The sequence below is a fragment of the Neophocaena asiaeorientalis genome, unplaced genomic scaffold (assembly GCF_003031525.2).
Source record: "Neophocaena asiaeorientalis asiaeorientalis breed wild unplaced genomic scaffold, Neophocaena_asiaeorientalis_V1.1 scaffold409, whole genome shotgun sequence".
NCBI lineage: Eukaryota > Metazoa > Chordata > Mammalia > Artiodactyla > Phocoenidae > Neophocaena > Neophocaena asiaeorientalis.
This window is the reverse complement of record NW_020175208.1, coordinates 2,169,329-2,239,951: the sequence shown is the minus strand read 5'-3', so window position 1 is coordinate 2,239,951 and position 70,623 is coordinate 2,169,329. Positions and strand designations below refer to the sequence as shown.

Sequence of the window (70,623 nt, the reverse complement as noted above, 5' to 3'; positions counted from 1 at the left end):
AACTGTCCTAGCATTTGTCAGTCACTCATCTCACACTTCCCATATGGTACTCTGCACTAGTAAGTACTGCTTGCATGCACGTTCATTTCTGCCCCTACACCTAGATTGATAGCAAAGATAAGATGGTAATGCTGTTCAAGAATCAGTCACGAATTCAAATCCTATCTTTGCTACTTTATGTATGTCCTGGGGCAAGATACACACTAGGCCTCAGTTTACCAGGCAAAGATAACAACAGGACCTTCCTCCTAGGGCTGCAGGATTAAATCAGATGACACCTGTAACATCTTTGGCTGTGGGGGGTAGGGTCTGTCACGGAACCCAGCAAAGGGTGACTATTTTGCAATATTTAACCCTCTTGAGGGCAAGGGCTGCCCTGCATCTCTAGCATGGAACTTATCCAACAAAACATGCATAGGCAGGAGACAGATCTAACCCAGGGCAGCAGATAGCAGCAGAAAGAGCAGGAGCTTTGAAGTCATTCAGATGCAAGATCAGCCAATTCCTTGCCCTGTAACCTAGAGCACAAGCTCTTTGAGCTTTAGCTTCTCCACTGTAAAAGGTGGAGTAAGAGCATGGGTCTCACAGAGTGGTTTTTGCACTGTGAGCGTCAATGCACTGACATAACTGACAGAGCCTGACCTGCAAGATGGCAGCTGACGGCCTAAGTGTGCTGGCCTTGAAGAACTGGTGTCAGCTGGACACATGGAAGAAACTATGAAAGGGGCTGGCAGAGGAAACAGAAAACATACCCGTTTTGGCCACACCATAGGAACATCTAACCCTAAAAGGGAGACAGGGAAGTAACGTTATTTAAACAAAACAACAAATCCAAGTGTTCCAGATGTTTTAGACATTATTATGTTGATGCAAAAGCAGGTAGTTTAAAAATATTTAACTATTTTAGTTAAAAATGAAAAGTTGTAAAAGGAAACAGATTATTTCAGTCATGCCAACATTAAATACCTAAAATACTGAGTTATGCAGGTATAAAAGGAAGCACTAGTGGGAAGAAAACAAACATTACTGAGCAGGCACTAGGCACTAACCCAGGTTAGGATTTTACATCAAAGATCACAAGCATTTACCAGGCAGGCAATACAAATGAAGTGGGTCAAATAAAGCAACAGGCAGCGAAGAGGGCTATGCAGGGGACAGGAGAGCACATGGACCATCCAAAGCGGCATCCCCACGCAACTGCGTGCCCTGCTGGAACGGAGGCCCAGAACCACCAGATCTAACTTCTCAAGAGAAACGAGAGCTCTGGATTTTTAAGTGAAATTTCACAACTGAAAACACTGTGTGGTCAACCTATTATTTTGAAAGCTGACAAGTTATAGGAATAAATCAAGCATTTAACCTACCCTGACTGTACAACCATACCAAACAGTAGGTGAGAAGTTTCTCTTTATAGAAATATTTCAGCTAATAAATGAAAAGGGAATGATATAAGTAGAACATCACCATTTTGCCACCCACAGTGAATTCCTGGACCCAGGCACTGAACACCAGAGATAAGCAGACACAGTATGCCTCCTAATGGACAGCACACCACCACCTGTGAGGTAGTTGGGTCAAAAATTGAACCCAGATCTGGTTAATTGTTTTTTTACAGGAAAGAAAGAAGAAGATGTTAAGTATGGCATGGGGATACAACAAAAAAATTCTCAGAAAGAGGGATACTCCCAGAATAAACAACTTCCACAAAAAAGCTGCAAGGAAAAAAAAAGGGGGGAACCTGTAAATTAAAAGGGACTTGAAATGACCATATTTGTGAGACAAATGAATGGAAATGTAAACATTTACTGTTATTATTGTTTTTAGGGGATAGTGTGCTTGTTTACAAAAAAGAATTTGTCTTTTAGAAATACACATTGAAATATTTACAAATGAAGTGTTATAATGTCTGGGAGCTGCTCTAAAATAATCTGTGAAGGGAGAGTGGATGGGGAAGGAATGGCCACCAGCTGATGGTAGCTGGGGCTGGATAATGGGTACATGGGGGCTCATTACACAATCCTGTCTTCTTTTGTGTATTCAAACTCTTCATAATAAAAAGCTGGGGTGTGTCTGCAGGCTAAATTCTGCTGCAGGCTGCCACTTTGCAACCTTTGATTTAGGAACACTGTTCTTTAAAACTCCATTAAAACTACAACCACCAGTACTCCTATTGTTCCAGTTATGGAGAGAAAGGTGTACAGAGGTTAAGTGACTTGTGTAAATCTTACCCTTAAGTCCCAGCTCTAATCACATCTCCTCGACTTCTACAAGGCCTTCTCTGACCAACTCCCATCATACATACACCCTTATAAATCAGCTCATAATATAATTTTCTTCAAAACTTCCTGAAAACATTACCCTTTACACCGAGATACAGCTGAGTTGGGGGGTGGGGGGATGTGTTACTAAGATAGGGAGTCAATAATTAGTGAACATCTACTATGTGCCAGGTTGTCATCTAGGTGTGCTTTACACACATATGTAACATAATTTTCCAGTATCCTTGTTAACTTTTGGTCTAGGGGGGCAAGGACCTTATCAGTCTTCTTTACTGCTCTGTCTCCAATGTTCGGTGCTCATGACATGTTGAATGAGTAAGGTTAAGTATTAGCCCCATTTTTCAGGCGAGAGCAGTGAGGCTTAGAAGTTACAAAGCTTGCTAAACTATAAAGCCCTTGTCTCAGCACAGGGATGGGTTGTCCATTTCACAACTGCTGAAATTATTAACTTCAATATGAACTAAGAAAAAACAACTGATGCATTTGAGCTACCTCGTTTATCTCGGTCACTCAGCAAAAGTCCGTAGAGTTTGGGATTAAACATTCCTAAACTGCAGGTTACCTAATAACTGAGGGTGGTAGCAACAGGAAAGAGGAGCATTCAATGTTACTGAGGACAAGGAGGTTAGGTAACAATGACCCTCAAGGGCAAATCGGCTCTGGCTATAGAGAGAAAAGGGGAAGCGGTCTTTCTTCACCTAGTAGACACAGCCAAAAAGCAAAGTCACAGGAATGAACTGAATCTCTAAGACTCCCCTTCTCCTCATCACCCACATGAATCTGTGTTCATCCATTTCCAGTAACCTCATCAAATAATGTGCTGGGTATCACAGGAGCCCCAAGAATGAGTAAGACAAATGACCTGTCTGCCAGGACTTTGCAATCTTTGCAAGGGCTCAGAAGAGAAGAGGGGGCATAGAGCAGCACCCAGAACCCCATTCCCTTAGCAGATCAGACTTTCAGGAATTCCCTCCTTAGACCCTAACAGCAAGCAAAAACTTGACGGCGGTGGGGGGGGCAATGCCAGACCCCAGGCAGGAGGAGGATATTGATAATCCAACCTATGGGCTTCAAAATTCTAAGTGAGATCATAAATCCCAACCTTTATCTATGGGCCCATTATGTCCCAGGTGCCAAGTGAGGCCCCACGGTCAGCAGAAGGTAACTTCAGACTCCAATCACTCAGAGCCCTGAGGTTCCAGGCTCCATGAAGTCAATTTTGCTAACCTGAGAAAGCTGCCTGACCTCTCTGAGCCTGTTTTCTCACCTGTATATTGAGGTACTCTCTCCCATCCCCCCAACTTAACTGTCTCAGGCAGGTCATACCTCATTTCTCTTAGCAGTACTCCTAACCAGCACAGGCCAGCTCCCGCTTTCCCCCATGAGTGGGAGACGCTACTCCACCTTCAGGCATTAGTCATTACCAGAAACGTCCCCCTACCCCGAGTGCCTGGAACGTAACCCTCGACAACCCACTACCAAATCGCAGGCAATCTGGGGTCCCTGCGTCCATTCGGGTTGTAATCTACATGCCTCAGCCCAGGGCGCACCTTACCCTTCAAATCTTCCCAGCGTCTAAACCCTTAAGGGATCTAATCAGTCCTTAGGATCACCTAACACGGCACCTCAAGCCTGGGTCCCTCAAGAACTCTAACTCAGACTCCCTCGACCTCCAATGTGGACCCTCCCCCAAACACCTGCTAGAACCCCAGACTCCAGCCAGGGTATCCCTCCAGGCTTCAGCCAACGGCCCGGCTCAGGGGCGACCCAGACCTCTGGCAGCCCTGACCTTGGAGTCCCACGGGCTCTGCCGACAAGCCCGGCTCAGCAACTCACCTGGGTACCCTTGCCGGCTCCGGGCGGCCCCAGAAGCACGGCCCGGATGCCTTCAGGACACTCTCTAGCCGGTTCTTCCATGGGAACGTTGGGAGCCATGGCGGCCGAAGCCTCTCGCTGCTCAACCAGCCTGCACTCCTCCCAAGTCCACCGCTTCCAGGCCAGCGCGCCACGCACGCCACGCACGCCCCACTCACCGTTCACACTGGCCCGTCGACACGTCCGTCAGCCCACTCCGCCCACCCCTGAGAGCGACGGAAACTTCATCTTACCAACCACTCAGCGATACTGGGGAAGGCTGCTTTTGATTGGACAGGATCGGTAAGGGAGTAAGGAAGGGGAGGGCCATCACGGACGCGGGTGTGGGGCGCGCGGCGGGTATGCGGAGTGGGCGGGAAAACATGAAGCAAGCTTAGAGTCCCGGCTGAGAGTTCTAGGTTGGCTTTTGACAGTTAGTGACACCGGCAACCCCAGTGAAGTCCTATAAAATTGCCCGTGGGAGTACAAATGGGTGAAATCAGTCTTAGAAGACAAATTGGCAAATATGTATCAAATATCCTTTGGTCCAGCAATTCCACTTCCAGGAATTCAAAGGACATAATCTACGATATACGTAAAGATCTGTCTCACAAAGATACTAATTGAAGCACTTATAACAGCCCCAAAGTCCAAAACAAGTAAATAAAAAAACAAAGGCAATATGCTAAATGTTCAACAATAAGAGCTTAGTTAAATAAATTGCAACAAATTTGTATACTGGAATCCCCCCCCATGCATAAAATATTTAATTGCATGGGAAAATGTTCACCAAACGGGATACAAAACTACAGTTGCAACAAAATCCCAATTTGTTTGATAGTTACAAGTGATGACCTATGTATAGTGTGATTACAGGAGCTTCTCCCCTTCTTTGTGCATATTTATATTTTCAAAAAATTCTATAATGAATTCTGTAATAAACAGGAGAAGGTAGTTTTTCTCAAAAGAGATGACCTTCTCTTGGACAGATTTTTGGTGTGTGAACGTTTCATCCACACCCCCTATGAAGCAACCCCTGAGGTCCTGGCAAGACCTTTAGTCCAGAGAGTGATTATAAAACAATTATGTTTCCCCACAGGCTTATTGCAACTCATTTCCTTTTTTTTTTTTTTCCTGCCGTGCCACGTGGCATGCAGGATCTTAATTCCCTGACCAGGGATCAAAACCCATGACCCCTGCAGTGGAAGTGTGGAGTCTTAACTACTGGACTGCCAGGAAAGTCCCGAAATTCATTTTCTGTATCCTGGAAATAAATTTTCTATCTTTTCAGCTTGGTCTCTTCTATTTTACCTCACAAAAGAAGTTAACATTCATTCCTCATGCCCGCACTGGACTTCCACAAGTTTCCTGACCTTAAAGGATGCAGGGATTTTTGTGCCCATTTTTCAGGAAGATATGCAGTGACACCAGCCCAAAGTCACACAGTTAGCAGAGTCACAATTAACACTGAGAATGGCAAGCTGGTGCCCTAGAGAGCACAAGATTCATGGGCGTGAGGGTGGGGAGCAAGCATATTTTCTCTGGTGGAAGCCTCTATGCGCCCCAAATTCACCTCAGTCCAAGAAGACCAGAGTTTATCAAGGTTTCATGTGCCCGAGGCACCAGACAAGAGGGAATAAGAACAGCCTTTCCCTTCTACCATCACTCCCCGCAGTGATCCTGACCAGGCATGGAGCCCCCGGGAGACAAAGCAGCTAAGATTACACAGAAATACAAAAAACGTGCCGCTATGCGGCATGTGGGATCTTCCCAGACCGGGGCATGAACCCGTGTCCCCTGCATCGGCAGGCAGACTCTCAACCACTGCACCACCAGGGAAGCCCTTCATTCAAGTTTTTTAAATGTCCTAGTTTGGGGGCATACTAAGGATCATAAAGGGAATATTGATAGCCCAGGGAAAGGAGAGAGTACTCCATTCATTTATTCACTCAACTATTAAATTTAAAATATACATATTTTATTTACTTATTTATGTATTTACTTGGCTGCGCCAGGTCTTAGTTGCAGCACGCAGGATCTTCGTTGTGGTGTGCGAGATCTTTAGTTGCGGCATGCATGTGGGATCTAGTTCCCTGACCAGGGATCGAACCTGGGCCCCCTGCATTGGGAGCACAGAGTCTTATCCACTGGGCCAGCAGGGAAGTCCCCCAACTATTAAGTTTTAATAATAGCTGCTATCATCTACCTGTTATTGGGTACTGTGTGCCAGAACTGTGCTCAGCACTTTATATGCATTATCTCATTTAATTCTCACAACAAAATATAAATGAGGTAACTACTTTATTATCTGCATTTTTCCTGGAAAAAAAATTTTTAAAGAGTTCTTTATTATTATTTATTTATTTTACTTATTTTTGGCTGTGTTGGGTCTTAGCTGTGGCATGCATGACATTTTCGTTGCGGCGTGTGGGCTTGTCTCTAGTTGTGGCGTGTGGGTTTTCTCTTCTCTAGTTGAGATGCGTGAGCTCAGTAGTTGTGGCAAGCGGCCTTAGTTGCCCCGCAGCATGTGAGATCTTAGTACCCTGACCAGGGATCAAACCTGTGTTCCCTGCATTGTAAGGCAGATTCTTTACCACTGGACCATGTGGGAAGTCCCTACATTTTTTAAATAGAGGAAACAAAGGCACAGAAAGTTAGGTCTGTCTGACTGGCTGGTACCCAGTACTGCCAGGTGACAAGACAGTTTCTGCAGATGTGGGACTCATGGTGCAGTTGCTTTCCAGCCAGAGGGATCATGGAGGTTTCTGTGAGAGGGACCTGGAAGGTTACAGAGGATTTGGCTTTGGGGTGGGGGAGCATTTCAGGCTGAGAGGACGTTTGGAGCAAGAGTCGGGTGTGTTATGGGGTTTATTCAATGGGCTTTGGGGAATCAGGAAGTTTCTTAGGTAGGATCGTCATGACTAGATTCACATTTTATAAAGATCACTTGCAGGACAGACCGCAGAGGAAAGAAATGAACTCAAGACAAGCTAAGAAATCTTTCTGTTAGTGTTTTGTGGTAGACAAAATAATGCCCCCCAGGGCTTCCCTGGTGGTGCAGTGGTTGAGAGTCCTCCTCCCGATGCAGGGGACACGGGTTCGTGCCCCAGTCCGGGAAGATCCCACATGCCGCGGAGCAGCTGGGCCCGTGAGCCATGTCCGCTGAGTCTGGGCGTCCGCAGCCTATGCTCCGCAACGGGAAAGGCTGCGGCAGTGAGAGGCCCGTGAACCGCAAAAAAAAAAAAAAAAAAAAAATAATAATGCCCCCCGAAGACGTTCACATCCTAATCCTGGAATTTATGATCATTTTACCATACTCAGCAAAACGGACTTTGCAGATGTGATTAAGTTAAGGATTTTGAGATGGAAAGATTATCCTGGATTATCTGGATGGGCCCAATATAATCACAAAGGTCCTCATAAGGATAAAAGGGAGGCAAGAGAGCCAGAGAAGATGTGATGACACAAGCAGAGGTCAGAGTGGTGTGATTGCTGGCTGGGGACCACAAGTCAAGGAATGATGGCAGCCTCTGAAGCTGGAAAGGCAGGAAACAGTCTCCCCTAGAGCCTCCAGAAGGAGCACAGTTTCCGCCGACACCTTGATTTTAGCCCCATAAGACCCATTTTGGACTTCTGACCTCCATAATTGGAAGATAATACATTTGTGTTGTTCTAAGCCACTACATTTGTTAACAGCAGCAATAGGAATGAATGCATGTTCTTGGGGTGCAAGCAACAGAAACAGACTCTGGCTACATTAAGCAAGAAAGAAGTTAATTGGGAGGATACAGCTGTACAACTCTCAGCCCCAGGAATGAGAGGAGCCGGAGCTGCTTTGGGTAATCTACAATAGATTTCAGGAACAAGGGCACAATACTGAGGGGAATGTTTATTTCTTCCGCCAGCTTTTTTCCATGTGGAGGGACCCCTTTTAGAGTAATACTCTTGCTTCCTGCTGCACCCCCTCATCCATCTATCCTCCCCAGAGGAGGAGGAGGAAGAGTGACTTACCTGATTGGTAAGTTTAGGGAGAAGGAATGGAGCTCAACTCAGCTCTTCCTCCTTCTTTCTCTTTCAGATCCACCTCCCACAAGAACCATGTTTTTTGCTCTCTTCCTCAATGTTCTAAACTTCCCAGGGTCTGGCCTTCACAGGAAAGACTACAATTTTCCAGCACTGCCTAAGACTAGGTGGAGAAGATTAATTTGGGGGTTCAGTATTAGTAAACCCGCTTGTCAATCGGACTGAAAGGGACATCCCCAACAACTTTGTCAGTAATAAAGCTGCTATTCTGATCTCCCTCTGCCCTACTTCTGTAGCTATCTCTCTTTTGGTTCTAAACTTGGGTGAGGCTACCCCCAAACAAACAATTTCTCATGGATGCTATGATTGGAATGACTCAGCTCAACTGTTTTCTGTATCTGTGCCATTCCATTCAATAGTGAAAGTCCTGGCTTGGCTTGGATCTCATGTTCGCCCCTTGGCAAAGGTGGAGAGTACCTTGACTGACAGTCCCCTCAAGACTTCAAGAAGGGAGAAGTAATTCCCCCGAAGCAAATGATGACAGTTTCCAAAATAAAGAAGGAAGAACTGTTGGACATGACAGCTGTCAAGTCACAGGTAGCTATTGCAAAGGTCCAGGAGAGAGGTAATGAGGAACTGGACTATTCTATGGGGGTAGAATTAATGCGACTTGACACCAGACCAGATGGGGATGAGAATGTCCCAGTCTTGGGCCAGGTGAATAGGGGGATGCTGGTGCCATTAATATTCATCTCATTCATTCTTCAGTTGGTTGATTCAATATACACTTAGTGAGCATATATTATGTGCCCAGTATTGTGCTTCGTGCTAGGGATCCAGTGGTGGGTGAGAAGGGTAGGGTATCTACCCTCATAGAACTTGCAGTCAAGTGGGGAAAAAAGACAAGATGGTGAATTTCAGTACAGTGACAGAGGCTATGCTGGGGAAAGAACGGGCTGCAGCAGGAGCACAATGGAGTGGCACCTAGCCCGGATTTGACGGGACGTGACATCTAAGAGAGATGAAATCTCAAGAATGAGGAGGATCTGCCTAGAGAGGAGGGAGGAGACAAAGAGAACAGTGTGTGCAAAAGTCTGGAGGCAAGAGAGACTATGGCAATTTGAGGGAACCGTGGTACTCAGCAGAAGAGCGCCTCTCTTACGCCATGGAAATTCTATGCCGCAAAGGGCTTGGGGAGAAAAGAGCCACGGCTCACCTACAGAAACTGAAAGCGTGGAACCTTGCTTGCCTCCCTGGCAACTGGGGAATGAGCACATGACCAGGCCTGAGCAGTGGGATGTTCCTGCCCAGGACTTTGGCCTCTGAGAGAGAGAGGTGAAGTGGCGGAGCCTGTTCTTGGTGGGAGGGGAGAGTCCCACAGCAGCTGGTGGTCAATGGCCAGTAGTGGCCGTCCAACCAGGCTTTTCCTGTGCCATGTCTTTGCCTGTGTTCTTAGCCTAACTGCTTTTGGTTCCTATCCATGTTTAGAATTCATAAACACCCCATGTTATTCAATCAATTCCTTCACTGTTTAGGTTAGGCACCAAAACCCTGATTGGTACAGAGCTGAGAGAGGGTCAGCCTGACTGAAGCTACAACTTGAGAGGGTAAGAGAAGAAAGAAGAGGATGGGGAGGAAGGGACTCACAGGAATTTTCCTAGGGGCTTCTATGGAAGGCTTTCTTCTCCAGTAAAAAGAGAGATGCCCAGGAGGAACATATCCCTTCCTGCTTGCTTTTGGGTGTGGAGGGAGGATGCAACGCTTAGTTTAACAGCCATCCTGGGACCATGAGGGAGGAACCAAGAGACTCAGAGAAGCTGACCCAGAGTCTGACATTACTAGCTGCTCAATTAAACAATCTAGTAGCACCACCTTCCTCTAAGTTTCTTGTGATGGGAGATAAAGCCCTCATGTTCAAACCACACTCATTTGGGTACTCTGGTACCTGCTGCTGAAGGCACCATATGGGACTTGGGCAAGTTGCCTAACCTCTCTGGGCCTCAGTTTCTCTTTGCAGAGTGAGGATGATCATACGTGCCGCATAGGATCGTGGTGAGTATTGAATTAGCTGATGGATATAAAGTATTTAGCGCAGTGCCTTAACTATTACTACCTGCATCAAAACCATGCAGCAGATGCATTTGTCTCGGGAGAGGGTAGAGAGAGAACGGGAATGAAGACTAAATCAGGGGACCCAGAACTTAAGGGGAAAGAGGCAGCCAGCAAAAGAATTGGGGAATGATTAGAGAGTTAAGAGGAAAACTTGAAATTTCATTCTACCCACCATAAGTTTTTTCACCTGGAAAACTCCTACTTTTCCTTTAAAGCCCAGTTTACTTATCCCCTTCTCTGTGAAGTCTTCCTGGGCACCTGACCCACAGCCTCACACTCTGAGTTAGTTGTCCTGATGCTCTGGCTCCCAGAGCACACCTTCCTTTTCTTGCACTTGTCATGATTTATTGTAATTTTCTGCTTTTATTGTGATTCCTGCCTCAGACTGCAAATAAACTCCCTGAGAGCAGGGGTGCCCTGACTGGAAATTTTGCTCCTAGTGTGGGGCCTCGTGGCCAGGGGTAATAATACAAGCTAACATTTAATGATTGATTACCCTGTGCCCTGCACTGTGCTAAGTGATTTGCACATATTTAATAATTTAATCCTCGTGACAACTTTATAAGGTAGGTGCTAATATTAGTCCCATTCTTCAGATGAAGAAATGGAAGGACTATGAGGTTAAGTAATTTACCCAAGGTCATGGCTAGTCTATGGCAGAGCTGAGCTGGACGACAAACTCAGGTGGCCTGGCTCCCTAGCCTGTACTGTAACCGTATGCCACATTGTCTCTCATATGCCATGGGCACTGATAAATGTTTGTTGATTGAAATGATAAGAAGGAGTGTTACCAAAGCCAAAGAGAGAGTTTCAGGGAGTGCATTAGTCAGCTTCAGCTCAGTCATGCTGCAGTGACAAGTAACCCCAAAATAGTAACTTACAGAAAAGGGTACATGTCAGCTGCAGGTCAGCTGTGGTTTTGTTATACATCGGGGATGGTGGCTGAGCAGTCCCTATCAAGAACAATGCTGTTCTCAGGGGAGGGACAAAAGGTACACAGCTGTGTTAGAGATGGCTTGTACTAGTGACAGCTGATAGTGTGAATATCTTCCCAAGTCCATGCTCAGTGATGTCACATCGGTAGCTTGAAATCAGTCATAGTGGGAGCATTTATACTATAGAAATTGGCAAATATTTTTTCCCCTTAGAGAGCCTATTGTTAAACATTTACCAGCCCAGCACTAAAAAAGGACAACGATGTTGGGTCTTAACGCTTCTGCCCAGAAATGGCACAGGTCACATGCACTCACATTCTATTTGCCAAAGCAAGTCTCATGGCCATACTGCAGGCAATGAGGACAGGAATATACTTCTCCCACTGGGAGGACCCCAGTAGAAGGAGCAGTGACTATTCATGAACAATAATATAATCTGCCTTCGTGAAGGAGTCAAAATGAGGACTGAGAAAAGCTCCTTGGAACTGGCCTCAGACAGTTTGTCCATGGCCTTTAACAAGGGAGCAGTTTCAGTTAGAGTTTGGGGTGGAGGGTAGATTGAGGTGGGGGAGGTGTGAGTCGAGATTCCACATCCTTGAGGCTGGGCAGGGAAAGGACAGAGGCAGTGGGGAGCTGATAACCTGAGGAGTAGCCAAGTGGAAGGCAAGGTGTCTTCTAGAAAGAGGCAGGCTCTTTATCAGCTTGTCATTTTTAGTATCAACCAATCTCGTTCTGCAACTATGGTTTTTCTACCTTTATGCTTCATGCCGGGGATGACACTACGTAAGGCAAAGAATGAAAGAAAGAGTCTCATTTGAAGATGCTAAAAGTTGAGGTCCTGGCCTAAGGAAAAAGAAAAACAGAAGAAACAGAATCCGTTCCCCACTGCCAGAACCAAGCATTTTCATAAATATGGGGGACCCTGGGGGTAGGTGGTGTGGGGAGTGGCAATGATAGGATTCCCAGACAGGTATGGGAAATCCTAGAGCAGATGAGGATCTATCACTTTTCTGGGGGCAGGATTGTGGGGTGAGAGGGGGGCAAAGAAAGCATAGGATCTCAGAGTCCCACCCCTGCCCCCAATTCAGGGCAAGACCAGGGACCTGAGACACCCTCATGGGCTCCCTCCTGACCCAGTGTGCTGCAGGGCATCAGAATGTGTAGTTGCCCATTGTGGGTTGGGGAGTGGTGGGCATGGGTGACCAGTGGACTAGAAGAGGCCTTGAGGGGGTTACAAGTAGCTCGCAGTAGGGACCTCTGTGGACTGATGACTGGAAAGCAAATGGGGACAAGGACAGCCCTGCATGCCCTCTTAGGGGGAGCCTAGTGTGGTGGTGAGCTGCCGCCACTGCTATTTTAACAGGCTCACAGTCCCTTATCTAAAACCAGATGTGATTCAGAACTTGGAGTTCTTTGGGACTCTAGACAAAGGTGACACGGGGCACAGCAGTGCGTGATGTAACACTGTTAGCGTGGTCCGGGGCAGCCCCATGTAATGAAATACATTAATATTTCTTCAGTAAAATGTATGGGATGCCTAAAGCTTACAGAGTCTCATATCCTTCAAACCAGACTGTCTTTCAGGTCAGATTTTGCTGTCAAGTTACTTTTGGTGCCAAATTTTCAAAGTCTTTCCTAGAGCAGTCCTGGAAGTTGGCCTGACTCCTTCCTTTCCCTCCTCCCCCTCCCCCAGATCCAAGTGGTCGGCAAGTTGCATCTGTCCTATCTCCTTAACACCTCTCGTGTCTGTCTCCTTCCTTTCATCTCTCCTTCTACCTCCTGGCTCAGGCCACCTTCCCCTCTCAGCAGGATTATTGCAGGTACCCCCCTGGCTGACCTCCTACAACCTCCAGTTTCTCTCCCATATTGCCCTCAGAGGAGCTGCTCTGGAATGCAAACTTTTGGCCTGGCTGGGGTGTTCCATCAGGAGAGTGAAATGATTAATGAAAAATACCAGCAGAACTAAAGAATGTCAACTTCTCTTTAATGGCCCTGGGAATGGAAACATCTGTTTTTTGTTTTAAGTCTTTACTGTATTTGTTACAATATTGCCTCTGTTTTTTGTTTTTGGTTTTTTTGGCGGAGAGGCATATGGGATTCCAGCTCCCCGACCAGGGATTGAACCCGAACCCCCTGCATTGGAAGGTGAAGTCTTAACCACTGGACTGCCAGGGAAGTCCTTGGAAATATCTGTTTGGAGTCCACTAAGCAGGAGACGACGTGCATGTTCCCAGATAGAGGTACGGGTAGCTCAGGACTCCCAAAGTTCCACATTAAGATGTAAGCTGCTGTTGCTGCACAGAAAGAGGGTTCTTCTAGGTGTGAGAAGCTCCCATCTCCCGTTCTCAGGAGTCTGGTTCCCTCCCGGCTCCTCCTGACTGCCCAGGCAGGAGCTGGTTTTGTGCCTACCTGGTGTAAGCAACCGGTACAAAACACACATCTCCCACCTGCCAGAGTGCACCCCTTCTTCTGTGCCCTTCTGGGGCTCCATAACCTCTCCTGACCTGGCACCACTTCCCAATCTCTGCAGCATGCTTGCTGTCCCTTTGCCACCCAAACCACAATGCTGAGATGTGATTGTCTAAAGAACTGGCTAAGCCCAAGAGACCTAAACAAGCAAACCCTTTCAGCTCACAGTGTTTTGAGGTCACTGTGGCCAAATGCTAATTTCCATAAATGCTGCAAGCCTCCCAAGAAAAGGCTTATGTTGTTAACAGCAACAAATACATGCTTTGAGGGGAACGCTGCACATTGGATACTGCCTGTGAGGAAACCCTTGTGGAATGAGCCAGAAGTTCTATTGGAAAATGATTACACAGAGCAGAGGGCACTGGGTTACAAGTGCTTCTAGAACAGCAATTATTGAGCACCTATTATTTCTGGCGGTCAGAACTCTGCGGTCCCTGTGTCAGGGACCTCAGGTGATGGTGGGCACATACAAGAGAGTGAGCACAGGATGGTAGTACAGTGTGATAAATGAGGTGGGTTGGCTAATTTACTCATTCATTCATCTGATGCGTATTTATTGCGCTCTCCTGATATGCTAAGGACTGAGCATTTAGTGTAAACCAGACAGGGATTCTCACTGCCCTGCTGAAGTTTATAGTCTACCAGAGATGAGAGATATACACAATGTACTAAGGAAGCATTTAGTAGAGGTGAATAAACTAATCTGGGATGGGGATGGGGGTTCTGGGATAACTTTACAAAGGACATGACTCCAGAACTGAGTCCTGAAGGATGAGCAGGAAGGAGGCAGCAAAGAAGAAGCAGGAAGGGTGTTCCAGGCAGAGGGAACTGTTTAAGCAAAGGCCTCGAAGCATGAATCAGCTTAGTGCATTTGGTAAGTGCAAGTAGTTTGGTATGACTAAAACACAGAGTTTAAACTAAAGAGAGGCAAGAGATAAGGTGAGAAGCTAGTCTGACAAGCACTATTTAATCTCAAAGCGTCCTGAGTTCTGGGTTCACTTGCTTGGACTTAGCCTGAAGATAGTAGGAGACACTGGAAGAGTTTTGAGTTGGAGTGTTTATTAGTTAGGAAACAGGCTCAGCTACTATAACAAAGACTCCAAAATAACAGTGGCTTAAACAAGATAGAAGTTTGCTTGTCACTTATGTAAAAACCCGGGTAGGTAAGCCAGAGTGGGCATGGTGGCTCCACAATCCTCAGGGACCCTGGCTCCTTCCCACCCATTGCCCGGACATCCTTTAATATACAGCTTGCTTCTAGTGGTCCAAGAGGGCGGCTCCAGCTCCTACCATCACATCTGCATTTCAGCCAGCAGGGAAGAGTAAAGGGGCTGTGGAAGACACACCCCTTCCCTTGAAAGGCATAACCTAGAACTTTCACACATCACTGTCATTCACATTGCTCCATCCAGAATGTAGTCACGTGGCCACCACTGGCAGCCAGGGTGCTGGGAAACATGGTTTTCATTCTAGACAGACATGTGCTTATCTAAAATGTAGAGGCTCTGTTACTAAAGGAAGGATGGATGCTGGGGAACAACTAGCTGTCTTCAACAGGGAGTGTTAATCCTATTTGCCATTTGGAAAGGTGTCTCATGGGTGGAGAATGGACTAGATGGTAAGAGGTCAGAGCCAAGTGTATAATCCAAATGGTAGCTACTGAGGCTTGAACCAAGGCAGACATCTGGGGTGTGGGAGGTGGACAAAAAAGGCCTAGGAGATATTTGGAAGTTGAATGGACAGGATCTGGTGACCAGTTGACTATGCTTTTAATTTACTGTACTTAAGATAGTACTGTGCCTAGCACAGTGCCTGGCACACAGTAAGTGCTTATGAGTGAATGAATATATGAGGTGAAAGGGGAGTGAATGAATGAGGTGAAATAGGAGGAGTCAAGAACAACAGTAATAATAATGGCTTCAGGAACTAGTTTGAGGAATATCAATACTTAAAGGTAAATATCAAACAGTTTAAAAAATAACATACCAGTTGGAATCTGTCACTGCCCTTTCCTGATGGGCACTCCGCCCCCCCACCGTGATGTCTCCAGCTGGTTCCAAAACTTTCAGTCATTTTTAGTTTTTAGTGCAGTTTTTCTCTCTCTCTTTTTTTCCCCTCTTTTTTTTGGGATCCTCACGGCATGCGGGATCCCAGTCCTCCAACCTGGGATCGAACCCGCGCCCCCTGTGAGTCCTAACCACTGGAGCGCCAGGGAATTTCCTAGTTTTTAGTGCAGTCTCTTGTTTGGGGGCATTAACTTGGTTTTTCCTTTTTCAAAGGTCAATCTCTGTTGGATTCAAAGTCGCAGCAGGCAGGACTGGTGGCGAGAGAGGAGATGGGCGTGCTGTGTTCTCTCTTCCTCCCTGCCCTCCGGTGGAGGAACAAGAAGGAAGAAAAGACTTGTTTCCTTTGGTGCCCCCAGCTGGCCCTGGCTGACCCCTCTGTGGCTGCTTAAGGCCAAGCCATGCTGCTAAAGGGCTCTGTGTCAAACAGCTTTCTCTGCCGGCAGCCTCGGGCTCCCACCTCACGGCTCACCTCGTAGCCCCCGCCGGCCTGCTGCCCGCGGAGCTTCTACCCTCTGCAGCCCCAATCCCGGGGCCCGTGGACATGCGCAGAATCAGTCTTCCTCTTCTTGCCCAGTTGCCACCCGGTCACCTCCTTGGCCTTGTCTCTCCAGTGCCCTTTCCCCTATCTCGGTAGCACCAGGGCGGGTCGGCAGGTGCGGGGCTGAGCTGACAACCACGGGGAATGAGCGGTGAGGCGCCCTCTGGTGGCACTCCGAAACGGATGAATAATTCCCTTGGCTCTGTTCTCATTATCTACTACTGTGTAATAAAGCACCCCAAACTTCACGGCATAAGCAATCAGCACTTGATCATGCTCACGGATACTGTGGGTCAGGAATTTAACAGGGCACCTGGGGTGCGGGGGGAAATGCTTGGGCTCTGCTTGCTATAGGCAGCCTCCAAGATGATTCCCAATGACCCCTGCCTCTGGGTCTGCAAACCGTTGTGCAGTCCCCTCCCACTTTGCATCAGGTTGGTCTGTGTGCCCAATAGCATATGGCAGAAGTGATAGTATGTCACTTTGGAATCTAGGTTATAAAAGATAATGTGGTTTCTGCCTCTCTCTCTCTCTTTTAAATTAATTAATTAAATTTATTTTTTATCTTTAGCCGCGTTGGGTCTTCGTTGCTGTGCGCCGATTTTCTCTAGTTGCGTCGAGCGGGGGCTACTCTTCGTTGCGGTGCGCGGGCTTCTCATTGCGGTGGCTTCTTTTGTTGCGGAGCACAGGCTCCAGGTGCACAGGCTTCAGTAGCTGTGGCTTGCCGGCTCTAGAGCTCAGGCTCAATGGTTGTGCCACATGGGCTTAGTTGCTCCGCGGCATGTGGGATCTTCCCGGACCAGGGCTTGAACCTGTGTCCCCCGCCTCTCTCTCTCTCTCTCTCTCTCTCTCTCTCTCCCTCTCTCTCTCTCTCTCTCTCTCCCTCCCTCCCTCCCTCTCTCTCTCTCTCTCTCTCTCCCTCCCTCTCCCTCTCTCCCTCTCTCTCCCTCTCTGCCCCTCTCTCCCTCTCTCTCCCTCCCTCCTCCACTCCCTCCCTCCCTCTCTCTCTCTCTCTCTTTTTAAAAAATTTTGATTGACCTTTTCCCAGATTTAAAAAGCTCAAGTAAAAATCATACTATTTCCCCCAATGAATTATAATACAGAGCATTTCCCAGCACATCCCAATAAGGCCAACAGAAATTACTTTGAACTTGGCACACTTTTCTCCCTGGGGAAACCTGGTAATAGTGTTGAAAACACTCTGAGGCTCGGCCTCTCTTTTGGATCACTCACTCTGGGGGAAGCCAGCTGCCACGTTGTGACGACACTCATATATGGAGAGGCCCATCTGGAGAGGAACTGAGGCCTCCGGCTAGCCCCAGAGGAAGACTTAGATGACTGCAGTCCTAGGCAGACCGCTGGACTGCAACTTCATGAGAGACCCTGAGTCAGAGCCGCCCAGAGGGGCTGCTCTCGGATTCCTAACTGTCAGAAACTGTGTGAGATGATAAATGTTTGTTGTTTTAAGCTGTTACACTCTGGGGGTAATTTGTTATACAGTGATAGATAACTAATACATTGCTCCATGATGTCTGGGCCCTTAGCTGGGAAGACTCAAATAGCTGTGGGCTGGAATCACGTGAAGGCTGCTTCATTCACGGGCTGGTGCCTGAGCTGGGATGACTTGAAGGCTCAGCTGGCACTGTCACCTGGAGGGCCGACATGTGGTCTGTCCACATGGCTTGGCTTCTCACAGCAAAGTAGCTGGGCTCCGAGAGGGAATGTCTCAAGAGGAAGAGTCTACAGAGTGAGCTTTCTAAGAGACTATGGAAGAAGTTGCAAGATTCTTTTTGGCCTTGTCTCAGAAGTCACATGGGTCACCTTCTGCTGCATTCTGTTGTTACAAGTGAGTCACCAAGACCAGCCCACATTCAAGGGGAGGCGATGTGACTGGTCCTCCTGATGGAGGAGTGATCAGATTACACTGCGGAAGACCAAGTGGGACAACGGATACTATGGTGGCCATAGCTGGACATAGCAGCCCGAGACGAAACAATCCATCGATCCCTGCTCTGACCCTCAGGGAGAGAGAGACACAGCCTGTGTCCTGTGAGTAGTGCTGGCTCTGCTTAAAAGGCGCTTCCTACCGAGCCCTGAAGGGAGCCAGCAATCCTCTGAGCTTGGAAGGTGGAGTACTTCCAGCCTTTTGTTCTCATCTCTGGATTCTGGTGTTAATTCTATCTTTCTGGATAAACAGAGAAGGTCCCACCTGGCACCTTGTCCCACCAAGTTGCACTACCCTTTCTTTGCCAGCCACTGTAATTAGCATTTTTTTAAAAAATATTCATTTATTTGTTTATTTGGCTGCACAGGGTCTTAGTTGCGGCATGCAGGATCTTTTTTTTTTTTTACTTGAGTCATGTGGGATCTAGTTCCTTGACCAGGGATTGAACCCCGGCCCGCTGCATTGGGAGCATGGAGTCTTAGCCACTGGACCACCAGGGAAGTCCCTGCACTTAGCATTTTGCCTCAGTCTACCCCACACTCATCCTACTAGCTATGACCGCATTTTACAGAGGAGGGATTCATCTGGCCAAGGTCATGTAGCCGGAGGGTGGTAGGGCAGGGACTCAGCACCCTGATCCCTAAGTCCCTGCTCTAGGGACCCTGGGATTCCAAAAAGCTTACTGGGTGTTGGAGCCTTAGCCCTGGGCTCCTCAGGGCCCTGCCAAGGATGAGGCAGGTGTGCGCGGTGTGAGACGGAAGGATTGCCGGGAGGTGTTCAGAGAGACTTGGCTTCAAACCCCTGCCTGAGGGTGGGGGCTAGTTGTCAGGTGCACTGTTTGGATGAAAAGGGAGGAAAAGAGAGAAGGAGAATCGGCTTTTACTTTCTTCTTGGGCCTGTCCTCAGCCAGTGAGCTTTTTAGTGGCCAGAGGTGACAGCCCTGGCCTAAGACCCCTCTGTGTTTGTTGGACAAGAAGCCCCTCTCTGTCCTGGAACCTCTGGGTGGAGATCCTTCTGAGCTCATGGGGCCTGTGGATTCTGGGTCCTGGAGTGATTTCTGGCCTCGGTGAACAGGTCTCCCGCCAGTGTCCGACCTGCCCTACCCCGCCACTTTGCTCCCTGCCGACCCCTACTTCCCATTATGCCCCACTTCCAAGTCCCCGGATGTGACAGTTCCCCACACTTACTGCCTGCCAGGCACTGAGCTCACGCTGGGGACCCAAAGATAAATGAGATACAGCTTCTGTCCTTGGGCAGGTCAGAGTCCAGTAGAAGGAGAAACATGCAGAGTTAACTGGCAGATGTCAGGTGTCAGCTGAAAAACAAAGCACAACCTAAAAAATGAGAATTATGTTTTATTCAGTGGACATACTGAGGACTAAAGCCCAGGAGACAGCCTCTCAGACAGCCCTGAGGGACTGTTTTGAAGAGGTAAGGGAAGAGACAAGATATATAGGAGTTTATTTGGCTGTGCCGGGTCTTAGTTGCAGCATGTGGGATCTAGTTACCTGACCAGGGATCGAAACCCGGCACGCTGCATTGGGAGCATGGAGTCTTAGCCCCTGGGACCACCAGGGAAGTCCCAAGATTACTGTTAAATTGAAGAAAAACCAGACATCTCAAGTTAATGAATTTAACACTTTTCTCTGCATGGGAAGAGGCAAGAGTCTGGGCTTATTGGCATCATTTTTATTTGGCTGTGCCGGGTCTTAGTTGCAGCATGTGGGATCTAGTTACCTGACCAGGGATCGAAACCCAGCACGCTGCATTGGGAGCATGGAGTCTTAGCCCCTGGACCACCAGGGAAGTCCCAAGATTACTGTTAAATTGAAGAAAAACCAGACATCTCAAGTTAATGAATTTAACACTTTTCTCTGCATGGGAAGAGGCAAGAGTCTGGGCTTATTGGCATCATTCTCTGGATATGTATCTTAGCTATCCAGGGCCAGGATCCTGTTTTTCTCCATCCTGAATCCCCTCAGGGTACGTGGTTGGGGCCGTTGTAGTGGCCGATGGCTAGATGGCCACAACATCCTTTGTTTATTGAAATGGCAGGTGACATTCTTTGTCCACACAGTTTACAGGGCACGCTGAAGAAGGGTAAGATTCATACCGAGGTGAGAGTGCTTCACTCAGCAATAAAAAGGAACGAAATATTGATACACACATCGGGGATGCATCGCACAGTCATCACGTGGAACACAAGAAGCCAGACACAGAGTACAGACTGTCCGATTCCATGTCAGGAAGTTCTAGACCAGACACAACTGTGGGTTATGTGTTGATAGAAATAAGATCAGCAGTTGCTTGCGTGGAGGGTGGATCGACTGGGACGAGGTATGGGGTGATGGCTGTTCTGAGGAATGTTCTGAGGACGAGGAATGAGGATGAGGGGCAATGTGCGGTGATGGAAATGTTTTATACTTTGATAGGAGTGTGAGTTTCATGAGAATATTCGATTATTAAAACGGATCAAACCGAAGGCCTGTGAGTTTCATTATATGGAAATTGTACCTGTGATGAGCAGCCTTCAAAATAGCTCCCAGTGACCCCCACCTTGGGTATGCACACAACCTGCCACATTGTAGCAGGTTGGTCTGTGTGGCGAATAGAATATGGCAGAAATGATGGCGTGCCACTTTTGAGATTACATTACAAAAGATGCTAAGATTCTGTTTGGGGCTCTGTCCCTCAAATCACTTAATCTGCCAAGTGTTGAGCATCCCTGTGGAGAAATGCACAAGGCAAGGAACCAAAGCTTCCTGGCTCTGTGAGTGGATCTTTCAGCCTTGGTTAAAGCCTTCAGATATCTGCAGCCTTGGCTGACCACAAACTCATGAAAGACCCTGAGCCAGGCCACCTAGTTAGGCTGCCTCCTGATTCCTGACCCTCAGAAACTGTGTGAAATAATAAATGCTTATTGTTTGAAACCATTATGTTTTGGGAGTTTTTTGTTTTGCAGCTGTAAATGACAAATACAATATTTTGATAAACTAAGCGTGGGGAAAACATCTTCTAAGGGCGCCTGACCCAGATGGCTTTCCCAGAGACCTTCAAGTGTTTCTGTGACTCAGACTTCTGGGCTCCATCTCCACGATGGGGAAATGAGAGGGCTGAGCTCTGTCTAGACGTCAGGAACTGGTGTCTCCGAAATAGCCACAGCCTCCACCCGTGCCCACAGCAGGAGCCAGCTGCACACAGCGCCCAGGCCCACACATGCAGAGCAGAGAGGACTCCAGAAATGCTCCCCCCACCGCGCCGATGTGCACCTACCTGCAGGAATCCACTCGGGGCTCAGAAGCTAATAACAGCTACAATTTTTAGAACACTTCCTATGTGTCAGGTGATATGCAAAGCATTTTGTGTGCATCTTTTAACTTACTCTTCCCAACAACCATCTGAAGAAGATATTACTAAACCTATTTTACAGTGGAGAAAACGGAGGTTCAGAACACTCAAGCAAATTACCAGGGTCATAGAGCTACTAGGGTGTGGCAGCTCTAGATTTAAGTCCAGATTTGTCTAGTTCCCAAACTGGGAGGCGGGAAAGCAGCAGCCCCCACCTGAAAATACTTTTCTCATCTATTGCCTGTAAGAACAAGCCACACATTCTTCCATCAGACAAAAGGGCACAATCTCAACCCAGATTCCCCAGGGCAATGATGTCAAGAGACTGCGGAGGATATCTGAGTCACCAAGAGTCTCAGAGGTCGTGGGAGTCACAGAGGAGGGAATGGAGACACAGAGAGGAAAGTGACTTTTCCAAGGGCTCCTGCCCAGTGCTCTTTTTTAAAAAAAAATAAATTAATTTTATTTATTTATTTTGGCTGCGATGGGTCTTTGTTGCTGCCCTCAGGCTTTCTCTAGTTGTGGCGAGCGGGAGCTAGTCTTCGTTGCGGTGCCCGGGCTTCTCACTGAGGAGGCATCTCTTGTTGTGGAGCACGGGCTCTAGGCGCGTGGGCTTCAGTAGTTGTGGCACGTGGGCTTCAGTAGTTGTGGCACGTGGGCTCAGTAGTTGTGGCACACAGGCCCTAGAGCACAGGCTCAGTATTTGTGGTACACAGGCTTAGTCACTCTGCGGCATGTGGGATCTTCCCGGACCAGGGATTGAACCTGTGTCCCCTGCATTGGCAGGCAGATTCTTAACCACTGCACCACCAGGGAAACCCGCTGCCCAGTGCTCTTTGCACCAAACTGCCCTGTCCCTGCCACACAGGAGGGGAATGGTTGCCACATGGGGGAAGCACACTGGGGTAAAGGGTAGCTTTGGGGTGGGGGAAGGAGAGAAAAAGGGAAGCCAAGGTAACAACAACAAAATGGAGATGTCATAATTTTGTCTTGGGTCACCCCCACCGTGGCTAGGGTCTACATTAACCAGTATCACAGATGGACTCATTGAAAGCCTAGGCAGCCCGTGAGGACATCACAGAAAAGCTCCAAGAACAGGGCCTGGCCCGTGGCAGCACCTGATGAAAAGCACTGCACCATCATTTGCTGTGACCCTGAGTCGCCTCATTCATCCATTCAATAAATATTTATCGACTATCTGCTTTGGGCTAAGTTCTGTTTTAGGAGCTTGGGATATTTCAGTGAACACAAGATCCTTGCCCTTATGAAGCTTAAAGTACACAGATTTAATATATAAATTCTAAAGTATATTCTAGAAAGTGAAAGGTGTGTAAAAGAAGAAAAAGTAAGGAGGGGTAAGAGGACCAAGAGTGACAACAGTGTGTGTGGAGGGGGTGGGGTGAAATCTTTAAAAGGGTGGTCAGGGAGGCCTCCTTGAGGCGGCTTCATCTGAACTTTCAAAAACTTGAAGGGGGTAAGGGTGTGCCATACCCAGAGTGAACCATCTGGATATCGGGAGGAAACACATTCCAGGCGAAATACACCCTGATGTATTTGGGGTGAAGGGGAATCATGTCTGCAACTTAAGACAGTTCCAAGAAAATAAATTATATGGATAGATAGAAATAGATATATAATATGTATGTGTGTATTTACATATGTAAATATAGTTGTATTTAGAGAAAAAGAATGATAAAGCAGTGTTAAAATGTTAACATTTGGGGAATCTGGGTGAAGAGGATATACAATTTTTAGAAATTTTCTGTATGAAATTCCACAATAAAATATATTTTTAAAAGATTTATATTATTTAAAGAGGAAAAAAAAGCATTCCAGGCAGAGGGAGCAGCTTGTGCAAAGATCCTTAGACGAGGGCTTCCCTGGTGGCGCAGTGGTTGAGAGTCTGCCTGCCAATGTAGGGGACACGGGTTCGTGTCCCGGTCTGGGAAGATCCCACATGCCGCGGAGCGGCTGGGTCCGTGAGCCATGGCCGCTGAACCTGCGTGTCCGGAGCCTGTGCTCCTCAACGGGAGAGGCCACAACAGTGAGAGGCCCGCGTACAGCAAAAAAAACACACACAAACAAACAAACAAAAAAGACCCTTAGATGAGAGGGTGCCTGGTTTGTGAAGGAGACACTCAGGGCACTGGCAAAGGAAATACAGATGGAACCCAACTTATGACGGTTCGACTTACAATTTTTCGACTTTATGGTCGTGTGAAAGCAATACGCATTCAGTAGCAACGGTACTTTGAATTTTGATCTTTTCCCAGGCTATCAATATGCGGTACAATACTCTCTTGTGATGCTGGGCAGTGGCAGCTGCAGCTCCAGGTCAGCCACGCGGTCCCAAGGGTAAACCATACATACACTTACAGCCATTCTGTACCCACACAATCATTCTGTTTTTCACTTTCAGTACAGTGTTCAATAAATTGCATGAGGTATTCAACACTTGTGTTAGATGGTTTTGCCCAACTGTAGGCTAATGTCAGTGTTCTGAGCATGTTTAAGGTAGGCTGGGCTAAACTATGATGTTTGGTGGGTTGGGTGTATTAAATGCATTTTCAACTTATGATGGGTTTATTGGAATGTAACCCATCCTAAGTTGAGGAAGAGCTGTAAAGGGAATGCATCGGTGTTTATTACCTGCCTAGAATGCATCCTCGTTTTTCAGGTAACAACGCCCACTTTTCCTTTGAGGAACTTCCCCTTCCCCACTCTCCTTCCGTACTCATCCCATCTCCCAGCTTGGCTGGAGGTGCAGGTCTGGCCGATCAGAGATGTGCACATCAAGCAACAGGGCCAAGGAGACAGAGTCCCGGGGTCCAGGGCTGGCGGATGTGGTGAGAGCCTGCCTGAGGAGGAAGCCAACTCCATGGAAGGCCCAGCTGAGACTTGAAGCAAAGTCAGTGTCTGAACTTTTATCCCTTGGTGGCTTAGTTACACGAGGCAACAAATTCCGTTTTTGCTTGAGCCAGTTTGAGTTGGATTTTCTCTAGCAACAAAAAACATGTTGACTGATCCCAAGTGTTAGGGTCAGCCTCTCTGAGGAATGGACATTTAGGCAGAGACCTGAAGGATGAGCAGCAGTTGGTCAGATGAAGAGGCAGGGAAAGCATTCCAGGAAGAGGGACCGGTAAATGCAAAGGCCCCAGGAAAGGAAAGGGCGGTGAAGGTTTGAGGAGCTGCAGAAAGGTCCAGATGGTGGTGGCAGGTAGAGTTAGGAACCTGGAACTTGGTCCCTGATGGAGGGTCTCACAGGTTTTGTTAAGGATCTGGGACGTTCTCCCAAGAGCCATGGGAAGCTATTGCAGAGTTTAAAATGGGGATTGACTTAAGTTGCATTTGACATTGTTTGTATTTTAATAAGAACACTGGTGGCAGTGCGGGACTAGATTGGCAGGAGGTAAAAGTAACGCAGGGGGATCCCTTAGCAAATTACTGCAGACCTCCAGGCTAGAGATGATGACGATTTAGAGTGGGGCTATGGCTACACAGAGATTGGTTGGATTTTGTGGTGCTAGGCCCCAAAGATGCCCCCAATGAACCGTGCCTCCCAATAGTCATGCCTTGTGTAGTCTCATCCCACATTGAATCTGGGACAGCTCTGTGACCCACTTTGACCAGTAGAATGCAGAGGAAGTGACACTGTGCCTTTCAAAGGCAGGAGGTCTGGTGTCCATGCTATAGAGGACTCTGCTATGTGGTCTCTGTGAAGGGGTTTAGCCAAAGGACACAGGGCCTCTCACGGACACCAGGCAGGGCAGGAACCCTCAGAGACAGAGGCAAACACTCTCTGGCTCCCTCTGGAGAAGATTCCACTGACCCTGGCTCTGACCTGTCACCTGACCACAGTCTCTGTGTCTCTGACTGGTCAGTTAACTGGAGGCATATGGATGCTGTGTGGTTCTATTGGCAGTGGGGCAGGGGAGCAGGATCCCTGAGGTACAGACATGGCTGCCTGTCTCCACTCCACCCTGGGGTGAGTGAGCAGTTTTCAAAGGGAGAACATGACACTACAGCAGTTTAGAAAGAGGCCCAGCTTGAGGCAGGCTTCCACGACTCAGTGCTCAGCACACTGGCTCTGCCCCCGTGACATCCCATGGGGTTGGAATGGAATTCCACCACCCATCCCCTCACACTGCACGGACTCTCTTCCTGAGCCTCTGCCTCCTGCTGGGTGTTCCTCAGCTCAGGTCCCAAAACCTCCCTGTGGGGCTGCTTCTCCCATCCTGTCCCAGCAGTATCACTCTGACACATTTCTGAATTTTCTCCTCTGGGCCCCTGCACCCCCAGCTCAGGGTCATAATACTAGCAGCTACTACTTAGAATGCATTTACTAATGTTACGTGCCAGGCACTAGGCAAGAGCTTTTACATGCTCATGAATTCCTTACGCCAATTCTAGAAAGTAGGTACTCTTATTATGTCCATTTTACAGATGAATAAAGTGAGGCTCACACAAGATAAGTAACTTTGCCAAGGTCACACAGCCAGTGAGTGTGGCCCCAGAAGATGGAGTAAAGCTTATATACCCATGAAATTTGTTCTCTTGTTATCTAGAAACTGTACAGCCATTCGGCTAGCCCAGGTTGGTTTTTGCCCCACCCTACTTCCCTGCCAGAGAGGGGATGGGGGTAAGAGCCTGATGCCCTTTTTCAAGGGTACACAGCTTTGACCTCTTTACCTGCTGTGCTTCAAGTTCGTTTAGGGCAAGGGTTCTCAAAGTGGGGTTCCTGGGCCAGAGCATCAGCATCACCTGGGAACTTGTCAGAATGCATATTCTCAGGCCCACCCAGACTTACTGAATCAGAAACTCTAGGGTGGGGTCCAGAAATCTGTCATTTAGCAAGCCTTCCAGGTGCTTCTGATACACACTTATCTGAGAATCATTGGAGAACGCAGAAGATCAACACGCTTTTCCATTCTACTCCCAGGTGGCTCTGGCGACAGCCGCTGGCCAAAGTGAGAATTTTTGTTCGAGGATTTTTTTTTTTTTTATTCGAGTATTTTTTATTTTTTTATTCGGTTGTTGTTGTTGTTTTCTCAACACATTTGTCAGAGATGACTCAGGGTTGGCGAGAGATAGTGTGTGAATTCCTTAATTGTCACACCTTATTATTATTTTTTCACACATGTGTTCAGCCTAAAAGAGAGTGAAAATAAACATAAAGACATCCAAAGTACCAAATTCAGTATCTTAGCATCCTGTCTGTCTAGGGAAGGGTTGCAACTATAATTCCACACTCAGTCGACACACTCAAGCTTTGCCTCCTTGGTGCCCGGTCCCGGGCTGGGCTCTGAGGCACAGACTGGGCCTCTGTCCTGCCTGCTTTTGTGTCAGGGGACACAGACACCTCACTAATAACTAGAATTGGGGGGTTCCAAGGGCTGTGGTTCAGGGTCTGCTCCAACACGACTCTGGACTGCAGCATTTCAAGTTCCTCACCCGCGCACAGCCCTGAGTTTGGGTCTAGGCTCTACCACCTACCAGCTGTGTGACCTTGGGCAAATCGCTCAGCCTCCCTGGGCCTCAGGTTCTTCCACTGTGAGACGAGAGTCATAATTCCCACCTTGCAGGCTTGCTGTGAGGATGGAGGAAATGTATGTAGCGTAATGGTGCCACTCACTAGCTGTGTAACCTTGAGCAGGTTTGTTAATCTCTCTACCTTGCTTCCTGCTCTGTAACACCAATAGCACGAACCTCATAGGGTTGTTGTGAGGTTAAAGGTTATATAAATCAAGGCTGCAGAATAGTAAATACTCTGGCAATGTTAGCTGCTATTGTTATTATTAAGCACACAATACAGTGCCTGGAGCACAGTAGATGCTCAGTAAATGGTGGCTGCTGTTAGTGCTTAGTTTCCATCTTAATGTGAAGACAGGTCTGACCTAACAGTGCCTAATGCTGCTTTCAGCTTCTGGTTTCTGGTTACTTCAGGGTCTCCATCTCACTGAGGCCTTCAGGGAGTTTGCAGTGCTGACTTGGGGTTGGTGCCTTTTCTGCCAATCCATCTTGTGTCTGACTCTGAATTCCAGCCTCTCTCAGGTCTTCCTGCTGTTTGCACTTGGCTTGATCTTGAGGAAGGAGGTAGATGGGCTCCAGGCTAGATATTTACAACTGGCCTCCTGTTCACACTACCTGGGATGAGAAGAAGATGGGCTCCAGGCTAGACATTCATTACCAGCCCCCTGTTTACGTTTCCTGAAGCAAGAGACAAACGGGCTCCAGGACTACATATTTATGACCGGACTCGTGTCTATATTTCAAGATCTGCACCTCGATATAAAAACTAGCCACAGAAATAGGGTAAATAACCAGACGTTGGACATTTTTATGGCAGGGACAGAGTGGGACTAAACCCTGTTAAAAGATCAACAGGTCATACATTTCCCACCCTTGGGCCAAGGGAAACATTGCACATACGCAGAAAGGCTCCTTGGGGGTCAAAAAGGAGGGGGCACCACCTCATAACATGTGACGCTAAGGCCATCCCATAGGCCTCTGGGCTGTAATTCATCTTGGAAAAAAGCTGCGCACACATGTTGGAGAGGGTCCTAAGGCAGGTCAGGTGTGGAAAACGAAACCAGATAATTGGCCAAAGGTAAACAAAGACCCAGAAGATCTGCCCTATATAAAAGACTTCACCGCCTCTTTACTGCACTCCTCCTCATTAGGGAGAACGCCCACACCCTTGCTCTCTGGGTGTGCATCTCTGCCTTGCTTCTGTCCTAACTAAACTGTGCTCTCCCACTTGTTGTTGCGCTATGTGTCTAATGATAAACTTTGTACCTGTTTTTACAGTTTTTGCCTCTGTGAGCATTGCATTTTTCACTGGGTGCAAGAGCCATGAGGTGTGGTGGCTAGGATTCCTGGTTTTCATCCAGGCTACCCAGGTTCAATTCCTGGGCAGGGAATTAAGATCTTGCTTCATGCCACCACTCACTGCTGCCTCTCTGAGATCAATCTCAGCATTCTTTGTTCTGGAGTCATGCCCTCTTCCTGGGACCCATCTCACAAGCATAATGTCAGTCAGACGTTAGTTAAGTCCCAGCTCTGTTACTCACCAGACAAAGGATTTAATCACAATTTTCTCATCTGTAAAATGGGACTAATAATGCCTATCTTGCAGGGTTGTCTAAAGATTAATTGCAATCATGCATTCAGCATGATGCCTGTCATACAGTGGGTGGTCAAAAAATGTTTGTTTACTTCTCTGTCACCTCTCCCTATGGAGTAAATCCCATAATCCTTCTGAACTGGTTTCTTTACTTTCTTCTTTACCATTTTGACTTTATTGGGGGTGGGAGGAAGCAACAATGTACCAGACTAAAGACATCTTCCTGTCTCCTTTGCAGCTAGGTGGCGCCATGTATCTATGTTTTGGCCAATGATATGAAAGGAAGTATCGGGTGCTGGTATGGTGTGACTTGTGTCCCCCCAAAATATGAGTTGAAGTTCTAACCCCCAGTATCACAGAATATGACTCTATTTGGAAATAAGGTCTTTATGCAAGTAATCTAGTTAAAATGAGGTCATTCGGGTGGGCCCTAATCCAATACGACTGAAGTCCTTCTTAAAAGGGGTAATTTGGTCACAGAGACCGACATGTATACATAGAAGATGATGTGAAGACACAGGGAGAAGAAGATGGCCACGTGACCGGAATGATACATCTACAAGCCAAGGAATGTCAAGGATTGCCAGTGGACACCAGAAGCTAGAAGGGGCAAGGAAGGATTCTCCCCTAGAATTATCAGAGAGAGCATGGCACTGCCAACACCTTGATTTTGGAATTCTAGCCTCCAGCACTGTGAGACAATATATTATTTTAAGCCACCCAGTGTTTGGTACTTTGTTATGGCAGCCCTGGGAAATTAGCACGTGTGGAATTTGGGGGTGGCTGCTTTCTCTTCCCTGGAATGTGCAGGGTTGGTGTTTAAAATATTTAGCAATCAGTATGAAGATGGGCACTGATCAATCAGAAAGGACACTGGCCGTGAACAATTTTTCTGGTCACACTTGTGTGTACTGGTTAAATATTAGCCCTAGGAATGTGGCTGGAGCTCTTGCAGCCATTTTGGACTATGAGGCTAGAAGCCAGTCAGTGAGGATGGCAGAATTGAAAGAGAGGAGGCACCCTGGTTCCTGATGACCTTGTGGAGCTGCCATACCAGATTTGGAAAGCCTCCCTCCAGTGTTATACTACATACATAGCAGAGTAAACCTGTTTGTTTATGGCTCTATTACTTTTGACTTTTCTGTTTTCCTCAGCCAAACCTAAATTTAACAGATATCCAATCTTACAAAGTACTGTGAAGCCCAAATAAATGATGAACAGGAAAGTATTTTACAAACTCTCCAGTTCTATGCACACGTAAGGCATTTTTGTTATTGCAGTGTTTGTGACTACACTTATGATTAATTTAAGAATAGGTTGGGGCTTCCCTGGTGGCACAGTGGTTGAGAGTCTGCCTGCCCATGCAGGGGACACGGTTTGTGCCCCAGTCCGGGAAGATCCCACATGCCGTGGAGCGGCTGGGCCCATGAGCCATGGCCACTGAGTCTGTGTGTCCGGAGCCTGTGCTCCGCAACGGGAGAGGCCACAACAGTGAGAGGCCCGCATAACGCAAAAAAAAAAAAAAAAAAAAAAAAAGAATAGGTTGAAATTGATGGATATGATCCTGGTCAAAGAACAAAGGCTCTTTGTCCTGCTTCAGCAACATGTTTTTGAGGGCTCTGCATGGCATCCATCGATAACAGTGGCATGAGAGACCAGCAGGAGAGGGGCCACCAGACTTTGGGCTGGATGCCAACAGGATGACTTTTTTTGAGCTGGGGCCTGAATGCTCAGCTACTGGTTGGCAGTTAAGCATGAAGGTTAAGGGTCAGGCCAGATGGGTTTAAATCTGAGCTCCACCCTTACTTGCTGTGTGACCCTGGGTAAGGTACTGAACTTCTCTGAATCTCAGATTCCTTATCTGTAAAATGGGGATAATTATAGCCCTATGACATAGGGTTGTAATGGAGTTTCAGTGACATCACATACCCAGTAGGGAAAAAGATAAATCCACAGCTTATTTGTATCCAGTCCAGGAGACAGGTTTTTCTGCTCTGACTACCAACCCTTGACAAATTACAAATGGACAGATTGGATTATGGTTTGTTTCTTTTTACCTTTATCGATTCATTCAGTTAGCATACTGAATGTGCCTATTATGTGCCTACTATGTACCAGGTAATGAAAAGAGCTAGTGAGGCAGACTTAGACCATGGCATCCAAATAAAGGCAGCTCAAAGAATGACTTAAAGAAAAGTATAGCCAGTTTGTTTGGGTGCCTCTCCCATCCTCTTACTGTCATCTTTTCTTGAGGGCTCCCTTTGAGGTTTCTGCCATGGCCATCCTTATCTACCCCCTCCCATTCAGTAGATGCTTATTCTTAGGAGGACTTCAGTCATTAATTCACACTATGGTGCAAATGACTACAGATCTCTCAAAGAATGGATCTCAAATGACCCCTCCTGTGAAGGCGACTGCCTACTGAAAGTCTGTTCCTAGCATAGAAAGCAAGAGTGTTCAAGGCAGAAGAGCCCAGAGAAATCATTCAGTCTGAGCCCTCTCAGTTCACAGGTGGAGATCAGGCCAGGCCGATGTGACCCTGGTCTCAGCAGGAGGATCCAACCGAGGACTTCCAGCAGTTATGTGGCCAGGCTTGGTGGGGAGCAGAAAATGGCTCTTGCAGACTCCATGGTCACTGCTCTATACCATCTGTGTGCCGAAGATGCTTTGATTAGGTTGTGCAGGGTGCCCTAGGGAGATACTGATGCAGAACAAGAAGTGCCTCTGGCTTTCAAGAAGCCTAAAACCTGACAGGGGACATGAGCACATATGTAAGGCCAAAAGCTCTTTGGCCCCACTGATTTGAAATGCTGCCTTCATTGTGACCAAATTCTCCAATATGCACAAGACTGTTCTAAACTCTGTTCTGTCCTAGCACTGTCTTTTCCTGCACCAGCACCATGATGTTTTAAAGACCATAGCTTTATAAAATATCTTGATGAACTGTAGAAGACGCCCTCTTCTTTTTCAAGAATGTCTTGGCTGTCCTTGCACAATTACTGTTTCAGATGAACTTTTGCATTAGCTTTTGAGTAGCATAGATATTGAATCTTCCTCAGCACTCTTTTTTAAAAAAAAATAATAAATTTATTTATTTATTTATTTTTGGCTGCGTTGGGTCTTCGTTGCTGCGTGAGGTCTTTCTCTAGTTGTGGCGAGCAGGGGCTACTCTTCGTTGTGGTGCACGGGCTTCTCATTGGGTGGCTTCTCTTGTTGCAGAGCATGGGCTCTAGGCACATGGCCTTCAGTAGTTGTGGCATGCAGACTGAGTAGTTGTGGCATGCGGGCTTAGTTGCTCAGCGGTATGGGATCTTCTGGGACCAGGGCTCAAACCCGTGTCCCCTGCATTGGCAGGCGGATTCTTAACCACTGCGCCACCAGAGAAGTCCCAGCACTCTTGTTTTTGCCAGGCCCTGGGTGTTCTGAGGAGCCAGGCACTCAGTTGCTGCCCTTGGGAGCTCACAGACTAGCTGGGAAGTGTAACCAAACAAGAAGTGTAAAGCAACAACAGGAATCTCACGCTACGGGTAACAAAAGCCAAAAGAGTGAGGAGTCCACACAGATGTAAGTGCTGTGAGTTCCATTGTTCCTCTGGCTAGGGAAGTCATGGGAAGCTCAACAGGGGAGATGACATACTGGACTTTGATGAATGTGCAGGAGCAGGAGTTCAATAGGTATAAAAGAGAAGAAACGCTTTGAGTTGAGGAAGTCAGAGAACGCTTCTTGGAGAGGGAGACATTTTATTTGAGAGGTAAGAGTTTGCCTGATCCAGAAGATGGGATGAAGGGAGGGATTGTCCTGAGCTGGGAAAGTCACAAGAAGGATCTTTGAAGACATTTCATCTGGGTTTTGAGTTGGAGGATGCTGGAAGAGGCAATTAAATAAAAATGATTTTATTAGAAAAGTAAAACAAGGAGATGACATTTGACCTGGGCTTCCCGGGATGAGTGGGCAATTCACCAGATCAGAGAGGAGAGGCACCGTCGAGCTGCCGTAGTCACAGAAAAGCCTTCCCAGAGCAAATAAAAAACCTCCTGGCTTCCTGCCCACTCTCCAAGATCTAATAGCCAGGAGCTAAGCGTCCCACCGCGTAGACGCTCGGGGTTCTGAGCTAGCAGGCCTGCAGTTGAGATTTCCCAGCGTAGGGTAGCGGCGGAGGGGTCTCGGTAGGACTGAGGATCACGTTTGCGGAGCCGGCTAGCAGGGTTGAATGCTTTATGTCGGAATCGACCAATGGGATGGTGGCACCCAGTTGCCAGGGCTACGGAGGTGGGGCCGAGCGGAGGAGGGGCCTGAGCGCCAGGGGCGGGGTCTGGACGGGCTTATATAAGTGAGCGCCGGGCAAAAGGCGTGGCGTGGCGTCGGTGGCTGCCGGGCCCTAGGCGGGGGAAGCTAGCGAGCGGAGGCGCGGAGGTGCCGTTTCACTCGCTGGGGGGACCTATGGGTCGAAGCCGTGTAAATGCGTTTTAAGGCGAGTGCGGGGGAGAGGCTTGGGGAGCCTCGGGAGCGGGCGTTCTTGGCTCCTGTGCTGACCTGCTCCCTGGCCCCTCTTGTCTCCTCTCAGCAGGGGCCTCGGCTCCGCAGCTGCCACTCCTCCTCGGGGTGCTGCACAAGTTTCGCGGTCACCGGCGACCCCCCCTAGCAGCGTGCCTGACTCTGGCCCCGCGAAGGAGCACGGGGCTTGGTAAGGGGGTTTGGGGGTGGGCGGGACCTCGGCCCTGCACTCAGGAGGGCTCACCGGGACAGAACCTCAGCCTTCAGTTCTTGCCCGGGAGCCCTCGGCTATCACCCACCACGTGGAGCCCCCACGCACGCTTACCGTCCTAGCACGTCAGGACCATCCCGGCCCCTCTTTACAAACGGTTAAACTGAGGCTCCGAGAGGGGACGGGGCCTACCCAGGGTCACGCAGCAGAGAGCGGACTCGAACCTCAGCTCTCAGGCTGAGACTCTTTGGTGGGACCACCTGCAGCCACTTTAGGTGGGCGTGGTCAGGATGGGGGGGTCACCTGGAAACTTCCCCACTCGGCTTTCCTGCTCTTTCTCTCTCATTCTTTCTCTTTAAACCCAAACCCTAATTTCAGAACTGGAAAGGATCTCCAAAACAATGCATCCATTTTACAGATGGGGAAACTGAGACTCGGAGAGGCAGTGACATCTAGGCAGATAATGCCTTGTCCCAGTCCAGGATTCCTGATCGTCCTCCTCCTTCACTCATCCCAGTGAACCTAAGCTCCCCAGGCTTGTGCTGGGGGCAGGGTGTGACAGGAGTGGGTGCCCTGGCTTGGGGAGGTGAGGGGTGCAGCTGACGCCAGCCCCTCAGCGGGCCCCTCACTCTCCTCCAGAAGTGTGTTGCATACTTTCTAAGGCACCGGAGGCAGCGGCAGCTCCATCCAGCCCATCGGCTCCTCCGCGGCATGGCTGGCCGCCTGAGTGAAGCGGACTTCGTGATGGTGGAGGAGGGCTTCAGCACCCGAGACCTGCTGGAGCAGCTCACTCTGGGGGCCTCACAGGCCACCACGGTGAGGGCCTGGGAGTGGGGATGGGTCTTCTGTTCTCCCAGCAGGCTCAGCTGCCTCCTAGGGCCCACATCTGATTCTTTCACTTATTTGGTATTCATTCCTTTCTGTTTGTGAGAGACGTCTCATTTTTTCTCCAAATTCCTGGTCCTTGCCCCCAAACCTGCCCCTCCTGTGTTCCCTGCCTTCATGAACAACACTACCATCATCTACGCAGGCCTCTAGGTCAGAAACTTGGGAGTCCTCACTGCCCCTCCCACACCTGGGCACCCCCAAACTCTGTGAATGCAGCCTCCTGGAATTACCAGTACGTTCTTCTGGGACCTCACTGTGTAGTTTAGGCCTCATCTCTGTAAAACTCGCCTAACCTTTTCCCTGCCTCATCCCACCCCTTCCAACTCTATCACAGCCCTGCTCAAAATCAGAATTCTTTGGCAGTTTCCCACTCCCTACAGGATCCAGGTCAGATCCCCTCTGCCTTCATAGCCCCATTCCTGGCTTTTCCCACGGTATGTATTATGCTCCATCAGAGCTGAAGTACCCTGCTCATATATCCCGAGGATTCCATGTGCTCCATTATCACTCCTTTGCCCATGCTGTTCCCTCTTCCCTTCTCCCAGCCTCTCTTGCCTCTTACCTATTTCTACTCATTACTTATTACTCATCCGTGTCACCTTTTCCTGATTGCCCCAGGCAGATTTTGTACTTTCCTTCTCCATGGCCCCCTCTGCATTTTGTAGAAACTCCTGCTTAGCATTGATTGAATGGGCTTGTAATTGCTTAAGGGGTTCTTTTGCAGGCCCAAGCATACTTAGCATACTTGCATAGGTATGCTTGGTCAGACACCAGGTGGGCATCAGTAAAAAAGTGTTGCATAAAAGGGAAACTGAGTCCCAGAAAAGGTTTAATTAATGTGGTCTCACCAATGGCCTCATATGTGTTCAACCCTCAGTAAACAGCTGTCCTCAGGCATGGGTTGCAGTAGCAGTGGGACTACTTCAAGTCTTCATTGAACACCTAAATGTGAAAGGCAGTGGCTGTAGGCTGTGGGTCTTCAAGGAATTTATCTTTTTTTCTGGAGAAAACAGTTGTCTATATACACAGAGTTCTGATACTTTGGAAGCATGTGCAAAATGCAGTGGGAGCATTAAAGGCGGAGTTGCCTTATTGGTTTGGGGGAAGGTGGCATTTCAGCTGGAACTTGAAGGTGGATTAGGAACTTGCCAGATACATGTGGGGGAAGGATATTCTGTATGGAGGACATGGTGGGAATAAAGGCTGGGAGGTGGAAAATGATCTAGGATAGAGCTGGAGTTTGAGCTGAAGTGAGGGAAGGGACTGGAGCTGGATCACAGAGCCTCGAATGTCCTGTAGGCTTGGGGATCCCCAGAGAATTTTAGAGCAGGGTACTTGGGAGGACTGTGGATGGCACGCACTAGGAGGAAGCTGGGTGTGATCTCATATTCACCCTTCTTGTTGTGCAGGAAGAGGTCGCTGCCTTCTTTGTGGCCGACCTGGGTGCTGTAGTGCGAAAGCACTTCTGCTTTCTGACGTGCCTGCCGCGAGTCCGACCCTTTTACGCTGTCAAGTGCAACAACAGCCCGGGTGTGCTGAAGGTCCTGGCTGAGCTAGGACTGGGCTTCAGCTGTGCCAACAAGGTGAGCCCCTGCCCCCCACCTGCACACTGACCCTCACTGCCTACTGAACACCCACATGGCCCAGCTGCAGCTGCTGTGGGTGGACCTGGGGAAGCAGGAGTGACCTGTAATTGGCCCCTGCCCTCTGGGAAGGGCCACCACATGCAAGGGGTGTAAGGGATGAGGGTGGAATTTGCCAGCCTTGAAGTTCCACATTGGAACCACGTGTGACCCTGGGTAGGTGAGTCACCTTTTTAATGGAGATTTTCAAACTTCTTGGCATAGAGCTATATGTGATATTCTTCTAATTAAAACAAAACAAAAACACCGTTTTATCATTGGTTTTATTTTTTTCTTTTATAATTTTAATAACGTGTGACTGTACATTTTCTTAACTAATCCTTATAGAATTTTGTTGTTGCCAGTTCTGCTGCCTTTCCGATTTGATTAATGCTGTTGTCTTAATTCCCTCCTGCTCTCTTTAGATTTGTTTATTACTGTCATTCTCTATTCATTGAACTCTTGCAGTGTGCTAGACACTGTTCTAGGTAGGGCTGGCAATACGGTGTTGAGTAAAACAGACTCTGTTGTCCTTGAGTTGAATGCACGGCTTATCTATTTCCATTCTGTTCTTACTTGATAAGTCTTTTAGCTATAAAGTTTCCTCAGAGTACAGCTTTGGACATCGTTATTCATTCAGCAACCTTTATTGAGCTACTGGGGGGTCAAGTACTTTTCTAGGTGGGAATTTAGCAAGTGAACAAAACAAAAAAAGTCCCTTCGTGGAGCTTGCTTTCTAAAGAACAAACAAGTGAAACAATGAAAGTCTATGGTATTTTAGATGGTAAATGCTGTGGAGAAAATTAAAGAGGGAAAGGGAAGTAGGGAAGAGACATGGATGTCGAGAAAGAGGATTGTACTTTTAGATGGTTTGGCCAGGGAAAGCGTCACTGAAATTTGAACACAAATCTGAAGGAAGCAAAGGATCCAAGCCAGGTAGATAACCAGGGGAAGAGCATTCCAGGCAGAGGGACCAGCAAGTGCAAAGGTCCTGAGGTGGGAGCGAGCCTGTGGGCATTGGTTTGTGATACTGTTATTACAGTTATTTAAAAGTGTTTAGTAATGATTGTTTTGAGGGGGAATCCCTTTTAAACCCTGGTCAGCAATATAGCTGGGTGTTGTGCGGAGGATTCTAGAAAGGTATCTGGAGGAGACAGGAGGAGAGCTCATCTGGGTAGGAGGCTGGAGGGATTCCAGGTGGGAGAGAGGTGCACACCATGGTGGATGGTTGGAACGAGCAGGTTCACCTTTATCAGAGATGCATGTTAGTGTCCTTATTGGTAGGTGAGTCTCCCTCATGTCACCCGTGAAGCCCCTTTGCATCAGCTCTTGTTTTGCACGCCTGGTTTCATGCATGCCCCACATAAAGCCCCATGGAGTGCCTAGGAGAAGAGATTGCCATTTTGCAGTTGAGGAACTGGGGGTCAGCTTCACACAGCTTGCTGGTAGCAGAGCCAAGACTTGCCCCCTGCAGCATGCCGGGTCTCTGCTCTGACCGAGGAGGAAGGGGACCCTTTTCCATAACTCTTGGTCTAGGGGTGAAGAATAGGACCCAACCTCACTGACTAGAGTCCTCTGCTTCCGGAAACCCAGAGGTGGGGACCTGTGCTGGCCCTCAAGCCTCAGGACTGGCCTCCAAAGGGCAGAGTTGTGGGGTGTAGGGCTTGAAGTTGGGGGGGGGCGGACGTTTGCTGAGGGCTCCTGTTGTGTCATGTGCTTTGCCAAGCGTTTTCTGTACATGAACTCATTTGACTCTTGAAACAACCCTGTGAGGTAATTATTATCACTGTGATTTTGACAACAGCCCCATGAGGAAGCAGTTCGTGTATAAGGAAAGGAGGCACAGAGGTTTGAGGGATGCCCTGGGAAGGGGCCGCTTGAGTATGGCAAGGGGTCTCTGACTTTATCACTTCTGTCTTTGCCAAGATCTCTGGGGAGGGGATGGGAGAGCTGAGACCCCACCTGGTAGGTGGGATCATGTGGCCCTTGGGTGCATTTCCTGAGGGCTGGCACAGCTTTTCTTGCAAGGCCAAGGCTGCCCTCTTCTGGTTGGTTGGAGCTGGTGGCCACGCTGTACAGCACCATGCTTTGGCGGCCACTGACCTAGGGTCAGGCATGAGCTGGGGCTCGGTGTACAGATATGCATCAGACAGGCTCCAGGGTCAAGAGCACCAGCCACGGAGCCTTACACGGGGCTCTGGTCCACCCACCCACCTTCCCAACGACCTTATGTCATCTCTCCTACCCCATCCCTTGCCCTCTCTGTCTCCCTCAGCATCCTCCCATCTTAAAATGCCTTCTCTGGACACCACATCGTCCCCCAGCCCAATCCCTCGCTCCCTCTTCGTGGCCAAACTGAGTTGTTTACACTTGCCTGTCTGCAGTCACTTGTCTCTTTCCCTTAGCACCCAGTCCTTAAGCCACTGCTTCCCGACCTCCACTCATCATTCCGAGGAATCTCCTCTTGCCAATGTCCCCAGCAATCTCCAGGATCCAGTGAGCACTTTATTCTAAACATTCATTTTGAATTATTCAAATAATACGTTGATTCATCTGCAAAAAAAAAGTAGAACGTCAGCTTTATGTCTCCAGAGATAATCAGCATTCTGAGTTTGAGTTGGGTGGCTACATGGTATTTGAAAAATACTTACAAATACGATCCATAGGAAACATACAAAATATCTTGTGATTTTGTAACAAAATATAAGATGTTCATCAGGTAGGTATTGTGCCACATAGCTTTATTTTTATTTTTTTAAATAAATTTATTTATTTATTTATTGGCTGCGTTTGGTATTCATTGCTGCGCGTGGGCTTTCTCTAGTTGTGGCGAGTGGGGCTACTCTTTGTTGCAGTGCGCAGGCTTCTCCTTGGGGTGGCTTCTCTTGTTGCGGAGCACGAGCTCTAGGAGCACAGGCTTCTGTAGTTGTGGCGCGTGGGCTTTAGAGCGCACGCTCAGTAGTTGTGGTGCACTGCATGGGCTTAGTTGCTCCACGGCATGTGGGATCTTCCCAGACCAGGGCTCGAACCTGTGTCCCTTGTATTGGCAGGTGGATTCTTAACCACTGCGCCACCAGGGAAGTCCATTACAGTAGCTTTAAGCTCAGCAGATTTTGGAGATCTGTCCATGTTGATGCTTTTAGACCTTGTAGGGGACACTCCTTGGTCCTCCTAGCTTTCGATCTCACCATGAAAAAGTGTGTGTGTGTGTGTGTGTGTGTGTGTGTGTGTGTGTGTGTGTGATGGGAACACTTAAAGTGAGATCTACCCTCACAAATTTTTAAGTGTTTAATAAGGAATTATTAAGTATAGGCAGATCTCTAGAACTGATTCCTCTTGCAGAACTGACACTTTATACCCATTGAGTAGCGACTCCCCATTTGAAACATTCTTTATTTTTTAGTATTAAAAAAATTTTTTTTCTTAATTTTTCTTTATTTTATTTTTGGCTGCATTGGATCTTTGTTGCTGTGTACGGGCTTTCTCCAGTTGTGGAGAGCGGGGGCTACTCTTCGTTGCGGTGTGCGGGCTTATTGCGGTGGCTTCCCTTGTTGTGGAGCACAGGCTCTAGGCACTCAGGCTCAGTAGTTGTGGCGCACAGGCTTAGTTGCTCTGCAGCATGTGGGATCTTCCCAGACCAGGGATTGAACCCATGTCCCCTGCATTGGCAGGCGGATTCTTAACCACTGCGCCGCCAGGGAAGCCCTAAATTTATTTTTTATTGAAGTAGAGTTGAATTACAATTTTGTGTTAATTACTGTTGAACAGCAAAGTGGCTCAGTTATACATATATATATTCTTTCTCATAGTCTTTTCCGTTATGGTTTATCACAGGATACTGAATAGAGCTCCTGTGCTATACAGCAGGACCTTGTTTATCCATTCTATATATACCAGTTTCCATCTGCTAATCCCAAACTCCCAATCCATCCCTCTCCCACCCCCCTCCCCCTTGGCAACCACCAGTCTATTCTCTATGTCCCTGATTCTATTTCTGTTTCATAGATAGGTTCATTTGTGTCATATTTTAGATTCCACATGTAAGTGATTATCATATGGCATTTGTCTTTCTCTTTCTGACTTACTTCACTTGGTATGATAATCTCTAGTTGCATCCATTGAAACACATTCTTTTTTTTTTTTTTTTTTTTTTTTTTTTTTTGCGGTACGCGGGCCTCTCACTGTTGTGGCCTCTCCCGTGGTGGAGCACAGGCTCTGGACGTGCAGGCTCAGTGGCCGTGGCTCACGGGCCCAGCCGCTCCGTGGCATGTGGGATCTTCCCGGACCGGGGCACGAACCCATGTCCTGTGCATCGGCAGGCGGACTCTCAACCATTGCACCACCAGGAAAGCCCTGAAACACATTCTTTTTAAAAACACAGGCCTAGCCTAGGATATTGTGGGTTGGGTTCCAGACCACTACAGTAAAGTGAAGATCACAATAAAGTGAGTCACACAATGTTTTTGGTTTCCCGGCGCATATAAAAGTTATGCTTACGCTATACTGTAGTCTATTAAGTGTGCAATCGCATTATGTCTAAAAAAATACTTGAAGTAAAATGTACATACCTTAAGTAAAAACTATTTTCTTGCTAAAAAATGCTGACCATCATCTGAGCCATCAGCGAGTCGTAATCCTTTTGCTGGTGGAGGGTCTTGCCTCCATGTTGATGGCTGCCGACTGCTCAGGGCGGTGGTTGCTGAAGTGTGGGGTGGCAGTTTCTTAGGAGAAGACTCTTCCTTTCACTTGAATACCTAGAGGTCATTGTAGGGTTATTAACTGGCCTAATTTCGATATGGTTGGGTTGTTGTATGTCAGGGAATAGGGAGGCCCAAAGAGCGGGAGGGAGATGGGGAATGGCTGAGGGGTGGAGCAGTCAGAACACACATTTATCCATTAAGTTCACGGTGTGGGCATATGGGCGTGGTTCGTGGCACCCCAAAACAATGACAATAGTAACATCAAAGATCACTGATCACAGATCACCAAAACAAATACAGTAACACTGAAAACATCTGAAATATCACGAGAATTACCAAAATGTGACACAGAGACATGAAGTGAGCAAACACTGCTGGAAAAATGGTGCCGATAGACTTGCTTGATGCAGGGTTGCCACAAACCTTCAATTTGTAAACATCGCAATATCTGCAAAGCACGAGAGAGTGAGGCGAAATGAAATGAGCTACGCTTGTACTCAGCAACACGTGCTCTTGGTTTTAAAGACTTTAGAAACATATCCAGTGAAAGTGGATGCTGCTGGGAGCCTGCTCCACCCTCCTGGGGTGCCTCTGACAGTGGAGAGGTCTCCTTCTGCACAGATGTGAATTGCAAGACGGGGTTTGCTTTGACAGGAATGGCATAAGAACCTCTGCGTTGTTCTGCCTCTTCTGGGGACGCTCTCTCCTCCCCTCGGTCCTGTACCGGCTCTTCCTGCTCTCTAGCTGGGAGAGTTCCTCTGGATTCTGGCTCAGGCTCCCTTCTCTTATAAACTCTCTGTCTTCGTAGGGGATTTCATCTCCTCCCATGGCTTCAAATACCCCTGATATGCCACCACCTCCCCTGTTTTGATCTCCAGCCCAAACCCTATGTATCCAGGTGCTGACTTGTTGCCACGGGATGCCTGGAACCCAGTGTGTTCAAATGCACTCATGATCTCCCCCTCGAGAGGGGCCCCGGGTCTGCTGGGCGAGGAGTCCCCCCCAGACATCTAACCCCACATCCCCACGTGCAGTCCCTCACCAAGCTTGCCAGCCATGCCTACAGATGTCACCACCCCCCTTTCTCTGCAGCCTGTCCTGTTTCCCAGGGAGGTTGTGACTGTCTCCCAGAATTCTCCTAGGCCCTTCCTTGGTCCGTTTTCACACGGTAGCCAGAGTGACATGCATTTAGACCTTGCGTTCAAAATGCCCATCTAATCATGTCCTTTTCCCTCTTGAGACCCCTCAAACTGTTTCCCACCACTGGCAGGGTCAGATATAAATCACATCAGCCTTCTTGGTCTCCCTGTTGGCTCTGCCTGCATCCCTACAAGCTCATCGTCCCCCACCGTGGTCACCCTGCCCAGGCTACCCCAGCGTTCTCTGTTCCTCCCTCAGGCTGAGTACATTCTTGCCTCAGAACCTCTGCACAGGCCACTTCTCCTACCAGAAACATTCTTTCCTTCCCTTTCAGCCTGGCCCAGGCCTCCTATGGGGCTCAGATTAAATTTCTTTTTTTTTTTTTAAATTGAAGTATAGTTGATTTACAGTACTGTGTTAGTTTCAGGTGTACAGCAAAGTGGTTCAGTTATACATATATATGTATATATTATATTCTTTTTTCAATTCTTTTCTAGTATAGTTTATTATAAGATACTGAATATAGTTCCCTGTGCTATACAGTAAATCCTTGTTGTTTACCTGTTTTATATGCAGAAGTATGCATCTGTCAATCCCATACTCCCAGTTTATTCCTCCCTCCCTTCCTTCCCCTTTGGAAGCCATAAGTTTGTTTGCTATTTCTGTGAGTCTGTTTCTGTTTTGTAAATAAACTCATTTGTATCATATTTTAGATTCTACATATAAGTGATATCATATGGTATTTGTCTTTCTCTGACTTATTTCACTTAGTATGATAATCTCTAGGTCCATCCATATTGCTGCAAATGAAAGAATTTCAGTTTTTTATGGCTGATTATATATATATATATATATACACACCACATCTTCTTTATCCATTCATCTGTTGATAGACACTTAGGTTGCTTCCATGTCTTGGCTGTTGTAATGGTGCTGCTATGAACATTGGGGTACATGTATCTTTTCAAATTAGAGCTTTTGTCCTTTCCAGATATATGCCCAGGAGTGAGATTGCTAGATCATATGGTGACTCTATTTCCAGTTTGTTAAGGAACGTCCATACTGTTTTCCGTAGTGGCTGCACCAATTTACATTCCCACCAACAGTGTAGGAGGGTTCCGTTTTCTCCACACCTCCTCCTCAGCTTAAATTTCTGACCTTCAGAAAACTGTCCGTCACCCCCTCACATCCAGGTTTCCCCATCCCACATTCTCTAGTATCCGGTACTTTTTCTCCATGGCTCTTATCCATCTGTAATCCTATTATTATTCAGTGTTCATTCATTCCTCCCCTTCTTTCCCATCTGCCTGAAACCTCCTCAGGGTCAGAGACCCTGTCTGCTTTACTCACCACTTGTTTTCATTAGCACCTGTCTCAAAGCCTGGCAACTCAGTAGATGCTCGAGATACACTTGTCAATTCAACATCAAGGTGTCTTCTCCACTGAAGTGCTGTGGTTAAGAGCTGGTGTGCTAAAGTCGGACGGTCCTGGGTTAGAATTATAGCAGTGCCACTTGTAAGCCGTGTGACTTTGGACAAGTCACTTAAGGCCTCTCTGAGCCTCTGTTTCCTGCCTCATAAGATTAATATGGCGATGAAATGAGAATGTCTATAAAATATTTAATGCAATGGCTGGCATACAGTAATCCTTTAATGAATGACAATGGTTATTATTTAAATAATTTTAATCAAAGCTAAACCACAGGTCCCCAAAGTGTTACCATTGCTGCTTCCTCTCACCTCTTGGGTGAAGCAGGGAGCGAAACCACATTTTCATAACTGCTCAGACGTGGGGTCTTTGGAAGCAAGCTGTGATGACAGCAGTTCCAGCTCTGGAGGTGGACCTTTGTGTCTCCCTCTGCTACTCACTGGCTGTGTCACCAAGGCAAGTGGGTTTCTTTGAACTCAATTTGTCCTCTGTAAAATGTGGCCGATAAATATTTCATAGGATAGTTATAGGCATTGCATGAGGTAATGCACATAAATACCTCGTGCTGAAAAGTTGCTACATTAAAATCACAGTCTTATTACAAACTTGGGATGGCTGAAGATGGCCCTGTGTCTCCTACCGTGCTTCCAAACTGCCACCTTCTTAATCATGGAGGGTCAAGCTTGAATTTGAAAGTTGGTTCTGCCTCCTACTTGCTCCATAGCCTCTCTGAGCATGTTTCCTTCTCTATAGAATGGAGCTAATACCATCTGGTGGCATATTGTAAGGAGTAAATAAAAGAGTGAGTCTAAAGCAAGGGTTGGAGACTTCCCTGGCGGTCCAGTGGCTAGGACCCTGTGCTTCCACTGCAGGGGGTACAGGTTTGATCCCTGGTCGGGGAGCTAAGATCCCGCAAGGCGCGCGGCGAGGCCAAATAAATAAAAATACATACATACATACATAAATAAGTAAAGCAAGGGTTGGCAAACAATGGATGATGGGACTTGTAGAGTTTTATTGGACCACAGCCATGCTCATTCACTTATGCATTACCTGTGGCTGCTTTGGTGCTACAAAGACATTTGAGTAGTTGTACAGAAACTATACGGCCCACAAAGCCTAAAATATTTACTCTCTGGCCCTTCATGGAAAAAGCTTGCCAACACCTGATGTAAAGCCTCTCGTTCAGTGCCTGCTTGTGGTAGGTGCTCTGTGAGCACGGGTGCTTTCACCATCATCATGATCAGTGTCTGGGTCATTAATGCAGCAATCAGGTGGAGCACCGTTCTGAAAAGGTGAGGAAGAGGAGGCCCTGTGGGGAGAGGGCCTTGCCGGAGCCGCCCAGCACCACGCCATGCACAGAGCAGGTGTCTGGATGTTGGATGTCCTGTGTCAAAAAGATTATTGGTCTGGTGAACTTTCTAATACACCAAGTGATAGTCTCTAAACATTTAAATCTGCCAGGAAAATGTGTCAGAAACCTGTCTTCAGGGCTACCATGAATCTGTAGAGTGCCTTTGTGTGAATTAGAAAATGTATCCCTTCCTTAAGACACTTAATTGTTGTAAATAAATATACTGATTTTGTTAGAGCAAGATGCTTTACTGTTAGGAATTCATAATAAACATACAAATCTACCATGTATTCTCTGAACGGGACCCCTCCCTCCCTAGGATTGTGCAGTAAACCACCCACACACCTGTACACGGCAGCCCTGCCTGTCAGTGGTGAACCAGCGTGCGTACTGATTTTTGTATACCTGTTGTCTAAAAGTGAGGCCCACTTTATATGGACCTCCCCAGGCACAGCTATGACTTTGCCCCTCATCTGTGCTTCCTTGGCCTCCGTGGGCCCAGCAGGCTCTGGTGCTTCCTCACCACCACCTTTGGGATCCCACAGGCAGAGATGGAGTTGGTCCAGCATATTGGTGTCCCTGCCAGTAAGATCATCTACGGCAACCCCTGTAAGCAAATTGCACACATCAAGTATGCTGCCAAGCATGGGGTCCGGCTGCTGAGCTTTGACAACGAGATGGAGCTGGCAAAGGTGGTAAAAAGCCACCCCAGTGCCAAGTAAGCTGAGAAGCACTCATGCGGGAGGCTGGGCTGCGTGTGAGGGCAGAGGGAGTGGGAGGAATGGGGCCGGGGCTGAGGACCCTGCCTTGGACCTGGCCAGAGTCACAGGAGGTTGGGGCAGGTACTCCTGGACTGGACCCAGGATGCAGAGCCTGAGTAGGACAGAGGTAGAAATGATGGATTACAGGCCAGGCAGAGCAAAGCCCATGGTACTACGGAGGTCAAAGTCACGGCAGAGGAAGCAAGAGGGGGTGGTGGTTTCACAGAGGAGATGGCATTTAAAGTTTCACAGAGGAGGTGGCATTTAAGGAGGGCCTTGAGGGGTGACCAGCATCTGGGGAGGGCATAAACAGTGTGTCAGAGTGAACTGCGTGAGCAAACGCATGGCGGCCAGAAGCAGCATGGGGCATTTGAGGGATAAGCAGAAATTTGGTGTGGCTGGAACATACCATGTGAAGGGGGGAAGGAGAAGTGAATGATGCTTGTCACAGGGCAGGGACCCCAGTGCACGTGGGCTTTGGGAGGGGTCAGGGCTGCACATCTTGCTCAGGCTGTGCCTCTCACCTGGTCACTGGACACCCTGGGGAGCCAGGTGGCGGGCCACTCTAGTTCACCCAAAGCAGCTTCCATTTTGTCTGTTTTACATATTGGGGATATCGGGGTTCTCAATAAGACTGTGTTTAAAAAATGGTCCCCCCGATACAAGAGAAGTTGGAAAAGCCTGGCTGGTGTTAAGGCTGATTCAGAGAAGTGGGGCTGCCCAGAGGAGAACTGGTGAGGTTGGGACCAGGGCAGGGGCCCCAGGGAAGGGCCCAGGGACATTTAGGGAATGGATTGGACAAGACTCAGAGGCTGACTGGCTGTGCAGGGAGAGGAAGGGGTCCAGGGGCTTGTGGGGTTGGGTAGCTCTGAGCCATGAGGGTTCATGCCTCTTGACTTAGAGAAGGCTTGGTCGGGGGCGGGGTGGGGGGTGAGGCATGGCGCCCCCTGCAGAGGTGCTGCGTGTCTCCTCAGGATGGTTCTGTGCATTGCCACCAATGACTCCCACTCCCGGAGCCGCCTGAGCCTCAAGTTCGGAGTGTCGCTGAAATCCTGCAGACAACTGTTTGAAGATGCCAAGAGGAACCACGTAGAGGTGGTGGGTGTGAGGTGAGTGCCCAGAAGCCCCGCCATCACCACCCACGCCCACAGCCCACTGCCTCTTTTCCCAGGACTTAATCAACTCTGTGTGAGACCTCCCTCAGGGTCTCCAAGGAAGGCCTGTCCCTGGGCCTAGAATTCTGCCATTTGAGAGCTTCCTCCCTTTGGAAAGAAGTTTTGGAGTGCCCCACTGCCCCAACCCCACAGTCTGCAGAAGGTCCTGTCCCAGGAGGTTCCAGGAGGGACCTGGCTTTGCAGGAGTTTTCCCAGCCTGAGGCCAAAGGTCATCCTGGCACACCTTGGCTGTGCCTCTTTTCTGGTAGGGGATATGGAAGAAGCAAGAACTATGACCTAACAATATAGCTTTCCTTTTTTTTGGACTTAGGATGGCCAGGCACTCTGCTAAATGCTTCATAGACACTATCCCATAACTGTGGGATCTTATCCCCTCTTTATAGGTGGGGAAACTGAAGCACGGCATGTCAGACTGCTGAGTGAGATGTACATCAGATCTGGCTGAATCTGGGGCCCTAGCCCTCACCCCAGAAGGCTCAGCCCCAGGGGCAGCATGGAGGGATGGGGGGGGGCGCCAAGTGCCAAGGGACCTTGGATCTAGTCTCCTGTCCACTCCTCACTTGCCACCTGGCCCTTGGTAGCCCATTTAACCTTTTATGCCCACGGTCACTACATCTGGAAAATGGGCACAGCAACCAGTGTGCTCGGCCAAGGTTGCTCCTGGCTGGGACTGAGGTGGTGGTACTTGGGCCCCTGTGTGTAAGCCGAGGCTCTTCCTCCCTTCCCAGTTTTCACATTGGCAGTGGCTGTCCTGACCCTCAGGCCTACGCTCAGTCCATCGCAGACGCCCGGCTTGTGTTTGAAATGGGTGCTGAGCTGGGCCACAGGATGCACATCCTGGACCTTGGCGGCGGCTTCCCTGGAGTGGAGGGGGCCAAAGTGAGATTCGAAGAGGTAACCCTGGGATTGCAAGTGTCACACTGGGCTTGGTGGGGGTGGGGATGGGGGCAGGGAGGGTTATAATGATCCCAGGAAGCTCACTGTGAGTGGGTCCCATGTGCTACGTGCTGTGCTTAGTGCTTTACCTGGATTATTTTATTATTAACCCTGTGTTACAGCTGAGCAAACTGAGGCTCGCAGACGTTAACTTCACTTCCTGAGTCCATGGAAGAGCTGGCTGTGCACCCAGCTCTTCCTGACTCCGTCCATGCACCTATTTGAGGCTTAACCAGGCCATATTTGCATAAGTCATAAGGCTTTCTGAGGGTCTGGGTGTGCCCTATTCACCCTCCGGCGGACTGATGAGAAGTCAAGTGGGCAGGGGAAGGAAAAGCCAACCTTCTGTCCACTCCTAGTCCCGTCTGTCTCCTTCCCATCTGGAAGGTGAAATCAGGAAAAAGTGTCATTGCAATCCCAACTTGAACCACTAGGGGTCGCTTTTTCTTAGTAAGTGCCTGGTCCTGGAATATTCACATCTTGGAACTGAATTTAAGAAAATAATACGTGATGGACACTAAGAATTAGCTTCAAAGATGAGCATTGCAGCATTCTTCATAACAGAAGTCCAGTGGATTTCCTTGGTGCCTATAGCACTCAGGGATTGGTTAAATTATGGTATATTCTTATGGTGAAAACATTTACACACATGGGGAGGTCATTCAGTTTATTGAGTGAAACAGTTTATAAAAACATATATACTTATAGCCCTATCATGTTTATAATAAAAAAAATCGGGTTTTTAGGTTTGTATAAAAAGGAATTAAAGGAGCTACTCCAAAAAGTTAACACTGGTTAGGTTAATCTGGGTAATAGAATTAGGGGTGACTTTGACCTTCTTTTTCCTTCTCTGTAGTTTCTATTAAAAAAATGTGTTATTTAGCATATTGGTTATTTAGGAAAGAAAAATCCACGTCAGGGCTTCTGGAATCTGAGTACCAAGTCTTAGATTAAGAGTGTCTTTTCCCATTGTAGGGTCATTGAAGGGTGATTTACACAAGTGTGAGGGTCTTGACCCAGCTCTGTCTCTGCCTACCTTCTTGTCCAGCTGTCCGTGGTTACCAGCTGGGGTAACCTGAAATCAAAGAAGCTTTCAAGAAATAGACTTGGAGCTGCAGCAAGTCTTCAGCATAAACCCCACATTTCAAACATGTAATTGTCCTCCATCCTCTCAGATTTCTTCTGTGATCAACTCAGCCTTGGACCTGTACTTCCCGGAGGGCTGTGGTGTGGACATCCTTGCCAAGCTGGGGCGCTACTATGTGACCTCGGCCTTCACCTTGGCAGTCAGCATCATCGCCAAGAAGGAGGTTCTTCTGGAACAGCCTGGCAGGGAGGGTAGGTGCCAGGTGGGCAGCGGAGCCCCATTCTTCCCTAAAGCCAGGGACAGTGGCTGGCTGAGCTGGGTCTGATTTTAAGGGGTGGGGGAATCTGGAAAATGGGTCCTTGCTTTAGGGACGTTTACAATCAAGTATTCTCACCCCAAGACACTCTTTAGCATCTTTTTTTTTCCTATGCATGTTTATATTTTATGAAGATTGAGATCAAAGCAACCTTAGGGAGAATAGATGCTTTATTAACGCTATCGTACAAATGAAGAAATTGAGAGCCAGAGAGAATACAAGTGAATTGCTTAATTGCTAGTAAGTGATACAGCCTGCATTTCACCCCTTGTTTGTCTTCCCTCCAAAGTACAGGCTCTTACTCACCCTACTGCTTCTCACAACATATTGAAAGTAATTAATGACAACTTATATTTGTCTAAGCCCACTTTATAGACGACAGAACGTAGGCACGGAGAGGTTGAGTCACTAACCCAAGGTCACACAGCTCATAAGGGGCAGTGCCAGAATTCAAGTCCAGGCTGGGCTGACTCAAGGCTCCTCTGTCCACACTGCCAACATCAGCGCTCTTCCCTGACCTTCCAGATAGATCAGTCGTCCCAGCAGCCTCTTGAGTGAGAGGTCTGACTCTGATCTTGGGGCTTTTTTCTCTGCTCTGGGACCCCCAGGCACGAGAGCCTGAGGTCAGTGTGCTCTTCCTCGGAGAGGGGTGGTGGGCTCCAGGTGGAAGGTCTTCTGTGTGTGTGTGTGTGTAGGGATGGAATTCTGGCCTCCTTTACACATCTGGGGGATTATACTTTCTAGTCCAGCCGGGAGACCTGGCTTCTCATTCCAGCTCATGCGCTGCCCCATCGTGTGCCTCTGAGCAGGTGGCTTAACCTCTTGGGGTCTTGAGTGTGGGTGGGCTGCTCTCCTGCCTTTGCTGGGGCATTGAGGGGCTCAGGTGCAGTCAGGGAGTGTGTCCTGGGCAGGGCTGCTCAGCTGCAAGGTGTTTCCAACACAGTAGTGAACCTCCTCTCACAGGAGGAGGCTGGCCACCTCATAGCTGAGGAAGGGGCAGCCCTCTTGCTTCAGTAGCTTGTCCCCTTGCTGAGCCTGCCACAGTTCCAACCCCTCATGTGCTGCTTGTGCTACCCCGCCCCCTCCCCTCCCTGCAGAGGAAAACGGTTCCGCCCCCAAGACCATCCTGTACCAACTCGGTGAGGGCGAGTATGGAATCTTCAACTCAGTCCTGTTTGACAACACCTGCCCTACCCCCATCCTGCAGAAGGTGAGCCTACCCCACTGGGCCTGTTTTCAATTGGGTGGGTGCATTTAAATAACATTTGTGTGTGTGTATTGTTATCTAATTTAAAGAAACTAAAACATTCATTGTGGAAAACAGACAATAAGAATAAAGAACGTTATCACCCATAATTCCACCACAGAGACTCTCTGAACATTAGATTTCTTTTCAATCTTTTAAAAAATGTATTATACTTTTTCCCCATAACGTTGGGATCATATCAATTTGTAACCTGATTTTTTTCCCACTTAATATGGGGTGTAGCTCTTTGCATGCCATTAACCAGTCTTTGACAACACGCCTCTTGACGACTACATAATATTTTAGCCAATCTAACTCTAGTGATTGTCCATTTGGTTTCCTGATTTTGAGCTTTGTGGGTCTATCTTGACATCCATCTCTGATCACTGCTCTGGGATAAATTCCTAGAAGTAAAAATTCATCTTTAATGAGTTTTCCATGTTAACAAGGGAATAGGAATAGACAGAACATTCCTTCTAGCCTCTGCAGAATCCAGCCCAGGGCTTCTGGCAGCTTTAGCGGGCGTTGTTAAGAGGGGAAAGGAAATCAGACACACTTGTAAGATTTTCATATCTCCAGGCCTTTGTGTGGTCTTGCTTTGGGAAGGAAACTTAAGTGCCTAACTAGTACCTAGACCATCGTGAGCTTTCAATGTGTGTTTTTGTTTTTCTTTCCGTTTCCATGCTGACTAGTTTTTCCAGAGGCAATCAGATGTTAGCTCCTCTTTGTAGCTCTTCCTGCCCCTCCTCTACTGCTGGCAGAGGGAGCCCCTCTCTCCTCCAGGCGCCCCTACCCCACCCGAGACTTGATGGATATTCATTCCATAGCTGCTTTGTCTGAGTAAGCCTTCCCAACGACGTGCTCAGGAATTCAGTTTTCTACGGTGATGCACTAGCATTCCCTGCATTCCTGTGGTCTCCCACATCCTACCACACAGAGGAAGCACCAGGCCTAGGCCAGCCAAGCCCCAGGCTACACAGCAGGCAGCAGCTGCTTCCCAGTTACTCTCCCTTCCAGTCGCCCTCCCAGTCCCGGTTCCGCTCCCTTCTTTCTGTTGCAGGCGGTCCCTGGCCCACTCCCCATTCCCTTCATCAGCTCCTCAGAGGAGCGAGCAGGGCTGTAGTCCCAGCCCAGCCCCATACCTGCTCCAGGAGCTCTGGCTGACCAGTCTCTAGTTGGTGTTCCTGACTTGGGCACCAGGATGGTACTGACCCTCTCGGTGGTCTGTGCTGCTCCTCCTCTGGTGGGTGCTGAGGTTTCTTCTTCAGGCTGTCAACCGCTTAGGAGTCCTGCCACGTGACCATACCCAGGGTGGGGCCCGCGGTGTGGCCGTGGAGACAGACACCGTGTAGGTGACAGCACACACAGTCAGTTAGCTACAGTTGTGCTGGGAGTGTGTCAGAGGGACCCAGCCTGGCCAGGCGTATCTGCACTTCTTCCCCAAGGAAGGTGCACCTCACTAGCCAGGATGGCAGATTTGTACCCTGCTCTTCATGCCCAGGCACTTTGTTTTTGGACCTCAGGGAGAAAAACTCATATTAAACGTAATCCTTGGTTCAGGGTTTTCTTCTCATCATTGGAATATGCATGGCTCCTTTTTGTTTCTTTTCTTTTCTTTTTTAAAAATTCAACAAATATTTGAGTACCCTCCAAATGCAAGGCATTGTGCCGAGGTCTGCAGAAGACAGTAGGTGAGGAACAATTGCCTGTGTCTTTGAAATACAATCCTGCTGGGTAGAAACATGTGTGTGTGTGTGTGTGTGTGTGTGTGTGTGTGTGTGTGTGTGAGAGAGAGAGAGAGAGAGAGAGAGAGAGAGAGAGAGAGAGAAAGTAGTACGCAAACTACAACAGTGTCGTGAGAAAAGTACAAAAACTACAGAACAAATGTTATTGAACTTTTTTCAAAAATATTTTAGTCATTGTCACTAAAAGATAAGGACTTAAAAAAAGAACACAGTAACATCACCAAACTAAAAAATGAGCAGTTCCATAGTGTCCCCTGTCGTCTAGTTAGTGTTCAGATCTCCTCTCATAAATGGTTTATATAGTTGATTTTACAGGTGAGAAAACTGAGGCATAGGGTGGTGAAGCAACTGACTCAAAACTCACACAGTTGATAAAGGAATAAACTGTAGACCCTTGGGGGCAGAGTTCATGTCTTATTCATCTTTGATTACCTGTGTGCTGCCAAAGAACAAGCTCTTGACTGTTGATACTTTCCTATAAAATGATGGCCTCTCTATAAAATCACCGCCTCCTTGTAAAATCTCGCCATTGTTGGGCATTTGGGCATTGCTAATTTTTGTTTATTCTTATTCATGTTTCTATGAGTACTCCCTCTGCCTAGAATGCTCTTTGTTAGTCTCTTTGTATGCTGGCTCAATGCACATGCTTAAAGTATATTCCCTTTTAAAAACTCTTTTCTTTTCTTTTTTTATACATCTTTATTGGAGTATAATTGCTTCACAATGCTGTGTTAGTTTCTGTTGTACAATAAAGTGAATCAGCCATATGCATACATACATCCCCCATATCCCCTCCCCCTTGAGCTTCCCTCCCACCCTCCCTATCCCACCCCTCTAGATCGTTGCAAAGCACTGAGCTGATCTTCCTGTGCTATGCGGCTGCTTCCCCCTAGCCATCCATTTAACATTTGGTAGTGTATATATGTCCATGCTTCTCTCACTTTGCCCCAGTTTCCCCCTCCCCCACCCCTGTCTCTGGAATAGGACTACCGGGTAAAATGATTTGAGCATTTTTATGCCTCTTGATACATATTGTCAGATTGTTTTCCTCAAAGCTTGGACCAATATTTATTACCATTTGTACCATTTCACAATAAGCTCACCAGCATTATGTGCTGTGACCATTTTCTTTTTTCTATTTTTTCTTTTTATTTAAAAAAATTAAAAAATTTTTTGGCTGTGTTGGGTCTTTGTTGCTGTGCGGGCTTTCTCTAGTTGCGGCGAGCAGAGGCTGCTCTTCGTTGCGGTGCCTGGGCTTCTCATTGCAGCGGCTTCGTGCGGAGCACGGGCTCTAGGCACGCAGGCTTCAGTAGTTGCAGCACTTGGGCTCAGTAGTTGCAGCGCATGGGCTCTAGGGCACGCGGGCTTCAGTAGTTGTGGCGCGTGGGCTCGGTAGCTGTGGCTTGTGGGCTCTAGAGCGCAGGCTCAGTAGTTGTTGTGCACGGACTTGGTTGCTTCATGGCATGTGAGATCTTCCCGGACCAGGGATTGAACCCGAGTCCCCTGCACTGGCAGGCGGATTCTTAAGCACTGTGCCACCAGGGAAGTCCATGACCTTTTTCTTGTTGGCTAATTTATCTGAACTGGTATACCTCAATACTTCTTTTATTCTTGTTTCTTTGATAAGGATAAAGCTTTTTTTTTTTTTTGGTTTATTTTATTTCCTTTGATGTCAATGTCTTTTTTTTTTAAAGTGATCCTTTTTTTAAAAAATAAATAAGTTTATTTATCTATTTACTTTTGGCTGTGTTGGGTCTTCCTTGCTGCGTGGGCTTTCTCTAGTTGCGGCGAGCGGGGAGTACTCTTGGTTGCAGCGTGTGAGCTTCTCATTGTGTTGGCTTCTCTTGTTGCAGAGCGTGGGCTCTAGGCACACAGGCTTCAGTAGTTGTGGCACACGGGCTCAGTAGTTGTGGCTTGCAGGCTCTAGAGCGCAGGCTCAGTAGTTGTGGCACACGGACTTAGTTGCTCCGCGGCATGTGGGAGCTTCCCAGACCAGGGATTGAACCCGTGTCCCCTGCATTGGCAGGCGGATTCTTAGCCACTGCACCACCAGGGAAGTCCCGTCAATATATTTTTATATCCTCTGTTCGCCTAATTTGGGAGGTCTTAAAGTTTTTTTTTTTCTTGCAAATGAAGATGAGCCTGCATATGCATGTGTGTATGTATTTAATATAATATTTGATACATATATTTTTTCTTAATCTGATGGTTTATTATTTTAGTCTTGTGATTCTTTGTTATTCTTTCATAGAAGTTTCAACACACTATCATATATCTTAACTAAGTGTGCTGCAATTAATAGTAAGGAAATTTGTCTCTAACTGCTCTGCAGTTTATAGATTACCATATATATGGTGTATATATATAACAAATAGAACATTTATTGGAGAAAAATTTAGCACAAACAGTAAAATAAAATAACCCACTAATCCCACCATTCAGAGACAACTATTGTTAAAATTTACTTTCATTCCTGTTTTTTTTTAAAGTGTCATAGTGCACATTGTTTTTAACTTAAAAAAAATTATATACTATGAGACATGGTTTTCTTTACTGATACGTTAGGTGGACTCTTTATTTATAAACATTTTAAATGTTCACTGAGTGGTCTAAAGTGACATATATTTAGGGTATAAAGATGCAATTCAATAAATGCGTATTAGCACTTCATAAATGCAAGGTATAGTTAGGTGTAGGGAGGTACCCAGAGGGGGCAAGTACCGTGGGAGTTTTACGAGAATCTTGGGAAGCAAAATTCAGGGTACAAGCTCTAGTTGCCCCACTCTGTACAGAGACACCCCCCCTTGAAAAGATTGGGCTTTCTTACTTGTCATTGTATTTTATTCTAATTATTTATGGTTTAAAAAGTGTGAATCCGTATGGAATATATTGCAGTAGTACTTGTCAGGTCTGGATCTGGTTAGTTCTTGCCTTAACAATTCTTAAGTAATGATTTCTAACCCTTTTTTTATTTCTGCTTTGCCATACTGTACATTAATTTCATATTTTTTCAATGATCTCTAGTTTTTATCCCATTCTTTTGACAACAGCTTTGTGCTATGTTTAGAAAACTGGTAGGGTGCCTTCTGTTTCCTGCAATGTGGTAGACTAGATACCCCAAACAGCCTCCCCACTGACAACAAAGAAAACTGTGTCCTGACTTAAGAGATAGCAGGGAATCTTCAGAGGTCAAAAAATAAGTGAAAGTAGGAATCTTCATTTCACTTAGAGTAAATGCCAGTCAACTCACCAGCCTGAGGGATCCTTTTTAAATGTAAGTCAAATCATGTCTCTTTTCTACCTAAAACCCTTCTGTGGCTCCTGTCTCACTCCATATTAAAGCCAGAGCCCTTACAGTAGCTCCCGCAGCCCTTTGTGATCTGACCCTGTTTCCTCTCTGACCACCTCCCCCACCCTCTTCGCCTTGCTCACCCCACTCTAATCATATCAGCCTCCTTGCAGTTCCTTGAACTCACCCAGCATGTTCCTGCCTCAGCATCTTTGCACCAGCTTTCCCCTCTGCCTGGATCACTTTTCTAGGTACCACACTGGTTCACGCCTCACCTCCTTTAGGTCCTTGCCCTAAAGGAGGCCTACCCTGACACCTTACACCTCATTTAATATTACACCTGTACCCCCGACCTGGTCTGTTGTTTTTTAATTACTTTGTAACACAGTATATAACTTCTTTATTTTGTTTTCCTCCCTCCTGCTAGACTATAAACTCCATGAGGACAAGGATCTTTGTCTGTTTTATTCACTAGTGTGTCCCAAGCACATACAACAGTGACTATTCAAATATGTGTTAAGTGAATTAATTAATCCAGAGAGAAAACCTAACTCTGAAACTGGCTTTCTCTCTGGGAGGTGTATACCACATACTTTTAGCACTGATCTTCAGTTTTCATAGTTGTGTGTGTTCCTAGGGACTAGTCAAGATAGAGAATATGATAGGATCCCTCACATAAAGCTGGGAACCCTGAAAAAGTACATAATCATTAGTGTAAGAGAATATTAGGAAAAACTCCCACAGAGGAGGACAGCAAGAAAACTTGTCTGTTTTGATCTTATTAGTAGTTGGAAGAGAGCAAAAAAATGAGAATTTGAAACCACAAGCCAGCCTTTTCTTGGGTTTGTTGCCCAAATTCATATTAACTGTGTGGTCTGAAAAACCTCAAGCCTAGAATTCATTTTATCTTGCAGAAGCAAACACAAATTCTCTCTGGAGGAGGACTTCTCAACCTAGGCTTAAAAAAATTCTCACAGAGGGCTTCCCTGGTGGCGCAGTGGTTGAGAGTCCGCCTGCCGATGCAGGGGATATGGGTTCGTGCCCCGGTACGGGTGGATCCCACATGCCGCAGAGCGGCTGCGCCCGTGAGCCATGGCCGCTGAGCTTGCGCGTGTGGAGCCTGCGCTCCGCAGTGGGAGAGGGCGCAACGGTGAGAGGCCCGCATACCGGAAAAAAAAAAAAAAAATTCTCACAGATAAAGTTCCAAGGTACATGAGATCACAATAAAAAATCACAAAACACAAAAGAAACAAGTCACCATGAGGGGGAACCAGCAGAAGCAATAGACAGCAGATTCAAACCTGCAATTACTACACGTACTGGAATTATCAGATGCTAGAAATAAAAATATTTACAATGTTTAAAGAAAAATTGAAAATATGACCCAAAAGCAAGCAAATATAAAAACATGAACTAGCAGATTTTTAAAAGGACTAAATAGAACTTCTAGAAATGAAATATATGAAAATTGAACTTATGCACAGGGTAAGAAAGATATTAGAGACAGTTGAAGAGAGAATTAGGGAATGGGAAGATAGAGCTGAAGAAACTATGCAAATGTAGCACAAAGAGACAGAGATAGGAAAGAAAATAAGAAAGGCAAAGGAAGTGGTAGATAGAATGAGAAGGTGTAATGTCTAAGCATAGTTTCAGGAAGAGGTTGTATCAGGATACAGAAACGAGACAAGTAATTTGAACAGGGGAATTTTAATATAAAGAATTGCTAACTTTAAAGATGGTTAATTACTAAAAAGGATAAAAGCAGTTACTACCCCTGGTAAGGTAGAGCGAAAAAGGAAGAAACTTACAGGAGGGCTTCTCCCTCCAAGGCTGAGATTGAAACCTTTAAAGAGAGACTGTGGCTATTACAAGGATGTGCAGCCTACCAGTGGCAAAGAAATTTTCAGAGGGTTCCCAACACAACTGCATCACAGAAGCAGCCTGCTGCGGAGTGGAGGGAAGCTTGTTGGACTGTGCAGGCCAAAGTTGAACTGTGGGGGCCACTGAAGTGAATGCAACCAGACCCTCATACCCTGAAGCAGAGGTGGCCACACAGAAAACATCAGGGTAAAAGGAGGAAAGTCCCTTCTTCCTGATCTGTTCTTGAAGTGTCTTTCCAGCAACTTCTATTGACAAAGCCTAACATAGAGATGGATAGTAAAGAAGAAATGTCTTACTCCAGCATCACAAACCAGGGCAAAGAACGGTGGATTTGGAGCTGAGAGGCAAAATAAATAAATTAAAATTAAAAAAATTAATAGCTGGCAGAGAGTTAATAAAATGTAAGAGAGGAACACTTATTCTTAGATTTGGGAAATCCAACAAATTCCAAGTATGTTACCTAAAAATAAATCCATACTTAGACAACATATTAGTGAAACTGAATACCAAAGACAAGGAGAAGATCATAAAACTAGTGAGAGGAATGAGACAGATAGAAGAATACCTGTAGAAGAATGTTAATTAGACTTAACAGCTTATTTTTCTCCTGTGACAATGGAAGGCAGAAGATAGTGGAGTAGCAGCTTCAATCTATCAACCTAGAATTTTATATCCAGCAAAATTGTTTTTCAAGAATGCGTATGAAACAAAGGCATTTTCCGACAAGCAAATACTGAGAGATAGATCTTCACTAAAGGAAATTCTAAAGGATATATTTCAGACATAAGGAAAATTATCCAGATGGATGGTCTGAGTTGCAAGAAGGAATGATGGGCAAAGGTAGGTAAATATGTGGGTATATTTAAAGGATCACTGACTGGCACCAGCATCACCACCAACAACAATTATGTGACTAGAACAAGACACTGAAGTTTATTTTACTCTTATGCAACTGTCTGGATGCAGGCAATTCAGAGCTGGTATAGTGGTTTCATATTCACATGGAACCATATGGCTTTCAGTTGTACCTGTTTCTCGGTGTTGCCCCCATCTTGGTAGGTGCAATTTGAAGCTCCAGCCATTATAGGAAATAAGAGAAGTCCCTCTGCCAGTTGTCTTTCAAGGAAATTTCCTGAAAGTACTTATGCTTTTATCTTATGGCCATAACTACCTGCAAGGGAAGTTGAGAAGTATAGTCTTTATTCTAGGTGGACATGTGCCCAGCAAACATTGAAGATTGGAATTGCTGGGGTTAGGCAACTAGCAGTCTCTGTCACAAACAAGATAGACTAAAACACTGGATAGCAATAGAATGTAAGTTGGGAGGTAGAGTGACCAAGCTGGTCTTCTAAGATTTTGAATTGTTTGAGCAGAAGGTAAAGATATCGATTAATTTTAGACTTTATGTTAGGTATGCATGTTAAAATGTAAATGTCTAGAGTAACCACTAAAATAATAGAAGTTTATTAAAATAGTTTGGTTTGGAGAGTGGCATAAAAACATAGACCAGCAAAACATTGTTGAGAGCACAAAAAATATCCACATATATCTGGAAACTTGATTTGACAGCACTTGCAAAGCATATCGTTGGGAATTGTTTAACATATGATGCTAGACCACCTGATTGTCCATATGCAAAAAATGAAACTGGATCCCTATCTTACACCACACATATATATAAATTCCAGAGACCAATATAGGAGAGTGTCTGTTTGGCCTTGAAATAGGAAAAAACAGTGAAGAGTATCTTTAAAACCAAAAAGGAAGACTGATGTTTGTCTACATTAAAATGAAGAGCTTCTGCTCATCTGTTAGTGAAAGGAAGGAGGCAATCATAAAGTGGGAGAAAAATACTGAAGCACATATATAATTGATAAGGGATTAGTAGAGAGAATATATGAAGGATTCTTAAAAAGGAAACAGAGACAAGTAAGAATCTTATGAAAATAAGGGGAAAAAAGTGAAGCAGAAAGCAATAGAAATAGGGGCAAAAGACTTTAACAGGCAGTTCACAGAAGAGGAAAGCCAAATAGAAAATGCAAAGGTGCTCAACCTCATTGGTAATCAAGAAAATGCAAAGTAAAAGGAAAACAAGATACATCTTCTACCAGCTAGATTAGAAAAAAATTTAAAGCATGACAATATCAAGTGTTGGTGGCATATAGAGAGTTGGATCTCTTAGATACTGCTAGGTGGAGTTGGTATTTCTACTTTGGGAAACAAGTTGGCATTATTTAGGTAAAGTTAGACATGTGTACACTCTCCAAGCAAGTTCCTAGGTATATATTGCATAGAAACTCTGGGCATGTGTATTTGAAGAGATTTCAGAATGTTCACAGGAGCAATTTCTATAATACAAAACATTGGAAACAACCTTAATGTTGTCTTGGTGCTGGGTAGTAATCAAATAAATTACAGTGTATTCCATACAATGAATTCTATGCAGCTTGTTGTGAATTATATCTACATGCATCAGTTGGATGAATCTTGGGAATGTAAGTTTCAAATAAACAAAAAAGCAAGTTGCAGAGATTACATACCCTATATTTCCAATCATATACATTTTAAAAAGTGCAAAATCAAATTCTAAATTGTTTAGGGTTAGGTATACTCATGGAAAAAAGTAAAGCAAAAGAATAATGAGGGCTTCCCTGGTGGCGCAGTGGTTGAGAGTCTGCCTGCCAATGCAGGGGACACGGGTTCGAGCCCTGGTCTGGGAAGATCCCACATGCCGCGGAGCAACTGGACCTGTGAGCCACAATTACTGAGCCTGCGCGTCTGGAGCCTGTGCTCCGCAGCAAGAGAGGCCGCGACAGTGAGAGGCCAGCGCACCGCGATGAAGAGTGGCCCCCGCTTGCCACAACTAGAGAAAGCCCTCACACAGAAACGAAGACCCAACACAGCCATAAATAAATAAAAAAAAATATTTAAAAAAAAAAAAAAAAAAAGAATAATGAAAACAAAATTCTGGATAATGGTTACCTCTGGAGGAGTTTGGGAAGGGACATGTCATTGGGATGGGGATTTCAAAGATAGAGGAAATGTTCTATTTCTTTAGCTGGGCAGTGGGAGCACAGATATTCATTTTATCATTATTCTTTTTATTTTACACATGATAAAAATATCCTTTTGTATGAATTAAACATTTAACAAAAAATTGAGTCTGTCACTGCTACTTATTAATATTCTGTGATAGGCTCATGTTTATTTTTTGTCATATTGTTTCTAATGTTTAGAAAGATATCCTGGGAGTTTTAATTAGTCGTAGCATATTTAATCTATTAAACTGGAGAGAATTCTTTTTTGCTTTACTCAGCTTTTCTAGCTAGGAGAGGGTAGAGCTCTTGTATTTTATCTCTCCTTTTAAGGTTTTATTATTTTCTTTGAATAAGTAGTATTGTGGCCCAAGCACATCCCTGAATTTAGTAATGCTTTCATTACTGTCGTGAGTGAAGACGGTCCCCTGTGTGTTTGAGCTGAGACACTGGCTTGCATGCTGAAACTCACTGAGCTCTTCTAGTAACTACCTCTCTCCCCTTTGTTTGCCAGGTGGGCAAGTGCTATCTGCAATGTGATATTTTATTTCTTCACTTTCTCTATATTGTTTATTTTTTCCCTGCTAGCTATTGCCAGCATTTCTCATGACAGAAAGCTTCAGACTTGGAGTCAGAAGATGTGGGTCTGAGTCCTGGCTCTGCCATTAGTAGCTGAGTAACCTTAGGCAAATTACTTAACCTCTTTGGGCCCTGTTTCTCTCATTTCTTCATCTGGAAAATGAGGGGGCTTAACTTTAATTACTAAGGTTGCTTCTAGTTCTGAAATGAAGCCATTCTAGTGTATCTCCATTAAGTTAGAGTTGGCTCCTTATTTTAAATAGTTTCTCTTCGTTGTGGGGTTTCGTTTTGTCTGTAGTTTTAATCAAGAAGAGTTGCTATAGGCTATTGAATGCCATGTTGACATGTATTGGGAAAATTTAATTTGAATTGTAGGTCTATATTTTCCATATTATGATGAAGCCAGTGATTGCCCTGCTCATATCATCCTTGCCTTCCATTTAGAGACAAATTATCTGATCATTGAAAGTGATTCTTTGAATATGAGTGTGGATTTGATTAGCTAGGGATTCATTTTGGATTTTTGCCTATATGTTCACGAGTGAGATTTTGATCATAGGCTTTTATTCTGTTTCCTCTTTTTCCTTTTTGTGTGCAGCCCTTGCTCATGCCATTTTTTTCCCTTTGAAAATATTTCTGTATACTTTATGCAGTATAGGAGTTAATTGATTTATTGTTTAAAAGTTGGGGAACTATTTAGGGATTCCATCAAAGCCATGTGCCATTCTAAATGTTTCACCTTGTTTCATCTGTGGATCTGCTCACCTACTGGGTGTCTTTGAGGAAAGCAGCCATTCAGGTGCAGCTAGGAGGCACCTTGTCGGGGACCACCTGAAGTTCTGCTGCTAACCCCCTCCAGAACCTGAAGCAGGTCATTTCTTCTGAGTTTTCTCATCTGTAACATGGGAATTGCAACTGCCTCCCAGATGAGGTGTGAAGTAGTGGTGGGCATGCTTTGTAAAGTAGGAACCCCCTGCCCTCTCTCTCAGAGGGGGCCCTAGTAGCAGACTGGGCATCTTATATTTTTACAGGTGCCTGTCCATTTCCATTCAGTTTTCCGACTCATAAACAGAGCTGAGACTTACAAGCCTGTCCCCACATGCTTTTGGAACATTTATCTTGCATATTCCTTTTTTGTTTCCTTTTTTTTTTTAAAGGTTTTAAATGATAATTGCATTATTTCCTGTGAAGTTTTAAAATCTTTCTTTTCCACCCATTTTTAATTTATACCACTACTAAGAAGTGAGAGAACTCTGATTATAACTCAAGGGTTCCTTTTTATCTTATTGTGGAAGAATCTTTGGAACCTATTTTCTTAAGGATCCTCATGGATACAATTATATAGCATTTCCTCTCACAATTCTTTAAAGGTTAGCTTATTGTTTTTTTGTTTTAAGTTTTTTAAAAATTATTTATTTATTTGGCTGCGTTTGGTCTTCGTTGCTGTGCGTGGGCGAGCAGGGGCTACTCTTTGTTGTGGTGCGTGGGCTTCTCATTGCGGTGGCTTCTCGTTGCGGAGCACAGGCTCTAGGCGCGCGGGCTTCAGTAGTTGTGGCATGCGGGCTCAGTAGTTGTGGCTCGCGGGCTTAGTTGCTCTGCGGCATGTGGGATCTTCCCGGACCAGGGCTCGAACCCGTGTCCCCTGCATTGGCAGGTGGATTCTTAACCACTGCGCCACCAGGGAAGTCCCTAGCTTATTATTTTTTAAGAACTGGAGCTAAGGGAAATAATTCAGAGCAACTAAGATGAATTTTACTCATTAACAAGAAGCTTGTGAACAAGCTTGTTAAGTTATATGAACAAGGATGTATTGGTTTATCTCGCTTTCCTAGAATGTGAGTTTCATGAGCACAGGAACTTTTGTTTTTTTGTGTGTGTGTTCACTGATGCGTCTGCAGCTCCTAGATCAGAGCCTGGCATATAGTAGGTGCTTAATAAGTACCTATTGAATGAATTAATGAGTATAGGATAGTTCTCATGTTTGATTTTAATAACGTGCGTGTTTTCTTTATTAATGAGACAGTGGCTTATGCATTACCCTTTTGTCAACTCTGAGTATTATTTCTGCTTATGGCACCCATGACTCTTCTCAGTCTGACTCATTCCTGCTCCTGGCTGAGGTACTGAAACACCTTTCCGTCATCCTGCATTGGTTTCCTCCGCTGCCTCCTTCTAGGCTCTTTGATGGCTTCCATTCGTACCTTCTTTTTCTTTCTTTTTGGCTCTTCCTCTTTCTCATCACTCATGTATTCCCTATTCATTTATTCATTCATTCACTTAAGAAATATTATTGACAAAAGCACCTACTGTATACCAGACTGCTAGGCTTGGAGGAGATGGGGGTAAACAAGACTGTCGTGATCTCTGGACTCATGGAATTTATAGTCTGACAGGGAAGACAGGCCTGGGTGATACATTTCATAAATATCTAATCATAAATCATAGTACGTGCTATGATGACAAAGCTTGGGGAGGCTTAGGAAAGCTTCCACGAGGAAGCTGAGATCTAAAGGAAAATTAGGAATTGGTAGGTTTGGAGCCTCAGGGAATAGCATGGGGATGGCTGGGACTGGGGGAAGGGAAGCAGGGTTTACCTGGGGAGCCCAGAGCAGCTGGACTAACTGGAACGAGGGGCTTTCAAGGGCACGATTCAGCCAGGATTCACTCCTGTCCCTCTTTCAGTTATGACTCCTCCTCTAGGACCTGCCTGGCAGGATCCCTACACTGTGACAAACTGCAATGATATCTTGGTTGTCCGCAAATGGCCTATGTTAGATTTCTTTCCTGGATTTGGAAGTCACTTAAAAAAAATTAAAAATTTTATGTCATTGTTAGCTGTGTCTTTGGGTAAGTCACTTAACCTCTCAGAACCTTAGTTTCCCTGAAATGGGAGTAATTCTATCTACCCTGTGAGGTCCTCTGTGACCTCTGGCAGGTCACCCTGTGACTGTCTGTGGGAGGCCCGTCTTCCTCACCAGACTGAGAGCCCGAGGGAGGGAGGGAGGGAGGGTCTAACTCACTGGTGTGCTTCTAGCTCCTGTTACCAGGCCTAGCATGGAAGGAGGGGATCGTGGAGGCCTGCATAGAAGAAGGAGCCCCAGGGCTGGGTCCAGAGGACAATCTCTGATTTGAGGGAGGGGGTAGGGCTGCAGAGGGGGTGACCCACCCAGGGTCTGGAAAGTGGCAGACACACCAGTGAAGGCCCAAGCCGGGAGCTGACAGCAACACCAACAATAATAAAGATAGTGCTAACTTACTGGGCCCTTGCCATGTGCCAGACACTGTTCTACATGCTCTACCTATACTCATTTATCCTTTCAGTAGCCCTGTGAGGTAGGTACTGTTATTATTCCCATTTTACAAATGAGCAAACTGAGGCACAGAGGGATAAAGTATCTTGCCCAAGGTCACACAACTAGCAAGTATTGGAGTCTGGATATAAGACCAGGCACTATGGCTTCAGAGTGTAGGAAGCAATGAATGCAGAGAAGTGGGAGGGCCTTAACTGCAGGCTTAGAGGCCCATCAAGTCTTTATTCTATTGGCTCTGGGAGCCATGCAGGCTTCGGAGGGAGGGGGTGCTCAGGCTGTGCATGTATGCCCAGGAAAGCTGACTGTTGTCATCCTTCTCTCCTGCAGAAACCATCCACGGAGCAGCCCCTGTACAGCAGCAGCCTATGGGGCCCAGTGATCGATGGCTGTGACTGCATAGCTGAGGGCCTGTGGCTGCCGCAACTACATGTAGGGGACTGGCTGGTCTTTGAGAACATGGGCGCCTACACCATGGGCATGGGTTCCCTCCTCGGGGGTGCCCAGACCTGCCGCATCACCTATGCCATGTCCCGGGTGGCCTGGTAAGGGGGCCCTGCTGGGAAATGGAGTGGGGGGAGAAGGGAGCAGCCTGGGCAGAAGCAATAAGGGGAACCCCGGGTCTGGGTCCCTGCTCCTGTGTAACCCAATGTGACAGGTAGCTCTAGGCTGCTGATTCCCAGTGAGGCCTGTGCTTGGCTGTGGCCATGAGAGAGACTGAGCTTCCCTTGAGGAGCTCAGAGTCCCGTGAGAGACACAGAAGCAGACAGACACTCCTGATAATGCAGTGCTGGAGGGAGGCGGGCAGGCTCTGGAGGCTTAGAGCCCAGCCCCCAACCCAAGGCCCAGATCTCCCTCCCTGAGGAAGGAAGGATGAAGCCAAAGCCTGGTGGACGAGTGGGAGTTAGGTGGCAGGAGGGGTGGGAAGCAGGTTCCAGGCAGAAGGAACAGGGAGCGAGCATAACTTCAGGAAACTACACGAGGTTGGTCGGGGCTGGAGAAGGAGCAGGGTTGGATCTGGGAAGGGACTTGAAGGAAGTTGAGAGCTTTGAGCAGCTGCAAGCAGGGACTGGTTCGAAGCCTGAGAGACCGCTCTAACTACTGGGTGGATTAAGAGAAGACAAGGGCAGATGTAGATAGAGCTGACCACTTGGGTGGCTGCTTTGTGACCTGGGAAAGACAAAGACTCGCCTGCTCACTGAGCTCGCCCACGGCAGGCCAGCAGTGGGATCCAGTGAGGCCAGATGGAAAGAAAACTAACTCTAACCCTAACCCTAACCCTAACCCGTTGAAACTTTCTGTCAGGTCCTACATTAGGCACCTTTTGACGATTTCCTTTTACCCACACAAACAGAGGTCACTTGCTTGAGGTCACACAGCTGGTCAGGGATGAAGAGGCCCCCTCTTTGGGGGCTGGGGCAGTTGGGAGGGGCTTTTATAATGGGCCCTCAGGAATGAGTGCATCCTGCGTCCCCAGGGACATGCTGGGTTCCTGAGCCTCTTCCCTGCACCCCCCACCCCTGCCCACCCCCGCCGGAACAGTGCTACCAAATCCAGGCCTGACGGGGCTCAGTATCAAAGTTGCATGTCATTTATCCAGTCAACAAACCTGTTGTTTCTACTCCCTGCAGGGCCACAGGATAGGCTGATGCCACCATTTTGACATCAGGGGTCTGTTTTGACAAGGCCTAAAAAACAAAAGTAAACAAAACAATAATCACACAGACTTCCTTATCCCATCCTGGCACCGTCACCAGCAAACACAGTTGGATGAGGCTGCAGGGAGTCAGATGCACTCATTACTTAGGAACACAAAATTCTGATGTGTTGAAATGGCCATGTCAAAAATTCCCAGTATTAAAGGGGCCTCATCAAAATGTCCTACTTTAGAGTCTGGCTCTGTGCTGGGTCCTGGTGGGTAAAAGAGCATCTGAGAACGTGGTGAGCCAAGTCGCGGACCTGCACACACAGACCCTGGCATAGAGAGTGCCAAGGTCACTAGGGAGGGAGGGCCAGCGGGCTGGGGAGGGTGGTCAGGGCTGCTTCTCAGGAGGACTGATGGGAAAGGAGGGCCAGGCAAGCTGACAGGAGGGTGGTCTGGGCCAGGAAGGGTAGGGGCTTCAGAGTCTAGTCCATCCAAAGAATTTTTAGTAGCTCTGGCTGGCTGGAGTGGACTGTGGGGAAGAATAGATCAAGAAGGACCTTGGAGGCCCAGGTTGGACTTGATCTTGAAGGCAGGAGGGAGCCAGTGAGGGGTTCTAAGAAACTTATCTTTCAAAACCCATTTTGAAAGATAAGGAGACAGAGGCTCAGACAGAGGGTGCTTGGCCCAGAGGACCTCCCACCTGAAAGGGAACGGCCTGACTGGACTCTGCAAAGATACTGACTACTGATTTGCTGCTGAATTGCATATCACCAAAGAGGGAGGCCTTCCTGCAGGTGGGGGACCAGAATAGGCTGGAAGTATGCAGGGAGGGAAGGGAAGATGTAGGTGGAAGAGGAAGGGTTTTGTGGGGAAGCAGAACTTGGCAGAAGTAAAGGACAGGCTGTCCTGCTGCCCCTACCCCCAGGCCTCTTGACACTGAACCCAGTGCTCTTTCCCTGTCCTCCTACCCAGCGTCCACCCCTCCTCACCAAGTGTTTACCATGTACCAGCCTGCTGTTGGGGCCACTAGGCAGTGAGTAACTCAGACATATCCCCTGCCCTGCTATAGGTGGAGGAATATCAGGGAAGCAGGCATTGAACCCTTGTTGCTATGAAGGAGTACACTGGGCTGTGGGACTCAGCGAACGGTTGATGATGCAGGCAGAGGCCGGATGTGCACAGGCCTAGGATGAGACGTGAGCCCAAAAGATGGCTGCTGTGGCTGGCAACCAGGCAGCACTGTTGTGTGTGATGGGAGAGGCTGGCAGGGGCCGGATCCTGTGGGGCCTGAGAGTGGAAGGAAACTGCTGGCGACTCAAGAGAAGGGGTTTGCGTTTTGGGAAGATGAACGTGGGTCAGAATTGTCCGGAGGGGGCAAGACAGATCAGGGAGACTGCACTTTCCCAGCTAGAGATGGTGGTCTCAGCGGGAATGGAGAGAAGCAGGTACCTTTGAGGATGCTCAGGAACTAGGCTCAGCAGGGATCTACTGGGTGTGGGAAGAAGACAACGTGTGGCAAGAGCATGAGCCGTTCATTAACGTGGGGATGTAGGAGAAAGAGCTTGTAGAGTTTTTGAGGGGAGGCAGATGATTCTTTTAAAGTACTAAGCTTGGGATATGAAGAATGTGGGCACTGAAGTGAGCATTGGGTTGAGTCCTAGTTCTGCCACCTTCTAGGGTAGAAGATGTGACCTTGGGGCAGGTAACTTCTGAGTCTCAATTTCCTCAGAGTAAAATGGGGTCGATAATGTCACCCTTACAGGGTTTTGGGAGGATACTAGATACTGTAAGCAAAGTGCCTGGCCCAACAGTGGGCATATCAATGAACGTGGGTTCCTCTCCCTTGTGGGGGTAGACTATGGGGGAGAAGGGAGCAGCAGAGGAAGAAGGGGCAGCAGGCCTTCCCCTGCCCCTGGGTTCTGCGGCCCCAGTGGCGCCAGGTCTTCCAGTGCAGCGGCCAGCAGTGCCTGGCCTGCAGGCCCCTTGCTGGCTGCCTCCAGGGACCCCCTCTCACTTGCAGGGAAGCCCTGCGAGGGCAGCTGCTGCCTGCAGAACAGGACGAGGACGCCGAGGGCACGTGCAGGCCTCTGTCCTGTGGCTGGGAGATCACAGACACCTTGTGCATGCGCCCTGTCTTCACCCCGGCGAGCATCATGTGAGCAGGGCCCGTCCCCCCGCCCCCGGAGAACCCCAGCGGGGCCGCAGAGACGCCTCTGGGAGCAGAGGGGAAGGTGGCGATCAGGAGCACCCTCTGGCCAGGACTCCAGCGCTGGCTCTGCCGGCCCCACGCTCCCCCTGCAGTGTTTCTGTCCTGTAAATAGGACCAGTCTTACGCTCCCTGTAGTTCAAGTATGCAACATAAATCCTGTCCCTCCTAGTTGTGTCTGCCTCCTCTGCAGCGCCAGGGGCCTGGTCAGCCAGGTATGGGGGTGTTCTTGGGGGTCTCCCTTGGTCTGCTTCCCACCTTTGTAAATATGAAGCGAATAAATATTTAGGTTGTTTAATACGCCAGTGGAACCTGGCGGTTCAGTCCACGAAGCAGCCTGGGTGAGGCCAGGGCCGAGACTTCCCCACCCTACTATGATAACCCCATGCCCTCTGCTTCGGTCCTGACCCGCTGCAGTGTGGGCACCTCCCACTGGCACCCAGCTTCTCTAACTCATCTCTCTCGTCTTCACAAGCTTCCATGCCTGGCTTCGTGAGGAAAGGGGAGCTGTCAGGGTCTGGGGTCGGGGTCACGGTTGTCTCTGTGCGGCACTGGGGCTGCAGCTCATGGCTGGTGAGGGGCTTCTGTGTGAACCCAACAGCCAGCTTAAGTCCCGGCCCAAAGTGGGGAAAACTGAATATTTGACACCGCTTTTGGAAATTCATACCAAAGATAAAGAGCAAAGAGGTGGGTCCCTGGGAGGTTCTGAGGAGACCCCATACCCTTCCTCTCCTTGCAGGTCAGCAAGGCAATCAGAGTAATGCAAATATGTGCTGGTTGGTTTTGCTTATTCAGGCAGTAATTGTTAGAACATGGTTGGCCACAGACTACTGCCACATCCAGTGCCAACGGCTCTGATGCTCGTCTCCTCAGACACTGGCAGTTCTCTTAAGGACTTCACATTGCTAGGGTCTCAAGCTATGCAACTGGGGTGTGTGAGCCGCTTAGCAAAGGAGTTCAGATTTTAGAGTTCCCCCAGCTGCTACTGGTGACCCTAAAGATTTTTCTTCTGCAATTAAAAAAAAATTGAGATATAATTCACATGCCTTAAAATTCACCCTTTCAAAGTGTAGAATTCGGTGGTTTTTAGTATATTCACAGAGTTTGTGCAACCATCACCACTACCTAATTCTAGAACATGTTAATTACCTCAGTAAGAAACCCCATATCCACTAGCAGTCACTCCCCATTCTCCCCTCCCCCAGCCCTGGCACCCACGAATCTATTTTCCATCTCTGTGGACTTGCCTGGTCTAGACATTTCATTGCGATTGTTTTTATATCTTCACTTGAGCTTCTCACTGGGTAAGCCTAGTACAATGTTTTTATTTTCCCACACCACCAAGCAATTCTCAGACACCAGCCGGGCGTCCTACAACTCCACTCAATTCTGACACTACCTACCTAAGAGATAGAATAAGATCCCACAGGTTAAGGGCTCAGTCCTACAAATCGAACAACAGAGCAAGGAGTCTGAACTTAATTCTGCAGGCAGCAGGCAGCCCTATATGCTTCTGGAACAGAAGCATGACAGGGCCTTTGAGAGGATAATTGAAAGCGTATTCAAAAGGGGCCGAGGAAGACCTAGTGGGCTGGTGGTAGCATGCACTTCACCCTCCTTCATCCCCCATCCTGTTTAAGGCAGGCAGCAAGGGAGCCTGATGGGGGTCCAAGTTGTCATCTCTGTCCACCCCTGCTCAGGAGGGGGATTGTGGCTCTCTGGGTGTCCCCGGGTGTCCCCCGCCCCCACCCCCGGCCACTCATTCCAGCTGTAAAGGGACCATACGGAAGGCAACAGGATGTGAGTTCCCAGTCAACCCTTTGCTCCATTTTAAACCCTCTTCCTGGCACCTAGGGGATGAGTAGCTAAGCCCGTGTAAACTTAACCTACAAAATTATCTGATATAGGCTCCTAACAGCCAGAGGGATCTTTTTGAAACACGAATCCGATCTTGTCAATCCTCTGCTGAAAATCCTCCAGTGGATTCCCACTGTGATGCCAATGAAAGTTAAATTGCCTGAGATCTCCGCCCACTTTCCAACCTCATCTCCTGCCACTCTTCTCACCATGCACCGGCCTACTGGCCTCTTTTCAGTTCCTCACGTCTACTGAGTTCTTTCCTGCTTCCAGACCTTTGCCCTTGCTGTTCCCTCTGCCTAAATAGTTCTTCTTCCAGCTTCTCCAGGGCTGACTCATCCCTATCTTAAAGGGCTCACGTTAAATGTCACCTTCTCAGAAAGGCCTTTTCTGTACACCCTATTTAAAGTGGCCCCCCAGCTAATTATGTGGAGTCACATTTTACAGAAATTAGATTCTAAAGGCAGTATTTAAGGCAAGAAACACACAGTCAAAGTTGTCACTGAAAATCCCTGAGAAAGCTATCATATTGGAGGCAGTACATCATTCCTCTCTGTGTTCCTCTAACACACCAGGCGCATTTCCTTATGACCCCAAATAGCTCCATGATCTTTCTCCCTCACACCTTCAGATCTTTGCTCACGTTACCTTCTCAGTGAGGCCCTCCTGACCACGCTCTTTACAACTGTGATACTCCCAACCCAGTATCCCATGATCCCCTCCGTAGCCTCACCTTTTACTCCTGCACCCCACAGCTCATCATCTGACATGCATTTTACTTAGACTTAGGCTCTTAAGGGCAGAGATATGTTTGTTTACTGCCGTGTTCCTAGGGCCTAAAGCACTGCCCACAAACAAATATTCAACAAATAAGTTGAATGAACCTTTCAAGTCTCAGCTTGCGTATCTCCCTTTTCTCTTACTCTCTGCCTGGATATTGCACCTCTGTGCTTTCACAGCGTGCTGCATTTACCCATATTAAAGAACTGTTGATTGCAATGTATTGTAATCTTTCTACTCGTCTCCCC

At 47.3% G+C, this 70,623-nt stretch overlaps 2 protein-coding genes across 9 annotated transcripts in view; one reads left to right on the top strand and one right to left on the bottom strand.

The window, feature by feature from the left end:
- AK2 (adenylate kinase 2) overlaps positions 1 to 4,337 on the bottom strand; it is a 21,262-nt gene extending 16,925 nt beyond the window's left edge. For 4 of the 5 annotated variants that reach the window (XR_003005956.1, XM_024765268.1, XM_024765267.1 and 1 more), the window contains exon 1: positions 4,116 to 4,337. Coding sequence is in view for 3 of the 5 variants with exons in the window: in XM_024765268.1 (XP_024621036.1) it covers positions 4,116 to 4,214 (99 nt within the window). In the remaining 2 variants the exon portion in view is untranslated. Of the gene's footprint in view, positions 1 to 752; positions 785 to 4,115 lie in introns of all 5 variants that reach the window. The other variant, XR_003005957.1, reaches the window with a different exon arrangement.
- Positions 4,338 to 33,058: 28,721 nt separating this feature from the next.
- Positions 33,059 to 68,039, top strand: AZIN2 (antizyme inhibitor 2). 4 transcript variants are annotated; one of them, XM_024765271.1, is made up of 11 exons: positions 33,059 to 33,163; positions 33,257 to 33,376; positions 34,037 to 34,213; positions 35,695 to 35,868; positions 45,075 to 45,247; positions 46,265 to 46,399; positions 47,194 to 47,359; positions 48,577 to 48,739; positions 49,902 to 50,014; positions 64,218 to 64,432; positions 67,553 to 68,039. In XM_024765271.1, the coding sequence occupies exons 3-11, from the start codon at positions 34,109 to 34,111 to the stop codon at positions 67,689 to 67,691; spliced, it is 1,383 nt and encodes a 460-aa protein (XP_024621039.1). In that variant the 5' UTR covers positions 33,059 to 33,163; positions 33,257 to 33,376; positions 34,037 to 34,108; the 3' UTR covers positions 67,692 to 68,039. The 4 variants fall into 4 exon arrangements, with proteins under 4 accessions (XP_024621039.1, XP_024621041.1, XP_024621038.1 ...); XM_024765273.1 differs by having other exon boundaries at positions 33,143 to 33,163; positions 34,060 to 34,213; positions 46,244 to 46,399; positions 67,553 to 67,691; XM_024765270.1 differs by lacking the exon at positions 33,059 to 33,163 and having other exon boundaries at positions 33,259 to 33,376; positions 46,244 to 46,399; positions 67,553 to 67,691.
- Positions 68,040 to 70,623: the final 2,584 nt, after the last annotated feature.

Bases quoted from the DNA above. Each gene is read 5' to 3' on its own strand.
- AZIN2 (XM_024765273.1), top strand. From the start codon at position 34,109: ATGGCTGGCCGCCTGAGTGAAGCGGACTTCGTGATGGTGGAGGAGGGC. The intron at 50,015-64,217 runs GTGAGCCTACCC...TCTCTCCTGCAG, and splicing joins CTACCCCCATCCTGCAGAAG to AAACCATCCACGGAGCAGCC. The intron at 64,433-67,552 runs GTAAGGGGGCCC...TCTCACTTGCAG, and splicing joins GCCATGTCCCGGGTGGCCTG to GGAAGCCCTGCGAGGGCAGC.